Source organism: Cajanus cajan, chromosome 10 (assembly GCF_000230855.2).
Source record: "Cajanus cajan strain Asha chromosome 10, NIPB_CcT2T_4, whole genome shotgun sequence".
Classification (NCBI taxonomy): domain Eukaryota; kingdom Viridiplantae; phylum Streptophyta; class Magnoliopsida; order Fabales; family Fabaceae; genus Cajanus; species Cajanus cajan.
In genome coordinates, this window is record NC_138526.1 from 44,524,173 (window position 1) to 44,584,639 (window position 60,467).

A 60,467-nucleotide genomic window follows, 5' to 3' on the forward strand; every position below is an offset into this window, starting at 1 on the left:
TATTATATTATATTTATACTTAATATATAATTTTAAGTTTTTTATTTAATTGTTATTATAATTTTAATTATGTAACTATTAAAATTATTATTTTATATTTCAAATAATTATACAGTAGAAGTGTTAAATAAAAATATTCGTAACATAAAAATGATTAAAAACTAATATATATATATATATATATATATATATATATTAATATATTGTTAAAAAATATAAATATAAATTATAATAATACATAATATATGTTATTAAATTCTATTTAAAATAAACTCTAAAATTAAACTTAATATATGTGAAATAAATTTATATATACCTATATTATATTTATAAGGACATATTGCTGTTGTAATATTAGAAAAATGTTGTGTTGAATGTAGCTCACATTTTTTTTTCTTTCCCAATCCATCAATATTAATACTTGGTTTATAACTGAGCCTAGATTTGAGACCTTGTAGAGGACAAGCCTATCATTCACTGAATCTAGATTGGTGTTTACTTGTTTTAGTTGGCAATACCCATACATGATAAACAAAATGAAACATGGAGTATATATACGTGTAATAATATATATGAGATTCACTTTGCCCCACACATGTATAAATTGGAGACAGGAGGGCAGGGAAGGATGTGGCATACGCTTGAGCAACGAAAGCTTGTAAGTAGGGACTTGTGGGGGAAACACCCACCTCACACTAAAACCACCAACTACTAATGATAGAAAGAAGATATATTTGCTCTATCATTATTCTTATATTTTTATCATGAGAGTTATTACAAAAATTCTAAAAAAATAAAATTAATATTCATATTTCTCATTAATCATAACATTTAAAGAAAGATACACTTATATAACTTAATAAATATCAGTTGATGATTAATATTTATTCATGTGTCAACATTTTATTATTTATTTATTTTAAGAAAATTAAAATAAAATAAAAAACTAATATAGTCTTTTATTTTAACCACATTAATTTCAAGAAATTTTTGAACACCATCCTAACAGCTAAATACTAACATGTAACACCGTTTCTCTTGACATTGATTTTACATAATTATTAATAAAAATATTAGAAAATATTTATTACATAGGATAATAATTCATAATTTTGTTAAACATTACTATAAATAGGTATTTTTGATAAATTTATATTTTAAAATATGATGAAAATATATTAATAGTATTAAATATTAATCTTTATAAATAATTACTTCCAATTCTTTAAATTACTAACCTTAAGATAGTTAGTAACAAAAATGATGTTAAATACCCGTGGTAAAATAAAATAAAAATAATGTGTGTATATATATATATATATATATATATTTGCATTAACTATTTAAATTTATTATTTTCAAATTAAAAGTCTTGTAATTCATTACGATTTATAATTAGATGATAATAAAAAAAATCTACATTATTAATGTATTAAAATTAAATTCTTAAAAATGTAAAATCTGATTTTAATTTTAAAATTATTTAATATGATATTTAATTTTTTAAATATTTTTTATCAATAGAAAATTACAACTTAAAAATATGTACTAACCTCTCTATCAATGTGCTGAACCCGGTGTTTTTTTCTAATAAATAATAAAGAATTTGAAATCACTGTCAATAAAATCAGAAAATAAATTACTGAGAAAGATTTGACCCAAACCAGTTATACCAAATGCAATAAATTGCTGGCCCCAGCCCCAACTCTCTCATGCGACTGAGCTGATGTGTTTTGTGAGTGAGTTTGACAGTTTTTTTTTTTTTTTTTTTCCAACCACACTCCACCTTTGACTTTTGTTCTTAATAATTGGCTAATCTTTTATTTGTACCTGCGGAAGAGAATTAGTGTTTTTATTAGTTAGAAAATTAACATTTAAAAATATTAAAATGTTAAGATTTCAATGAGGGACCATGTTGGATTCATAACAATTCACAAGTTGAAACCCGTTAACGACCCCACATTTTCACGCCGTTCAATAAAAAGCTTGGTTTGAAATTTATAAAAGGTTGGTTATTTGGAATTTTAGGAATGAATAAAAGAATAGTGGGGATGAAGAAGTGCAAGATAAACATGAGCGTAGTAAATGTAGATGAAGTTTGAGATTGCAGAGCCAGCTTGCGTGGCTCAGAGCCATTAATATGGGAAGCAAAGTTGCAGGGAGAGAGCATGTGCAGTGCTTTTGCTTTGCTTTCTATGGGGGAAAGTCCTTTCCTCTGTTCTGCCTCAGCCTCACAACAATGAATATTGAATGGGAATCTTATGATCATTAGGTCCACTCACCATCTATGTCAAAACAACAAAATAACTTCCATTTTTTCTCAAAATAATGATAATAACACCTGATGTATATTTTATTTGCTAAAAAAATCTTGATAAACATAATTATTTTATATTTGATTTATAAAATGATTATGGGATAGGCAAACAAAAGAAGAAGACATAACAAAAAATTTAATTTTTATTATTTAATGAATTATGAGACAATTTTTTTGTTTTAAGTATAAGCATACTCATTAGTCATTATTATTTTATATTAACACTATTTTAGACTAGGGATGGTAACGGGGTGGGGCGGGTCAGGTACGGGTTTCATGATACATGTCTCCGTTCCTGCGAGTTAAACTCATCCCCGTCCCCGTCCCTATACCCGTCGGGTATAGATTTTTATCCTCATCCTCGTCCCTGTCGGGTATCGGGTATACCCGTACCCGTACCCGTACCCGTCAATTTTTTTATTTTTTATTTTTTGTAAAAAAAATAATATTTTTAAATTATTTTTTTATTATATTATAATTATAATTAAGTTATTTCTTTATCTTATATTATAATAAATCACACACAAAAAAAATATTAAATTTTTTTAATATAATTAAATTGAAAGTGAGTATTAAATTAAAAATGAGAACAGGGACGGGTACGATTACGGGTACGGGGCGAGTAAGTACATACTCGTACCCGTACCCGTACCGGTTTAATATATTGGGTTTTACCTGTACCCGTACCCGTACCCGGTCAAACCGGGGATTCCCCGTCAAAGTCGGGACGGGTTCGGGTATTACCCGCGAGTACGGGTATGTTTGTCATCCCTAATCTTGACCTTTATTATCTTGGTTCAACACTATTACTATCATCTATCACCATTATTATTAACTATTTTTACCGTCATTAGAGATGGAGTTAGAAATTTGACTTCAGGAGGGCCAATTTTTTTTTTTCTCAACACATATAAATATTTAAACATTATAAATAGTTCATTATCATTTATATTTTTTTACCACTCTTATTATCATATTATATTTCAACCCTACATATGTATATCTATTTTTTTCCTAAGTGTAAACTAATATGATAATTTTTGTCTATCAATCTATAATATTTTTTAGGCTTAAATATGTTCAAATTACCTCAAATTAGGTCAGTTTTCGGATTACTACTTATTAATTTTTTTTCAATTTAGTGCCTAACGTTAGTTACCATCTATTAAATGATGACGTGGCTAACGGACTGTCACGTCATCACCCAATAGTGTATGTCATGTCAGCACACATGTCCACCTCATTCTCCACGTAATTTGCCACGTCAGACTTGAAATTTTAAAAAAAATTTGTTTCGCATTACGAACTGACCTCCAGGAGCGAGAGTGGGAAGAGGAAGAGTAAGACCAACTCCGGGAGCGAGAAGAAAGTATATGGGAATGGCGCACATGTGGATAGAGATAGCGATGGGACGAACACAGATGTAGAACGAAGCAAGCTTGTGTTTTTAGATAGGAGGAACTAGTTTGAGTTGGAGGATCTTCTTCGAGCTTCGGCAGAGATGCTCGGAAAGGGAAGCTTGGGAACGATTTATAGAGCAGTGTTGGACGACGGTTGCACCGTGGTTGTGAAGAAACTGAAAGACGCTAACCCCTGCGAGGGGAATGAGTTTGAACAGTATATGGACGTTGTAGGGAAGCTGAAACACCCCAACATTGTGAGGCTGAGAGCTTATTATTACGCGAAGGAAGAAAAACTTCTGGTGTATGATTATCTCCCCAATGGAAGCTTGCATAACCTTCTCCATGGTTAGTCTTTAGTCTTTAATTTAAGTCCCACATTGCAGGGATGAGCAATGAATATATAAATGATTTTGGTATTAACAGGGAATAGGGGACCAGGGAGGATCCCATTGGATTGGACGAAAAGAATAAGCTTGGTGTTAGGAACGGCGAAAGGATTGGCTCGAATTCATGCGGAGTACAACACATCCAAGATACCTCACAAGAACGTGAAAGCTTCAAACGTGCTTCTGGACAAGAATAAGGTTGCTTGCGTTTTAGACATTGGGCTATTGTTGTTGTTGAATCTCGTTTACGCGATAGCCAGGTTGGGGGCATCGGAGCAGGTGGAGGTGAAGAGGCTTTCACAGGAGGCTGATGTGTACACGTTTGGGGTGTTGGTGTTGGAGGTTGCGATGGGGAGCGCCGTTGGAGCAGGGTGGCATGGATCTTCCAACGTGGGTGAGGTTAGTGCGGTGAAGGAGGAGGTGTTCGATGAGGAGCTGCTGAGGTACAAGAATATCAAGGAGGAATTGGTGGCAATGGATCTTCCAACCGTTCAATGAGGTTCGTTAATGTCGTCTTTCTCCCCACGAACTCCAGCAGCTTCAGAAGCACGTTTCCTTGTGGTTCTTCCCCTTGAACGACGTCCTCCCATAGAGCATCTCGTAGGTGAGAATCCCCAGGGCCCACCAGTTTACGGCAAGCTCGTCTCCTATTCCTTCCCTCTCCTCATCTGTGCCCCTTCCTCTTCCTCCTCTTCCCCTTCCTTCAGATCCGACGTTGCCCCCTCTTCTTTCGCCTCTCTTGCCGCCACTCCAACCTCCACACCCTCTCACTACCACCACTACTATGCCCGCCGGACCCGCCTTCCTTTCCTCCTCGCCAAGAAGAACAAGAAGACCAAACCATCCTCTGACTCCGACCCTGATATCACCCTCAAGCGCAGCAAATCCATCGCTTGGACTTGTCGAGGTTGCAAGGAGGTCCCCGATGGCCACCAGGCGGGGCGACAAGGGGAAGCGGGGCGGTGAGGGGAGGCTGGTTCGTAACGCGAAACAATTTTTTTTTTAAATTTCAAGTCTGACGTGACAAATTATGTGGAGAATGAGGTGGACATGTGTGCTGACATGACATAACTGTTAGATGATGACGTGGCAGTCTGTTAGTCACATCATCATTTAACAGACGAAAACTAACGTCAGATACTAAATTGAAAAAAAAATTAGTCAGGTAATTTAAAAAAAAAATAATTAATAATCCAAAAATTAACCTAATTCAAGGTAATTTGAACATATTTAAACTTATTTTTTATATATAAATTTTACGGGGGCAAATTTTTTCTTAAAAAGTAATTTTAGTACATTTTAAAAAATTGGAGGGGCAGAGGAGGAGGGGAACCATGGTCCCTCTAGGTTCCCCCCTCCCTCCACCCCTGGCCATCACAACCTACCACCTTCACCATCGTCACCCACCATCATTTTGTATTTATCATTGTTGTTATTGTTGACATAACTACCGTTATACTATTATTTTATTATCATCACCACATCTCTCTCCACCATTATTTTTGTTAAAATAATAAAAATTTATTATGATAATTAATATTAAAATATTTTTCATATTATTTTGTTTGTTAGGTTTATCATTTGGTAAACAATGTTTAAAATAAATAGTTGTTCAATAACTTAAGCATTATCTCTCACTAGTGGAAAACGAGGCTTTTACGTCACCTATTTCTCATCGGACTTACAAAATCGACATAAAAAAGATGTGGTGACAATTTTTGTAACTTTTGTGAACTTTTTTACGTCGGACCTGGTAGGGTCCGACATAAAATGTAAAATCTACGTCGGACACAACATACAACCAACGTAGATTTTACATTTTACGTTAGACCCTACCAGGTCCGACATAAAAAAAGTAGCGAAAACAAATAAAAAGAGTGCATGGGAGGCACACGCACGCACACACTCACTCGGATCTCATCACTTTTCTAGATTCTTCTCTGTATAAACCCTCTCCCTCTCCTTTGTTGCTAAATCATTTTTTCTATCTTTTGCAAAGGGTGAACTCTTTGTTACTCGTTCGCACATTGTTGCAGCTCAGGTATGAATCGCTAACACCTTTTTGCTTCGCATTGCTATTGTGGCTATTTGTTTTATTCGGTCTTTATGTTGTTCTATTTGTTTGGGTTGTTGGCCTTTTCTTCTAGGTTGTTCTATCAAGCAGAACGACCCATTTTTCAAGTAGAACGGACCGTTCTCCAAGCAGAAGGACCCGTTCTGCTTGCACTCGTTATAGTTTTTTTTTTGTTTACAACTTTTTTATGTCAGATCTTGGCAATGTCCGACGTAAATTTACGTCGGATTTCACAATCGACGTAAATTTACGTCTCCCGCTTTAACGTCGGACTTTTTTCTGACGTAAAAAGTTTAAAATAACCGACGTATATTACCTCTTTTGTACTAGTGTTTATGTTGTTTCCCTTGTACTTTGTCTAGGTGTGTGTTAAACACAACCTACAAAAAAATACAAACATAAATATATTTTTTTAAAACTTTATCTTTGAGATTTGGATATCAAACAATGTCATGCAAAAGATAATGAGACAGAGAGTATAGCAAAAGAGTGAATGATCAACAATGACTTGATTCCTTTATTATTGAAGAGTATTGAGTTATATACAAGATGAAAATAACATACTAACATAAAATAGTTATAAGAGAAATTAAGCATAACTAACAAAAGCTAACTATAATTAAAACCCCTCCTCAAGCTAGGAATGGATGTTTTGCATTCCCAACTTGGAACGAATTCCTTGAAAAATAATTGGAGAAAGAGCATTTGTAAAAATGTCGACAAGTTGGAACGATGAGAAAATTGGCAAGAACTTTATCAAACCAGCATTATCTTTTTCACAAACTATGTGACAAAAAATGTTGATATGTTTCGCTCGTTCATTCGTGAAAAACTTGGTTGGAAGCGATTTGAAAAGAAAATTGATTATCATAGTATAACAAGGCAGGGCGAGTAAATGGAACACCAATATCATTCAAAAGGTATGTAAGCCATTGAATCTCACACGTGGTTAAGGCCAAAGCTCTATATTTAGCCTCAAAAGAACTATGTGAAACAATGGGTTGCTTCTTGGAGCGCCATGATATGAGAGAGTTGTTAAGATAAATGGAGAAGCCAGTAATGGGGTGGCGAGAATCAATACACCCAACCTAATCATAATCACTAAAAGCCTTGAGTTGGGTGGTGTTGTTGGCAGCCATAAGGATGTCTAACTCTAGTGAAATTTTCAAGTAACAAAGAATATGGAACCCTGCTTGATTATGAGCATTCGTAGGATTGGAGATGAATTAGCTGAGATGTTGAACTACATAGGTGATATTGGGATGAGTTGTATTGAGATAGATTAGTTGTCTTATTAATTGATGATAAACATATGGATCGATAGGGAATGTACTAGAGGTAACATGCAAATGTGTGCAATAATCCATATATACGAGTTAATGTAGGACAAGAAGCAAGCATGACATTATCGAAGAGTATGTTGAAAGCATACTTACGTTGACATAAATGAATATCTTATGCGTTATGAGCAACCTAGAGACTAAGAAACAACTTCAAATCACCAAGATCCTTAATCTTATAATAAGTACAATCAAAAAGGGAAGTGATATGATTGATTTCAGCAATGTTGCCACTAGCTAGCTAGAACAATATCATTGACGTAAACAAGGAAAAGCCATGATGTTGGATGTCAAGAATTTGAGAAAGAGGGTTATCAGACAAAGACAACTTATATCCATGAGATTATAAAAAGCAAAAGTCAAGCATACCATCGACGATTGGCTTGTTTGAGACCGTAGAGAGAACGTTGTAGGTGACACACTTGACTAGGCTTGGGAGCAATTAAACAAAGAGGAAGTTGCATGTAAACTTCTTCATGGAGATCATCATGCAAAAAAGTGTTGTTCATGTCGAGCTATTTGAGATGCTAGTTATGAATGGTAGTAAGGGTGAGAAGAAGATGAACAATGTTGAGCTTGGCCATTGGTGAGAAAGTGCCAAAGAAATTAAGGCCTTCTATTTGAGTGTAACCTTTAGCAGTAAGGCACACTTGGTAGCATTTAATGGAACCATCTACATTATATTTTACCTTGTAGATCCAATGGCAATTGGTGAGAAAGTGCCAAGGAAATTAAGGCCTTCTATTTCAGTGTAACCTTTGGTAGTAAGGCATACTTGGCAGCATTTAATGGAACCATCTACATTATATTTTACCTTGTAGATCCAATGGCAATTGGTGAGAAAGTGCCAAGGAAATTAAGGCCTTCTATTTCAGTGTAACCTTTGGTAGTAAGGCATACTTGGTAGCATTTAATGGAACCATCTACATTATATTTTACCTTGTAGATCTAATGGCAATTGGTGAGAAAGTGCCAAGGAAATTAAGGCCTTCTATTTTAGTGTAACCTTTGGCAACAATAAGCACTTTATAGCATTTAATGGAACCATCTACATAATATTTTACCTTGTACATCCAATGACACCTAAGTGCAATTTTGTGAGAAGGAAGATTAGTGAAAAGCCAAGTGTTTTTTGCTTCAAGTGCAGTAATCTCATCATGCATGGCTTTAAGCCAACAAGCATTCTTGGAAGCCTCAACACATGGCTTGGGTTCGGTGATAAACAAAATGGACATAATATAGTTGTGAAAAGATGGTGAAAGACGCTTATAAGAAAAGGAAATGTTTGAGAGGATAGCGAATAGCTTTGGAGGAAGTGGTGTTGGTTGATGTAAATGCACTATGAAACTTCTTAAGACATGCTGGAGATTGACGAGGACGAGTTGACCAATGAAGACAATTTGTGCCAATCTTCTACCTGTTGTTCGCATAAGATGCATGATCTTCTCATATAACTTCCAATGTATTCCCTTACGATTTTCCAAAGGAACTCATAGAGATCTCAAATCATACAATTAATTATATACAAGAAGAACAAAAAGTAAAATAGATTTAATTGGGGAAACCGCTCATACATGAGTATACAACAAACACAAGATTGGGGTCAATCTCATTACCCAATATGCATTTCCACACTTAGAACGAGGTTTCTCGCCCCCTTACCTTGTTGAGCAGAAAAGGATGAACGATTAACTCTTGGGTGGTTTCCTCCTCCTTCCAGTTCTCCGAGCTCTGAAACGTAAATGCGTTTGAAAAAAAAACATAAAACGTAAAACTAATAAACTCTCTTTTTTGCTTTTTAAAACTTAACCTCCCTTTAACCCTTTAATAAAAATGTGAACCATAGTTATCAAAAATAAGTTCCATTCCCTTATTATAAATAATTAAATAACATAACATTTAATAATAAAATCTCACAATATATATATATATATATATATATATATATATATATATATATTCATATAAAATAATTATGAATAGTTACTAAATTCAAAATATTTAGTTATCACAAATATAGTAAATAACAATAAGATAAATATTAATTAGCTCTTATTAATAAAAATAAAATATCAAAATTATTAATAAAATACTTATATTATGTTTTATAAAAATAGAGTGTTACAATGATTACCTAATTAATAAGATAGGATAGAGATAGTACGATACTATATACCTATATCATTGCAACTGAACAAGTTTTTAGAAAAGTGCTAGGGATTGAAATAAGTATTTTAGAACTTAAATTTTCTATTTGGGATTGTCATTGAGTGTTGTAATTGTTGGACTTCAAGTATAAAGTGAAGTTTCACATTAGTTAGAGTTAGATACATTGAGTAATATATAAGTGAGAAAAAATCTACCTATCTAATGTCTTAAAATTTTAGGTTATGTTTTGGTGTTAAACTCACTTGTGTGATTTACTTAGTATCAATTGAGTTGATGTTCTATTGCGTTAAAACCTCTTAATAGTGGTATCAAAGTCTTTGGTTCGACCAAGTGATTGGTGACCACTTCAAACGAGTATTAAGCAATAGAATTGACAATGGATGGATCCAAGAGTGAGATCTTGAATAATGGAATTGACTGGAGATTCAAGAGTAGGACCATCTCTTGTATTGAAAGTCTTCCTAAAGGTATCGAGGACATGTGTCATTGATGTGTAACGACAATGCAAATAGACTACTATTGAATACTCATGGACGAAAAAGACTTTTGCTTGAAGGAGAGCATGACCATGTGAAAGATATTCACAATTAAGGGGAAGTGTTGGAGTTCAAATGTGAAGTGAAGTCTCACATTGGTTAGAGTTAGATAGGTTGAGTAACATATATAAGTGAGAAAAGACTCACTTACCTAATGACTTAAAGTTTTAGGTTATGTTATGGTGTCAAACTCATTTGTGTGACTTACTCACTGCTCATTGAGTTGATGCTCCCTAGTATTAAAACTCTTCAACAATAATTATTTTTTTATGATAAAAAATGGGATCTTAAAAAAGATTTATTAAAAATAAAGAAATTGCTTCAAGTTAATACTTTATGTTTTAATAAAGATGGTGCAATAAAATTTTTGGGGGAGTGATTAATGGAGTCTGGTTACATATTTTTCCCCAAAAAAAAAATATTAGGTTTGAGTACAAAAAGAATAAATAAAATTACTCTAGTTATGCTTTTTAAATTTTTTTTAAAGGATTATCTCTTATTTTAATATTTAAGGTCTTAGTAAAAGAAAAAGTCAACCCTAAGCGTGTGGTTTAGCGGTAGGGGTTGATCTACGCTTAAGTAAGGTCAGGGGTTTGAATCCTGCCTTGTGTATGCAGCCGCGTTAAATCTTGGGGCCAGCAATCCTACCCTTTGAGGTGGCCAGCAATCCTACCCTTTGAGGTGCCTCCAATGTAGCGAGGAGACTAGTCACCGATTGTTAGTAATCCATTCAGGAATATATTTTTTAACATAAATTTTTGTAAAAAAATATATTTAACATTTATTAAAAAAAACTAAAAAATTATGAATACAAATATCGGTAATTAAAAATCAAGGCTCTCAAAATTTTTAATTTATAATTCTCTCAATTATTAATAAAGAGTGTGTTAATATATATATATATATATATATATAAATATATGGCTTTTTGACCAAAGTGGGGTTATTTTAAAAGTTTATTACGTAAATGAGGTTGTTTTGAAACTATTTACGCCTTTGGGGCTGTTTATAACGGTGTCGCTATGGGCCATAGCGACACCGGTGACACGTGGCATTTTTTTCACTTCAGGGAAGCCATGAAAGCCATATAGATAAAGTCGCTATAGCCCACAGCGTCACTAAACGGCTTAAATAAAGTCGCTATAGCCCATAGCGCCACTAAACGGCTTAAAAAAAATAAATTCAAATATAAAAAAAAATTAAGTTAATAATTTAAAAAAAAAATAAAAAATAGTGGCGCTATGGCCTATAGCGACACAGTGTCGCTATAGGCCATAGCGCCACTGTGATAAATAATAAAATACATATTTAATTCGTGATAAAATAATCTAAAGAAAAAAAATATATATAAAGAAAAGAAATTACACAAAAAATAAGTTTATAAATAGAAATTAATATTTAATTTGTAATATAAAATAAAAAAAATTTTAAAAAAAATTAAGCAAATAATTCAAATAAAAAAAATAGTGGCGCTATAGATATGTATAAAATAAACAAATTATAGAAATAATAAATTTATAAATATATATTTATATGAAATTGATAATATAATTTACTATGAGTATATAATAATTTTTAACAGATATATTTTATTTAAAAAAACTGGGCAAAAAATAAGTGAAGGAAAAAAATGTAGAAAAACAAAAATGAAAAAAAAAACTGGTAGAATAAATCTGGAGAAAAAAAGAGACCCAATAACCCAAAAAAATGAAAGAAAAAAAAGGCTAGTGTCGCTATGGGCCACAGCGACACTGTGTCGCTGTGGCCCATAGCGACACTAGCCTTTTTTTTTTTTTTTTTTTTTAATTTTCGTTTTTTTTTCTACTTAAAGTCGCTATGGGCTATAGCGACAGAAAGTCGCTGTAGCCCATAGCGACTCCAGCCTTTTTCTTTTTTTTTAGTTTTTCATTTTTTTTACCTCAGTTTTTTTTAAATTTTTTTTTTTTTGTGTTTTTTGGTTATTGGGTGGGTCATTTTTTTCTCCAAATTTATTCTACCAGTTTTTTTTTAAAAAAAATTTTGTAATTCATTTTCTTTTGTTTTTCTACATTTTTTTCCTTCACTTATTTTTTGCCCAGTTTTTTTTTTAAATTTACATATAAAAAAATTATTAATAAACTTAAATAATAAATTTTCTTTAAACTACACAATTAATTATTTTTAATTAAATTTATTAACAAATTAATGATAATATATTTTTAATTATATTAAATAAAATACTTAAAATATAAATTTAATTAAATTTATTTATTTCTGTACTTATTTAATTAAAAATATAAAAATTAAGTTTTTAAAATGAAATTTTAATATTTAAAAATAATAATTTTCCCCAGTTTTTTAAAAAATTAACATATTTATAAAATAATTTTTGTTTTTATTTTATTTACTTATTTTTGCCACAATTTTTTTAAAATTTAACATATTATAATATAATTTTATTTTAACTATTTAGTTTCTTTCCAAACAAAATAAGTTAATAACTAAAAAAAAATTAATAATAAATAGTGGCGCTGTGGGCCACAGCTAGTGTCGCTGTAGGCCACAGCGCCTATTTAAAGTTTTTAAAACGAGAAAAATATATATACAAAAACAATATAAATTACAGAAAAATAAACTTTATAATTAAAAATTAATATTTAAGTGCTAAATATAAATTAAACAAATTTCCAAACAAAATAAAATAATAACTAAAAAATAATAATAATAATAATTAGTGGCGCTGTGGGCCACAGCGACACTAGTGTCGCTGTAGGCCACAGCGCCACTTACATAAATAATTAAATCTATTTTTTAAAATTACCTTTTTAAATAAATATTTTTTATTTTTATAAATATATAATAAGTATACTCAGTTGATTATTTTAAGATTACATTTAAATTATTTCAGTTTTTTTCATTTTTTTTCTTAAGTGGTGTCGCTATGGGCTACACCACCTTTGTTGGCTCACAAACTGTGTTGGTCTAGCCCATAGCGACACTGTTGTGGCTCATTCCAGCCATCCCTACGCCAAAAAAAAAAAAGCCACGTGGCATGGGTGTCGCTATGGCCCATAGCGACACCGTTGTAAACAGCCCCAAAGGCGTAAATAAGTTCAAAACAGCCCCATTTAGGTAAATAACTTGGTCAACGACCCCACTTTGGTCAAAAAGCCATAAATATATATATATATATATATATATATTACTAACATTTTTCATTTCCTGATAAACAAAAACATTTTCCATAAGTATTAATTTTTTTTAAACATATGTCAGTAAATTTAAGAAAAGAATAAAGATAAAATATTTAGTAGTGTCTTAAAAGTCTATAATATTTGAGAAAAATCAGCTAATATTGGAAGCCATCATTTAGAGTGAATTAGAAGAGACGAGTGATTTGTAAAAAATTAAAAAAAAAGTGTTGATTTTGAATAAGATTCAACAACATATATTGTATTTCAGTATAAGTTATACCTAAATTTTTTAATAAAATATCGACATATATTATAGGCTTAAATATATTTTTAGTCCTTTAAATTTAGGGTAAATTTATTTTTGATCCCTCAAATTTAAAATTATTATTTTTAGTCCCTATAATTTCAAAAAATCTTATTTTAGTCCTTATGTTCAAATTTTGTTAAGAAATTTATCAAACATTATTGCATAAAATATACTTACTGATATCCCTGTTAGTGAAAATATCACATTAAATTCAATTAATATTGCATAACCATCTTAATTTGTCACTTTCAGATATGTCATTGGTGATCTGAGAAACTAAAACAAGATTTTTTAAAATTATAGGGACTGAAAATAATCGTTTTAAATTTGAGGGACCAAAATGAAATTTGTCTTAAATTTGAGGGATTAAAAACTTATTTAAGCCTATATTATATTTATAATATAGATAAAAGTAATCTTTAGTGACAAATATGTGTCATTATAGGATATATGTCATTCTATAACAATTTTATTTTTATAATGGCACACACAAGGTCGATTTCAACATTTTTTGGATCCTAGGCAAAATGATAAATATAGGTCCTAATATATTTTTTTTATAATCACGTTATTAGTGCAAAATATTTATTAATTTTGTCGAGGACTAATCTCTACCAAAACACCTTATTGGTTATCCCAATACATTGCTCAAGAGAATCGAGTACAGTATCATTCAAACTAACAATTTGTTGATGAGTCTTTGTATATAAACACTTATAACATGAAATTAGACACATGATTTAATTAAAGATGACATATTTTTATTACATTGAACAAATAAAATAATGTCAAAAAATCTAAAAAATATGTATTATATCGTTTATTCAATTTACTTCTATACCGTTGTTTATTACAAGGTGCTATATAAATACTTTGAGGACTAAATGTGATGCATCTCAAATTAGAAAGACCAAAATAGGATACAAAATTTTAAGGACTAAAATCAAACTTGAAAAAAATTATAGAGACCAAAAACATATTTTACTGTTTTATGAATATAATACATATAAATTCTAATAATAAAAATATAAGGAATTTATAGTCATCTCACAATTTTATATTTAGATATAAAATATAAATATATAATCAATATACTTTATAAGTTAAATGTACTTTTAGTCCTAATAATTTTTTTTTTGTTTTTCATCCATAAATATTTTGAAACTATGTTTTAAGTCCCTACTTTTATGTGATTATTTTTAACTACTTATGTGTTTATTATAAGGTTAAGTGACTATCTCACGTCGTACTACAAGTTTGTGATACCATGTCAACATCTCATATCTCTAAAAAAATTATAAATCCTTAAATTAAATGTTATTTATATACCTTAAAGTGATAATTTGGGACAAAAATAATAAATTTATATTTTAAAAAGATGAAAATTAAAGAAAAATATTTTATACGGATTAAAATTAAAATTTATTAATTTTATAAGGACCAAAAACAAAGAAAAATTTTATAAGGACCAAAATTCAAACACAATCATTTTAGAGGAGACAAAAAAATATCTAAGTCTAACTTTATTTTTTTTAAAAATTATCTCAAAATTATATAATTTATAAAATAAAAAAAAATTGGGCTCCTTTTGGTCATGGACTTGGGGCAGTCACATTTCTAGATGACATTCGGGGCTGTCCCTTCAGACATATGTGTATATATGAGAGGATAAAATTACTTTAAGGGTAGTTAATTATAGATAAAATTATTTCACTCAATAACTTATATATAAATTAAATTTTAAGAATCTAGTTGTGGTGTAAAAAAAAATCTATCTGTTAAATTAAATTTTTTTTATATATATCAACTCTAATTTTTTTTGCAAAGTTTAGATTACTTGATAGTTCATTCTCTTTGGTCCTTATTATAAGATACAAATAAAAGGAAAATGATGGTTATTTTTATATGGCACTTCATGTTTTATGTAATAAATATATATATATATATATATATATATATATATATATATATATATATATTATCTTTTGTCCTATTAAAAATTATAAGAGTATGTATTTCTTTTTATTAAATAATGAGAAAAAAATTTGAGAAATAAATGTTTTTTTAGTTCTTAATTTTTTCGATTTTCATTTATTAATTTTACTAGTATTGGTATACACGTTTTGATAAATATTAATTTTTTCACCTATTCAATAGTAATTTAAAAATAATTAATTTAAAAAGTAAAATTAATATATCACGATTTTATTTTAAAAAAATCAATAAATCAAATAAAATTTATAATTATTTATATTAGTTTGTATGATTATGTTAAGTGTCTCATAATAAGAAGAAGGGGGAGGATTTACTTTGTTACATAAATTCAAATTAACACATATTTATAAAAATATATTATACATTAATTTAATTAATATAACAAAGTATCAAATAACTTTTAAATTTTATAAAAATTTGTAGAGTTAATATATTTAATAAGAACTTTTAATTTAAACTCTAAATCAATAAAATTTAATATTGTAAGTTATTGAATAAAAGTAATACTATCTTCATTCCTTTATAATAAGCGTTTTCTATTTTCTGTAGAATGATTTTATGTTTTCTATTATACCCCTTTTTTTTTTTGCTTCATAATAAATTTATATTAGTTATCATATATAAATTAATTAAAACTTAGGTAAAATGTAAGGATATAATTGATAACATAACAATTAATGTTGTCTTAAAATTTGAAAATAACAAATAAATAAAAATAAAACTTTACTAAAAATATGACAAATTAAACAAAGTAAGGGGAGTATTATAAAAAAATATTTTTGGAATAATTTAATCTCCACATATGCACATGATTTTAACAAAAAAAATATTTTGAATAATTTCACAAGTTAACAAAAGTCAAAATTTCTATTTTCATATTCTCAAACCATTAAATGGTTTTATTTATTTTTAATATATGTATTAAATGTAAATCACTATTCTATAGTATTTTAAAGTGGTGAATAAAGTTTAAATAATATTTTTATTGCTATTGCACAAGTTAACAAAAGTCAATGTGTTTTTTCTTTTATATTTATAAAACATTAAATGCTTTTATTTATTTTTTAATATCTTTATTAAATGTAAATCATTAATTATTCCATATTTTTAAAGCAATAAGTGTAAAAATTATTTTCATTACATGTTAACAAAAGTCAAACTTTTTTTCTTCATTTTTTTCAAAACATTAAATACTTTTTTAAATGTATTAACTGTTTTTTCATATTCTAAAAACATTAAATGGTTTTTTTTAATTGTATTAAATGTATTAAACATATTTTTTTTTCATATTCTAAAAACATTAAATGTTTTTTTAAATGTATTAAATGTTTTATTTAATATTTTTTTGAATATTTATACATATTTGCACATACTCTAAAAACCATGACCAAAACTCTAAAACATTAAATGATTTTATTATTTTTATTATTTCATTTAATATTTTTGAATATGTATATGTGGGTGGACAAAATTAATTAATTAATTAACCTAAATTGTCAAACTTTTGCACTTATGCATATTTATTATTCTCTTCATTTCAAAACTTTAGTTCTTTTAATTTTTATGCACATATTAAGAAATATTTAATTTGTGTACACATACATATATATTGAAACATTCACAAAAAAAAATTATATATTGAAATTCTAAAAAAAATTGAGAAAAGATCCAAAATTTTGAAATAAAATAAGTTCTTTTTGTTGAATATAAAATTATCTGATCGAGTCATTAAATTAAAAACATTTATTAAAGACTTACATAATTTTATCAAAGTCAAAAAGGAAATTGATACAAAATCACTTTACTTTATTTTGATGATGATATAATATTTAAAGCATAAGTGAATTTACATTATTAAATAACATTCTAGCAAATAAGAATATAAAAATATTGTAGTTGATTAAATTCATATTATTTAAAAATTTATTTGTAATAATTAAATTGTATTATATAAAATTTGTTAGGTGTTATCAGTATATTAAAAAAAATATATGATCTTTCATATATATCTATCTATTACTCATAAACTGGGGATGCTTTGACTGATTCGCGCGCCACAAGCGGGTGTCATATTTTTCTTGAATTTATTAGTAATATTATTATTTATCTTGAATCCTTTAATAAATGCATTGTGTTTAGCAATTATGCAAGTGCTAAATACACTCTACAATGTGTTTCCTCTTTATACTAATTGACAACGATGTTGTATCTTGAAAGAGTTATAATAATAACCAAATCATTATTAATCATCAATGATGTTTGCTTCATTTATTTCACCAAATATTTTGGCCTCAATGCACATTGTACGTGTACAAAGAGAAATTACACACTATGTCACATATTGATACGAACATACATATACTGTATACTTGGTATGACCCAAATTATCTTGAAGAATTGGTTACAACAAATTAAAAAGCTAAAAATGAAAAAGGTCATAACCATCTGTGAGAATATATATGTGATGATCTAATGCAAAATAACACATTGACAAATTAGTAATTCACGGACCAATCGATGTAACCAATCGATGTAATGCATGAATGGTTTTTTTTTTTTTTTCCTTCAAGTTTGTGTAAAGTAATTCACTTTTTCTCTACTTATTTTAGAAATACTATTGTCATTTGTAAAAAAAGTTGGGTGAAGCAAGTATCCATTTTCAAGTTCTATGTTTGAGAAGATATTTGATGCCATCGTTTTATTTCATGTATTTCAACCGATGATTACCCGTCACAAAAGAAAGGGATATAACGATAAAGGGTCATTTATCCAACAATTAATTGACTTGAAAAGATAACGTGTAAGAAATTTATCACGACAAACATGTCATGCAATTAACAATTTTAACATGGTCCAAATGTGATAGAATATATATATATATATATATATATATGGACTAAACTACAAATTTATAAAAATAACATTTAGAAACTAAAAACATATTTATTTCTTAAAAAAATTATTAAATTATACTGCTAAGTAATTATTAATATTATATATATATATATGAAAAAAATTAGTGACTACAATTAAATAAAATTTATTTAAAATTAAAAAGTTGACAAAAATTCAGGATTAAAAAATATTTAATATCTTTTAATATATAACTTTTTAATTTTATCCTACATTATTATCATTAATTGTATTTTGTGCAATATGTTGGAAAGGGTCATTCCCTTTAGCACTATCGTTTTAATAATATATGTCATTAAAAATTATTTTTATTTATATCATAAATACAGTATATGTTAATATATTATTAAATACATGTAAGTATAAATTATAATGACACACAATATATGTTGTTAATAGATTTATATATACATATATTATACTTATAATATGTGATATTGGGAAAAACTCAAATCCTACCAATCCTAGATCATTAAAAAATGGTCACTCACCATTTATCCATGTACCAAGTCCAATATAGTGTTGGACGTGAGGGGGTGTATCGGGAAAAACTCAAGTCTCGCATCAACTAAAGATTAGGCAATTAAATAGTATATAAGTGAAAAATAACCTTCACCTTACAAGCCGATTTTGTAAGATTGAGTTAGACTTAAATTTACTATTCTAAGATGATATCAGAGCCATCTAGACCCATTTTAAATGGGTCACCCACTATTGATACATGGTTCATGGGCACATATGAGGGGTGTATTGAGAAAAACTTAAGTCTCGGCAATCCTATACTAGATCATTAATATAGAAAAGAGTCACCCACCATTTATCCACGTACCAAGCCCAGATGTGAGGGGGTGTATTAGGAAAAACTCAAGTCCTACATCAACTACAATGGAAAACAACCCTCACCTTACAAGCTGATTTTGTTAGGCTGAGTTAGACTTAAATCCAAATAACTCTTACCTTACAAGCCGATTTTGTAGAGTTAAGTTAGACTTAAATCCACTATTCTAAGACGTAACACTTGTTGTATGTCATTATATGTAACATTTTTTTTGTAGTGTTTTAATATTGACTACTCCATCTAGACAATAATTTTTTATGCTTTAGACTTTATTTTTGTTCCAAAGTTTTTTATGTTCTACACATTCCAATGATATTAATTATTATTTTTCTTCAAAATATAACTTTATTTGACAATTAATATTTTGATAACCATAATTAATTTTACTCTACATATTCTAAAATATTAAATGAGAATATTTTATAGTTAACACATTAGTATTAAATGTATTTCTTATTCTTAAATGTATGCAAAAACTTTAAACATAAAAATTATATTTCAAAGAGTGTAAATTTATTGAGTCACTCTCGCCAACACCGTCACTGCATTATTTTTTTTATTTTTAATAAAAATTTATTAAAAATTATAAATTTTGTGTCCCGTTGAATTAATTTTTATCTATTTTAATAATTTAATTTATTATTATTTTTAGATAATCATAATATTAATATAAAATATCCATCATCGAAAGTTATGACTAATCTTCACCACAAAAATCATGAACACATATAAAGTGAATATTCACTTTTAAACATAAATTATAAATACATAAATTGTAAATTAATGTTTATGATTTTAAATCAATAGAGAAGTAAATAATAAATATATGTAAGCATCTTTTCATTAATGCATCATAGAAAAAGGCTAACCAAGTCAACCTTTTTTCCTAGGACATAACATGCGGATGCGTTTTCAAAGTCCAGGCTAGCATTTCCTCTATGTGTTCACACGTCAACAGATTTTTTCAAGAAAAATAATAATAACATCTACAATATTATTTTGACAATGAAAAGCTTCATCTTCATCCATTCATATATGTTTTTTTTGCACTGTGATAATGAGAGTTTAAATAATATGTATAAGATAATATTATAATAAGTTCTAATTTTATTATTTTTATTGATAAAAAAATACACATGTTATCTTAGAAAATGAGAAAAAAAGTTGTACCGTTAATTTATATAATCATCTCATTTCAAACATTATTATTATTATTATTATTATTATTATTATTATTAATTTGTTGACTTTTTAAATAATTATCTTAAAAATTATAACGATGATAACTTTTTATTGGTTGAATATATAAACCATTAAAACTTAAAAAAATTATAAAAGTTTACTTAGCTACGGATATACGAAGTTAATTACAGTATATATGCAACATATAGTAGAGTATCTGCACAAGTAAATTGAGTATGGTAAAAAAGCAATAGATAGGAGTTTGGTAGCCGTCATTCGTTGCACCATCAACTCTCCCAAGAGCAAAAATTACACAAAAAGAAAAAGAAAAATACTACTCCTTGTATATGTCACTCACTCTCTCTCTTTCTCTCTCTTTCATTAGCAATTACACCTCCTTCGCTCACCATTAAATGCAATTGCACCATCTCAATACGCTCAGCAATAACTCATAGCATAGCTGCCACATTTTTCTCCATCTGTTCCCTTTCTTTTCTCCTTCAATTCCTTTGTCCTCTCCCCTTCTTTCTCTTCTCCCAGTTTCTCCCTTTCAAACCAACCCTTTTAGTTACCATCACAACACACATCAAGCTCTAGCTTTCCATGGTTGCCATTTATAAGCAACTTTATTCCCCTCCAACCCTTTTTCTCTCCTATGCAACTTTCAAAACCCTCCCTTTTTAGCCCCAAAGCAGATCTAAATACTCATCTTCTTCTACCTATTCAAAGACCACCCTTTGGTAAGGACAACTCTCGTTAAAGGTTGATTTCATATACTATACATCGTTCACCTAGTTTTTCTTTTTTCTCCATAAAAATTGTAAAAACACTCACAGAATTTGAACCTAAGACCCTGTTCACACAGATTTGAGATCATTGATTCACAAAACCAAACTGTTCATACCGATACCAATTTTTTTCTTTTTAAATTCTTACATTTTTTGGGTGCATATAGCTAGGGTTGCTAGAATGCGAAAGGAACGGTAGGTTTGCCGTATTTACATATGTATGAAAAAAAAGCAAGAAGCTTAATTAGTTGGATATTCCCTGAGATCTTCATGGGACTTTTTATTTATTTATTTAATTTTCACTTTCTGATTCTGCTTGTTTGGATTTGCAGCATGAAAAATTCGTCAACGCTTATTTCTGCGCATTTTAATATGCCAAGTCACGTTTTTGTGGCTGGGTTTTTCGTGTTGCTTATTGTGTTTACATGTTTCCTTTTTTAAAGTGAGAAACGCTTTAGCCTTGTGAGAAGCTAAGAAGAAACTCCTCCTGTGAAGGTTTTGGATTGAAAATCCATTGATAGAAGAGAGAGAGAAAGAGAGGGGTTGAATTGCATAGAGTGTGAAATATGCCAGCTGGTATTATGATTCCAGCAAGAAACATGCCTTCGATGATTGGAAGAAACGGCAACGTTGGTGGCTTTGGATTATCTTCAGGGCTCTCTCTTGGCCAGGTCAGTGCTACTACTACCTTCCTCATTGCTTCATCTCCTTCTCTCGAATTTCCCCCATTTTTGTCATAACTCGGTTCTGATTCTGATGCCAATTTGATTGATGTGTTCGGTTTGTTCAATTTGACTTTATCCTTCAAAAGAGCCTTTGTTTTTTCACGAGTCAAAATTGGTCTCAGTACTGTGAACCCACCTCACCTCTCTCTTGTATCCTTCTCGTTATTCGTAAAACGCGTTATTCCTTCTTACTGTTTTGAAGCTACTACTTACTTGTTACTTTCCCCAAAAACCTCAACCTAGTCAAAATCCCCGTGTTTTCTGCACAACTCTTATACCAAATAATTTAAATTATCTCATCAATTAGTCCCCCCTATGCGCCTATGTATGTGAATTAGACACAAAAGAAACAAAAAAAAAAGTTTGGTTGTTTTATGTTGGTGTTTTATTTATGTTGGCTCTTTGAGTGTACTGCACTGTACTATATACCTCGTATATTGTATTGTTAGATTGAAAACCATAAGGCTTCGGAAACTCAAAGATCTGTAGAAATGTTCCAGCCAAACCTGATGGAAGCTAGTCATCAGCTTCTCCCCCTTGACATGCCTCAGAATTCAGAGAGCGATGTCCCAAGAATCCGCGAAGATGACTTTGACAGTGCCACCAAGTCTGGTAGTGAAAACCAAGAAGGTGCTTCCGGTGAAGACCAAGACCCTCGCCCAAACAAGAAGAAACGCTACCACCGCCACACTCAGCACCAGATCCAGGAAATGGAATCGTAAGGCACCCTTTTTTAATGTAACTTTTTTCTTCCATATTCGAGTCAGATAAGACCACTGTGGGTGAAAAATTTTCTAAATCTTTAACACAGTCATATCTGGTAGACTGGGACCATGAACATTCTTGTGTCAGTTGATCCATGGGATTATGGTTTTTGATGCAATTAAATTTGATTAATTTGTTTTAATAATTTTTTTCTTCAGATTCTTTAAGGAGTGTCCTCACCCTGATGACAAGCAAAGGAAGGAGCTGAGTCGAGAGTTAGGGTTAGAGCCATTGCAGGTTAAGTTTTGGTTCCAGAACAAGCGCACTCAGATGAAGGTACACACGTGGATTTTGTTTTCTTTTTGGCTTTTGTTGGAAAGAGAAAACGCAGAACCCTTGACGCATGGGGTGTTTTCTTGCAGACCCAACATGAGCGCCATGAGAACACACAGCTGAGAACTGAAAACGAGAAGCTTCGAGCAGATAACATGAGGTTCAGGGAAGCTCTCAGCAATGCCTCGTGTCCCAACTGTGGTGGACCAACCGCTATAGGAGAAATGTCATTCGATGAACATCACTTGAGGCTCGAAAATGCTCGCCTCAGAGAAGAGGTACCACAATTTGGAAGTTTGCTGCGTCGTGGATATGTATTAAGAAGCAAGGACTATTTAATTTAACCTGAGAAAACCTTTTCTTCTTCTCATACATAACTAAAAAAATGTATCATCTTAATTTCACTTCATTTTCATACAATTGCAAAAGAATATTAACAAGGTTTTGTCGTTTTTACTATTTATTATGAAAACCTTTCAAAATAGGAAACAAAATAAAATGATATTTTTACAATTATTTGTAAAAATGAGAAACAAGAATAGATTTTTTTTTTATAAACTCAATGAACCAAAATGATGGACACTTAATTCTATTTACACAAGATTTTTTTTTTCTTTTTTCATCAATGGGATTAATGAAACTTCGTATTAAAGATTTACAATACTCGCATTTTATTTATCTAATTGAGTTAGACTCCGTAGATACAAGCTTTTGAGTCTGAGTCTTCTGAACAAATATTCTTATTATATAAGATAGTCTCTAAAAAATCCTTACTATGATTTAGATCAAAAGAGGCTAGTTAGTTGAATTTTGATTAACTCTTACACATTTTGTTGTTCATATTCAGATTGATAGGATTTCTGCCATTGCTGCAAAGTACGTGGGGAAGCCTGTGGTGAGCTATCCACTTCTTTCTCCTAATTCATCTGTGCCTCCTCGTCCACTGGAGCTTGGGATTGGTGGTGGTTTTGGTGGCCAAGCTGGAGGCATTGGTGGGGACATGTATGGTGGAGCTGCAGGAGATCTTCTTAGGTCAATCAGTGGACCCACCGAAGCTGATAAGCCCATCATAATAGAGCTTGCTGTTGCAGCCATGGAGGAGCTCATTGGAATGGCACAAATGGGTGAGCCTCTTTGGTTAACTTCCCTTGATGGCACTGCCACTGTGCTCAATGAGGACGAGTACATCAGGTCCTTTCCTCGTGGGATTGGTCCTAAACCCGCTGGCTTCAAGTGTGAAGCTTCACGAGAAACTGCTGTTATTATCATGAACCATGTTAACCTTGTCGAGATTCTCATGGATGTGGTAAGCATATTATTTATATCTCATATTAATTAAAAATTTCTGCAATGTAATTTATTTCTAGTTTTTGACACTAATTAAATTATGTATTGTGTTTTCAGAACCAATGGTCCACAGTGTTCTCTGGCATCGTCTCAAGAGCCATGACTTTGGAAGTGTTGTCAACAGGAGTGGCGGGGAATTACAACGGTGCATTGCAAGTGGTATAGTATTTTATTCAACATCCATTTTCTTATATGATATAGATAATATCGTGTTGAATCTCTATTGTATGCAAAAATTCATCAAACTAGCATTAGTTACGGTTTTTCAAATAAAATTAGTCTCTACTTAATAAGTTAAGAGATATATGTAACAGAAAAAAAAAAAAAAAACAGTACGTACAAATATGTAATGTTCATGTATAAAAATACATTTAAATTTGATTTATTGTGCAGATGACAGCAGAATTACAAGTACCCTCACCTCTTGTGCCAACTCGAGAGAGCTATTTTGTAAGGTACTGTAAGCAGCATGGCGAAGGGACTTGGGCAGTAGTGGACGTGTCCTTGGATAATTTGCGTCCTAGTCCTTCAGCCAGAAGTAGAAGAAGGCCCTCAGGTTGCTTAATTCAAGAAATGCCCAATGGCTACTCAAAGGTTAGAAACTTGGAATATAGCATCATAGGGAATGAAATCATCTTTCTTTTATATATATCTCCAAATTAAACAATAACACATCAGCAAGAAAAAAAAAATTCTTCTCTTTTTTAAGTGGTACAGTGTTTCTGTTTAGTTGCTAGCATTTTTAATTTTTTTAACTAGCTTGTAGAATATATTGTAATAAAAGAAAAACTGAAGGAGATTATAGATGATTTGAGTCCTTGTGGTTGTATTTGGTATTTATTTTTGTTCTCAATGTGGCTTAATATTTGCCCTAGGTCATATGGGTTGAGCATGTAGAAGTGGATGACAGAGGTGTTCATAATCTATACAAGCAGCTTGTTAGCTCGGGGCATGCATTTGGTGCAAAACGTTGGATTGCAACCTTAGACCGACAATGTGAAAGGCTTGCTAGTGCCATGGCAACAAACATTCCCACAGTAGATGTTGGAGGTATATATCAATGAACTCATACTCATTGTTTTTTTGTTTTTTCTTAATTAATTAATAATTGACCTTATTATAACATTCTAATTTGCTAATTAATTAGTGATAACAAACCAAGATGGGAGGAAGAGTATGTTGAAACTGGCTGAGAGAATGGTTATAAGCTTTTGCGCTGGAGTGAGTGCATCCACTGCACACACATGGACAACACTCTCTGGAACTGGTGCTGATGATGTAAGGGTCATGACTCGTAAGAGTGTAGATGACCCAGGAAGGCCTCCTGGCATCGTTCTCAGTGCTGCAACGTCTTTTTGGCTTCCAGTGTCACCGAAAAGGGTTTTTGAATTCCTACGTGATGAGAACTCCAGAAGTGAGGTAACGTACTCAAACTAGGCAGCAATTATGCACCAATGATTGTCTTCTTATATCCAATTTTCTAGCTGCATTATTGTTTGATCATAGGTTACTATAGACATCCTCCATTTGGTAAAATTGCTTTGTTGGGGGTGTGATGTATGTCTCTATGTTGATATGAAGCACTCATAGTTTTTAGTTATCATACGTCAAATTTCTACTTAAGTTTTCTCATATCAATTACTTTTTGCACACATCCTTTTCCAATTGCCAAAGACATGGTGATCACGAAGGCCATCAAACTTTGTTCCATATTATTTTGTGTCATTTGACTTTTCACTGATTAATTTTAATGAATAATCAGATTTACTACCCCCGACAAATTTTTGAATTATGCTAGACTTTTAGATATATATTTTACATCAATGTTGTGTTTCAATTACACTAAAAAACCAAAAAAAAAAAAAAAATACCAAAGAATTAATGAAGAAAATTGTTTTTTTTATCCCTAATTCTAGGATCACAAAATTTTTAGTGATATATATTTTTTAAAATTATATAAAAATTACTTTGTTACTAGTTTTATTTTTTTTTCTTATAGTAAAAATTATCCGTATCTTTTTTTTATATATATAAAATGAACATAAATAATTAAGAACAAATTTAATTAGTAAGCAGAAGATTAATTGCACATTTTAATATCCAAAAAATAAGTGATATATAAAATGAACAAAAGTGTTGTATCAAATTCTTGCAATTAATTAGCGTGTTTGTGGGTTAAAATTATATCTTGATTAAATTTGTTAATTTTATGATTCATCTAACTTTTTGAACCTCTTTGAGAACAGTGGGATATTCTTTCCAACGGTGGAGTTGTCCAAGAAATGGCACACATTGCCAATGGACGAGACACTGGAAACTGTGTCTCCCTACTTCGAGTGAATGTAAGTTGATCTCATACACACAGTGACATTGAAAATTAAAATATATTTAAGATTGAGTTTGTTAATTTAAAAATGGTGCATGCAGAGTGCGAATTCAAGCCAAAGCAACATGTTGATATTACAAGAGAGTTGTGCAGACTCAACGGGGTCTTTCGTGATATATGCTCCTGTGGACATTGTGGCAATGAACGTGGTTCTGAATGGAGGGGACCCTGACTACGTGGCACTTCTCCCTTCAGGATTTGCTATACTCCCAGATGGGACCACTGCACATGGAGGTGGCATTGGTGACACTGGACATGGTGGCTCTCTCTTGACTGTGGCATTCCAAATATTGGTTGATTCAGTTCCAACAGCTAAGCTTTCTCTTGGATCCGTTGCTACTGTCAACAATCTCATTGCCTGCACTGTTGAGAGAATTAAGGCTGCTTTATCTTCTGAACCTGTTGCTTGACCTAATGGATATCGGTAAGAACTATTGCAATATTTTAATTACCTTTCTGGTCTCAATAAATTTATAAACTGTACTTTTTTTTTTGTTAAAAATGTTTCATTTTAGTATTTCTATAAATATATATTAAACAAAAATTTCCTGTTATAAGAACTAGAATGTAAAATTTAAATAACTATATAAAAAAACTAAAAGAAATATTTGAGAATATAGAAAGTAAAAGGTAAAATTATGAAACTATAGGAACTAATGCGTTATTAAAACTCTAATTAAACACCATAATTTTTCCTACTTGTTTTGCATTTTATGACTTTGAGTTTAATAGGCCTTGCTTTGTTAGAGTAAACATTTTTATACTATTAAGGATTAGGACTTCAAAATCTCATCTAATTTCATGTGTGATCATATGAGTACTAATACACTTGATTCTGAATCTTCATATTTTAATGGTGTTTTTATTGGTCAACTTTGGATGCAGTTTAGAAGAAGGATAAGGGGTGCATTGCATTTTGGAGAAATGGGGAGATGTTGGGAACTTCGGCTTTATACAAAAGACGATGAGAAGTCAAGAGCGCACCTTGCATGATCCTTTCTTAGCACCTCAACACAGTGCTGAGAGGATTAAGGTTCGGGAATTGACTTCCCTGGAATTAGTAAATGCTAGCTAAGAGCTTAAATCAAGACCTTACTTCTCTTCACCTTCCCAAGACTAAATATTTATAGTTAGTGTTAGTTTTTTCAATGTTTAGGTTGTAGCTTTGGCGTAACCTCTTTTGTTCCTTCTATTGTTATTTGTGTTCTAGGTCTCGTCAAGCACCAGTACTATAGCTAGTAGTTGGGAAGCTTGCACCGTTTGTGTAGTGGTTAAATTATCACTACACCTGTTTGACCCTTTTTAAGGTTTAAGGTTTTAAAATGAATGTTTCTTTTTCAAATTATCAAGTCTAATTCAGTAACTCAAGTCTCATGGGTTATTATTTTGTATTTTGTTATTTCTAGAATAACTTAGGGATGAAAATGTGTATCTAGATAACATGATATCATATCCGTCTTTATACTCGTATTTGAAAAAAAAATAAAATCCTATTTATGTAAATTAATTTTAATTTATTCTCATACCTATTAGTATTTATATATAATATATATACTCGTACTCGCAAAATCGCACTCACTAACTTAAGTGAAAGGTTGTCACAAAATGTTTCCAAAGTTTTAACCAAAATTTATATTTAATATTTAATTTGATATGATTTATTAAATCATATTTTAGTTTTGCATCGACTACAAAATTATTTAAAAAAATTATTTAAGCATTTTTAAAATTTTACTGTCAATATATAAAATGAAAAATTATTCATTTAATATATCATTTGACAACATAGTTAATATCCAATAAAATTTGAATAATTTTAATTATAACAAATATGTTAAGTAATAATAATATTTATAAGAATTATTATTTATAGTTTAAAAGTAATGCATATATATTTAAAAATGTAATTTTTATATATAGTTTGATATTCCTAGTGAAGTATAAACTTTTTTTTTAAAAATTTAATTCTTATGCAATGTCAGTACAAAACTTTTTATATTAATTAACAAAACCTTATTATTTTTACATCTTTCTATTCATTAATATGGCTGCGATATGGTGAATTCTTTTTCGATTACTATGTGATTTTTTTACACTTATAATGCATATAAATTAGTTTTTTTTTATATAAATATTTTCATTTTAAAAATAAATTAAGATTTTCAATATCATTATAATTCCTGGAACGTTGTCATTTTGTGTGTGTATTTTTAAAATGTATATAAAAATAAGATAACTGAGTAAATGATAGAAATGATTGTTTATGATATCACATAATGTCAAATTTTTGTGTTAAAAAAATTTGTATAACAATATTTATGTTCAAATAATGAAATTGATGATACATAAAAATGATTGTTTATGATATCACAATGTCAAATTTTTGTGTTAAAAAAATTTGTATAACAAATGTTCAAATAATGAAATTGATGGTACATAAAAGCTTAGTTATTTATGTATTATTAATTTGATATTTTTACATTTTTTTTTGTGATAAATTCTATCTCGTATCTCATAATATATAAATAATAAAAATTAAATAACGTAATTCTTTATAAATAAAATTAAATGTGTTCAGGTATAAAGTATCACAATCTTAACTTAATAAGATAAGATAATCAACTGAAATTACAAGAAAATAAAACTAGTGTTTTCAAAATAATTCAACCAAAACAGTATCCTAATCTAGTCCTAATTATGTCTTAATATCATATGTCTTATCATAGTAAAATCTAACACTAAAGCTTAAGCTTCATCATCAATTTCTTTAATTTCATGCTAATGATCACTTGCATAACAATCAAGAAAAATAACACAAAACAAAATGAGTGAAAAACATCTTATTCTGACTCACGATACATTTTCACCTTTTTAACACCTTTTCATTCTCTTGCAGTCTTGTTATATACATCACTTATCAGATATATATATTTTTTTTTCTCTCTTTTCTTACTATCTCTCTGATTATGAATATTGAATAGGGTGTATATACTCAAAGGAGAATCCCAAGCGTGTGGTTCAGCAGTAGGGGTTGATCCACGCTTAAGCAAGGTCAGGGGTTCGAATCCTGCCTTGTGTATGCAGCCGCGTTAAATCTTGGGGTCAGCTATCCCACCCTTTGAGGTGCCTCCAACATAGCGAGGAGATTAGTCACCGCTATCAGCGGTGGATACTCCAGGAACGAACAAAAAAAAAAATACTCAAAGGAGTGTCAGAAAATTTTCTCTTGATGTATATGTCTACTCTTTTTGGTTTAAGGACTTGTCCAAAAAGAAAATCAAGACATTTTAACGCCAGTTTTATATTAAAAGTGCCATATGATGAATATTGAGAAAAATTAGTGACGTGACTTAGTGAGAGTTGATATTAATTTTGATCGTATTAGAAATATTTGGGTTGAAGTTGAATGTGAGTTTTAAGCCCGTTTGGTTGGGCCCAAGTGAAGTTGTTTAAAGCGAGTCCAGTTAAGTTGTGAAAGAAGCGAAGAGTAAAAGATGAGCAGCGAATCAAGGCCGGTGCCTCGGAGAGAGAGTCCATGGGGAGTGACCGGAGAGAATCATCCTGAACCCAAAGCTCACCGCTGCAACGACCGCGTTGAGGATGTTATCCAGGTTTCCCCTTAAAACACTTGGGGCACAATTGTAACATACTACACTGTTCCTCATGGAATTCTTTTATAGGCTTGCTTTGAGGGAAACCCATTCAAGACTGTTCCAGGACCCTTCAAGCTCTTCTGGCAGTGCATGCGTTCAAAACCCGGGTCAGATTTTCAATTCCATCATTTTATTAATTGATTCAATGTTGAGCTCCCAAAAGACTTTTCTTTTGGAGATAGCCTAGGAATGTCGCAATTTTTAAAAGACGTGATAAAGTTGTTAGTGTCAAATTAACATAAAATACGAATCTTAAATCATGAGATGATCAATGTTTAGGGTAAAATGTTATACTTTATCTCATTATTGTGATGTTCTCAGATGATTAATGAATTGTTGTAAAAATTTAGGATTTGGCTCTTCTAAAGTGAGCCGATTGCACTTTTGAGGATAAAGTGTAATAATAACTATTAATTTAAGGGAGGGCACTTTGTTATATATGTATTTGATTTTATTACAATTTTTAATCACAATCTAGCATAGCTGATAGATGGATGAGTTCATTAAACATGTTATAAGTGGTTCAATACTTCAATTTCTGGTTGTGTGTATGAAGAAGGCTTTTACGGGAGAGGCAAAACCTATTTGGGTAATCTCTAGTTGATCAACTATTGTGAGTGTAATTTATTCTCTGAAGTCAACCTCCTCACTTTGGAGGAGTCAAATCCAAAATTTAAAAATAAAGCTAGGAATATTTGAAGTGTCCATAAAGGGTCTAACATAGATATGTGCTACATAGATGTGACTCAGACACAGCTACTATTTGAAGTCTGTTTTTCTTTGGAGATAACATGCATATGTCTGTACCTTTATAACATGAGCAACATCAGTACTTCTTGAAATCTGGAGAGGCTTTAATAACAAAGGGCCTGTCCTAATAAGGATCAAATCAATTGCTGCTTGGGGTGCTTGTACGCTGAAGTTGGCTATTTGAACATTATATCTTGGCTTTTTCCATACAAGTTTTCCAGTTACTTCTTCATACTTTTGACATTTGTTTTGTGGCTATTGCAGTGAGGAACCAACAGAGCCATTTACTTATCTAGATTTGGATCCTCCAAAGAGAGAGGCAAAACCTGAGTAGTGCTGAATGTTGCTTTATTGGTTTCAAATTATCCCTCTATGTGGATGGTTTATATGAAGAAAATATGTAACTAAGTTGTCTTTGTTGCTTAATTGGCTACATAAAACAGACGTCCAATGCCTCTTCGTTCTGCTTTTGGATGGTACTTGCTCAATAAAACATGATTAGGTGCTTTCTTGAATAACTTGTTTGATGTTATAACACCATTAATGAGAGTTCTGCCACTTAATTACTCTTTTGTTTACGATATATATGCGTGATAAATTCCAATTCTTACTTCTTGGTCTACTGTCTGTATGTAAATTTAAGATGATGAAGTATTCTTCTTTCCTAGGTATTGTAATGAGGTGATGTGAAATCTTATGTACTGATGTCAATGGCTTGTGTGACCAAAACACAGGATCCAGATCAAAGGATTTATTTACTCTAGCTCTGGATTAGTGCGGATAATATTCGTTTGTATTTAGAGAGAAATTCTCTTGCAATACTGCATGGCTATTGGCTAACTACTCAATTGTGAAAGAAGCTCTTATCTTAACCCAAGTTCCATTAGGCCAAAATTTAGAAGGTTTAGCGACCTTTGGTTATGGAGATCTAGTGTAGTAAAATGTAGAAGGCTTAGAAGCCCTTGATTATAAGCCCCGATATACCAAAGTGTAGAAGGATGTGTAAGCCTCAATTAAAAGTGTAAAGATGGATTCTAATATATCAAGCATCCCTTGGTCATTCTTAAACTATCAAGTGACTTAAACCAAATCATAAAAACATGGTATGAAGAACCAAATTATCAAACAATAATGCATGCAGCAAATATCACAAAACCAACCAGAGTATGTACACTACTAGATTTTAATCCTTTAGCAATATTTTCTTGTTTACATTTGTTAAAATGTTACTATATATTATATAAATATGTTATTTTGTAACAATTTTTGAAAAATGTCATTATAGATAGAATAATATTTTGTATTTCAATATTATTCTTTCCAATTATTTTCAAAATTAAAGTCCCATATCGAGTAAAAAAATTTTACATAAGTTAAAATTAATTATTATTTTATAATAGTTGATAGTAATATTTAAATTAAAATTAATTATTATTTTATAAGATTAAAAAAATCTTGGCAACATCACTAAAATGTTACAAAAAATTATTAAAATGTTACAAAAATATTACTTTGATAACATTTAAAAAATGTTACCTAATTATGCAAAAGTGTTACTAAAAGTCTTTAGTAACATGGACTATATACAACATTTGAATGTTGCTAAAACAAATTAGCAACATTTATACATAATTAAGTAACATTTTTTAAATGTTGCTAAATATCACTTGTGTTGTAGTGGTAAAGCCAAGCAAGTATATTAAGCAAACTGCTTTAAAATAGTGAGAATAGCTAAACTTATTGCAAGGATCGAAGATGGCCATTCCTCTAAACATCTCAACTAAGATTTGTAAGCTTTATTGTCTCATTGGAGCTTAGAGCTGAAAGACTATTGTCCAAGAACATCTTTATCTATTACCAACCTGCAAACTCCACTTATGTACCGTTTGGATAAAACATGTCCTATCACGGTATTATATACCATAAATAAGAGTACAATTCACCTAAATAGTAAGCACCGACTTTATTTCATTTCCTGATTTTATACCATTAAAAAGAAACTAAAATTGTAGAAACCTTTTCTTGGGATTAGGTAGCCTAGAATCTAATCAAAGAAAATCAGTTTTAACTTTTAACCTGAATTAATTTAGTATTGTAAAGAACACTACTATCTAACATGCATCGTTTTGTTAGATCAAACATAATCAAAATTTCTAGAGTCCTTACAGGCCATAGAAATTTGATCTTTTGATTTTCCATTACTTGCACAGTTCAATTACTGTATCTATATTTGTATATATTTATTTATCTATTAATCTATATATACCTACAAATGAATGCTGGCTAAATATATCTATTGATTTATCCATTGATCTGTATACACATGGATGTTGATTAAATATGTAAGGTCCATTGTTGAATAAGTTTCATTATATAAAGGGTCTTGTTATGATTTTGTTTGCCAAGCTCCTACTTCCCTGATAATGCAACTGCATAGACAAACGCCATTGAATTCAAACAGTTAATAGACAAAATGAAATAGGGATGAAGGATAAATAGAACAAAAGAAAAAGAATGATGATGCTTTACTGAAAGAAGCTAACCAGAAAGCTTATCTGAGATGTGAACCCTGTGATCTGCGTCAACGTAGGAAATCAATTTACCGTTAAAATTGTGGAACTTGCCATGTTCTCATGTAAATCCTTATTTCACTTATGTAGTCATATATATATATATATAAAATTAAATTAACTCCTTGTAGAGCTAAATGTAAAATGGTAACAATTTTTTTTGAAAAAATAATTTAACAACGAATTTATTTTTTATAACAAAAATTAGAATAAAAAGTTCTTTTTATTTGTTTTAAAATAAACTAGTTTAATGTGAAATTATTGCTCGTAAAAACTACTTTAAAAAAATTTAAATGATATTTTAAAGATGACACCGTTACATCTAAGTATTTTTTTAAAAGAAGTTCAACAGTCTTTTAATTCAGTCTCAGTTTTTTTTAATATATTGTCTGATTGTCTTACAAAGAACATGTTAAAACTGAAGAATCATTTTTAAGTTGCCTTGTTATTTACATAGTTAGAGATTGATGATCGTTCAACTGTCCTCTGAAGCTGTAATTGTCTATTGCTCTTAATTTCTCTATAAATCTTTTAAATGCTTTATATAAAAATATTAGATAAATAATAAATATATTTAATATCTTAACATATAGAATATTTTCTATATTTAATTTATAAAATTAGTGAATTTAGAATTATTCTATATACTCTGCGCACTCTCCCAGGCAATTATAATCCTATAACCTTAACAAACGTCCATTATAGAAAGGTCAGGGAAAATTCTAGGCTCTAGCTAGTGATGGGATTGTTGAATGTTGATGAAAACTACAAAATTCAATGACGAATGATGACATTATAGATATCCAATAAAAAAAGACAAATATTGACATTGTTTTCTCTTTTTCTAAACTTGGAGAATAAAGTTTGCGGTTGAAGAACAACACAAGATAATGCACCCATTGAACACTTGTTCCCACGGGAGACATGCTGAATGGCCACAATGATTTCAAGTTTTATAATTACAACCGACAGGCTCCACATCCACATGGTGAAATTATTTAATGGTGCTATGCAATCTTGCACAAATTTTTAATATAAAAAACTTTTGCAAGTTTGTGATCCTAAGAAATTTGTAACTAGCTTAACTTTATTTCAATAAAAAAATCATGTTAAAAAATAAAAATAAAATAAAGGGAGTCAACTTGTGGAAGATCTCTATGACAACTATATACAGGAGTCTTCCCATTCACAAGGAAAACCTTAGGCCTAGATAATGTGAACGTGGTGGTAGGATACACAGATTCCCCTAAAGAATATGGTCATGACTCATGACGTTAGCCAATGGTATGAGATTAGATTATTAAACTTGTTTGCTGCATTTATTTTCTAATAAACAAAAAAAACAAATTGTTAAGCAATTGCTTCCTAGGTTCCAATCTTAATGTCATTACTGTAATCCTGATGGATAAAAAAAAATATCAAAGATGTGCACACATTGACTATTGAATAATGTTTACCCTTTTATTGTTCACAGAAAAAGTAATTTTTTTATCAGGAAAAAATATTACAACAGTGACAACAAAGATCAAACTTGAGGACTCAAGAAAAACCTCTTATTCTTTAATAATTCTCTCAGTTGCAGACTTAAAACTGTTCTGTAAGGAGGTACATTTGTCTAAATTTAGTGTATGTTGGCCTAAAGTAGACCAAGATTGTATATTGTTTTTCTTTATACCGTGTTAAATGTTGATAATGATCTTACAGCCAGAGTTCCATATCCAAGAAGGGATAAATTAAAATGTTTCAATGTTGACAAATTTGTGTCAATATTGTGTTATTATGGTATGGCCTAAGTAAGAGAAATAAAACAAGACACTAACAAAAATGTACATGGTTACTTAGATTGGTGAACTAGATTGACCATCTGAGCTGAGGCTGCGTCTTCTTTTCTTACTCTTCTGCCTAAGTATCTCTTTGATTTCTTTTTCTTTCTTATCCACAAAATACATCAATTCCCTGAAGCTAGTGGTGGATCGGAAAAGCCTTTTATCTTTAGGCCTCGTTGGTGAAATTTCCTGGTCATCTTGCTCAGGTTCTGGGTTGAATTTGTTGTATTGGCAGAACACTTTGATGGAGAATGCAATCAAAGAAAGGACACATGCAATGCCACATATGAGAAAGAGACCCCAGAAGCTACTAAGAGATAGTTCATTTGAATCTACATTATCTTGTACAGAACAATCATGTTTTAAAAGCCATTTATCATGGATCTTTTGCAGGTCACCATTCTCTGAGAGTTGAAGAATGGCAGTTGACATGTCAACTGCAAGGGGAGAGTCCCTCTGGAATGCCTGCCATCAGGGTATCAAATATGAGAACAATATTAATATATTGTTGTGTAAGATATAAACATAACATGCATACTCATAGTAAGAGTCACAAAAGAAACAGCTTCAATAAGTACTAGAATACTTACACATGAACTTAGCTCAAACCTTTTCAAAAAGTAAACAAAACTTAGTTGCAATGCTTATTAGTGTTGTTCTCCAATTAAAATTGATAGTGTTTAGATAGTTGGTACTTTCACTTTCCAATTAAAATCGATAGTGTCTGGATAATTGGTACTTTCACTTTGATAACTAAAATCAATGCCAATTTTGATTAGAAAATAGTATCAACAATGTTCCAACACAATTCTCACTCACAAAAAAGAGGTTATTGGATGAACATCTAGGAATGTAACCATAGACATGTAAATAAAGATACTTACAAATCCCCAACCACTTTTAGTGAACTCCTGGCCAACGGTTCTGAACTTACAATTAGTACTTGACATTAAGATTTCAATATAAGGAAGCTCATCAACAACGGCCACAACCCCTCCATCTTTTGGTCCACGCTCAAGGGCATCAATATATGCCTCCATATTTTTCAATGTAACTATCCTTGATGGTTGTATATTGAGTTCCTCAGTCAAATACTTCCTTGCAAATGAACCTTCTTGAATTCCAATTGGTTGAGTACCTGAGATCAAGCTGTCAATTCCTTCAATTTGTGATGAAAGTTGCTGCACCGTGAGGATGGATGTTAAGCTAGCTGTGTAGCTTGAATTGATAATTAACACCACAAAAAGCCATATGATTAGCACCAATCTCCCAAGACCACTCACAGTGTTCTCTCCTGTGTCAGGTCAAAACAGCAAAGTAAGTAACAAAAACCGTTTACTAGGTGTCGCACAAAATAAGGACTGACACAAGGAAAATTTGAAGAATGAGAATCTGTGGGGTACGTACTGTGTGAGAAAAACATTGTTGAGAAACTAAACCTGCAAAAGAGGAACTTAACTCAGCAAAATATGTTACTTAATGTTAAAGCAAGCCACGCATCTCCTAGTATTACTAGACATACTACGCTGGGGTTGGAAATTCAGAAAGAGACCTCATTTATACCAAGACATTCTTATATAAAAGAAAGAAAAAAAAAATGAGTGGAAGATATGGAATCATATATTAACCTCAATTCTAACTTACAAATTGCACTCCCCTATTCAATGGCATACTATGCGCTTGCTATGATAAATGATGGTTGCAATGTCAAAGACACCCCTTGTCACATTCCAAGAGATTCAACCAAAAAGGCTTTCAAATGGTCAGAACATACTAACCAACAGACTGTCATGAGTTGTTTCTTTGGTCTACCACGAAACTCCGGATTGTGGCGGTGCTCAAGAATCCATACAACGGTTCCCACAAATATAAAAAAGACACCAGTAACACACCACATTTGAGCAGTGAAGGGTTTGAGGAAAGACCAAGGACTTGATTTGATCTCCTTGACAGGAACAACAACAACCAGCCCTGATTCCATGTAAGGTTGAGTAAAATCCAAAAACCTTGTCCTGTTTGGGACAATTGTAACATCACCAACTGCAGCATCAAAGTTCTGAAGAAGTAAAAGGCCAAATTAACATAACTATTAGAATTTGAATATGCCTCAGCCAACCTTGAAAACACAAAATAGTATTCTAGAATCTAAACACAGCATTCATAGACTATTCACAATTGGAATCCATATTAGGCTGCAAACTTGATTTAGAAACTTACATTTAGTGCAACCTGACTTGCAAGGTCATCATAGCTCGGATTTCTATCACCAGGTCCAAATAATATGTATTTTCGTGGGACAGGATAAGGCAACAAGTTTATGGCAGCTTCAAAGACATCAATGCAATAGCCTCTTACTCCCGGGGGGTTCTTGTCTTTAGAAACAAATTCCAAGTAACTTACTCTATTAGGCACTGCTATTCTCAGTGGCCTTCCATTGTTGGGGAACACCCACCCTCTTGGTTTATTTGTAGTTTCTCCAGGCCATATAACACTATACAGTTGTTGGCTGCTTGTTGAAGTGTTAGGTGGTTTCTTATACAAAATTTCTGGAGCCACAACTGAGAGACCTGAGTAATTAGACCAATAACCAATTCTCCTCATTCCGGATCCACCAATGTTCAAGATATCATATGCTGGATGCATTCTATTCTTTTCCAAATCAAACTGAACTTCACCAGTCAGACCAGTGAAGTTGGTTCTCAAAATTGCCTCGAGAAACTTGGCACCATCTCCAAAAATACGAAGCGATTCTAGATGCAACATGCTTCCATTTGTGTCGCGCAACTTAGGGTCAGAGGAGAAAGATACCATGCCACCTTCTTTGAGAAAGGCATCAAGAGCACGAGCTACTAACCACACAGAATCATATGCATACAATGCATAGGAATTGAAGCTTGGAGTCTCCTTGTCTTTGAGTCTCTTCATCCTGGAGAGAAAACTCTTCTTTTCATTAGTATCAGGAGTGTGATGACGCAAAGCCAAAACCCCTTGAAGGAGATTCATAGTTTTAGGATCAACTGGCTCTAATGAATCAAGTGCTGAAGCAAGCCAATCTGTTGCAATCCACACATAGCCACTGTTCATCATTCCTAGCTTCTCAGCAAGAGAAAAAATGTTCAAACCATTATCAGGATTAACATGAAGAACAAAAACCCGTGATTCCATTAGGTTCACTCCATTTAACAAGTCACTGATATCTTTCTTGAGGGCACCAGGAGGGAAAGGAGCCTTATAAGAGATCTTGGCACGTTTCTTTGCCAAAGCATCTCCCAATACTGAAATTCCATTCCTTCCATTATCATCATCTACATATATGGCAATTACCTCCCTCCATCTATAGTAATCAACCAAGTCTGCAATTGCATACATCTGATAATAATCACTTTGGGTGCTGCGAACAAAATATGGGTACTGAAGGGAAGATAGAGATGGGTCTGTTGCCCCAAATGAAACAAGAGGGACATGGAGTTCATTGACAACATGAGAGATGACATGTGCTATTCCTGAGGACTGTGGACCAATGGCAGCAACCACTTCATCCTCCATCAATTGCAAAGCTACATACATCATACATGATCAGGAAAAATCAATGAAGCCTGTTCACTTTTTTTGAACATGCAAATATAGTCTAAAGAAATTCTTTAAATTCTGTCCCATTAATATTTACGCAAATGGCATAACTGATGTTAATGTGAATTTGGGACAGTTTAGATAAATTTCACAACAAGTACTACAGAACAAAAAAATATACGGTAAAGTGAAACTAATTTCTCCTATAAATTAAAATCAGTTTATGCACCTTAACTTGTGAAGAAGGTAGATGAGAGAACTCTTAAAGAAGTTGAAGTACATGAGTTGATTTTGATTTTCAACTTGTGTTTGAATTAACTTTCAATTCTGCAAAATCAATATATAATTGCTTCAACTTTTTCAATTTTTCACCATGATTTTAGTAATCAAAATTGATTGTAGGAGGTATCCATACACACTTTGAGTTTAATTCATTTTATCTTTTTATTTTTCTCTCTGATAAGTACTTATGAGAAGATTATCCAAACTAGACCTTCGTTCATAATTCAGGTTTCTGTTCTCTAAATGATTGTGTCATGAGTCCCGCGTTAAGTTTTTTATTTTTATTCTACTCAATGTGGGACACATAACAGATTAGTTATCCACAAAGATGCTGACACGAATAGGATTGTGAATATGTATACCTTGATGCATTTGGAAACTAATGTGGTTTTTCAGCAACAAAATTATAAGCATCAGATATTTCACATTGCAATAAACGCACGGTACTGCCTAGCAGAATATGATTTAGCAAGACTGAGAAGAAAGCAAAATTACTCTAAACATAGCAATTGACAAAGTTACAAAATTGAGCATGATTATAAATAGAATGAAACATACAATGTGAAGAAACGGTCCACGAAGATTATATCTATATTGCCTGAAATGGCATGTTTATTAATCCTCAATTTTAAAGAAACAATCTTCTTTTTCAGTAAAGAAGATGTTCAAATAAATCAATCCAAAGATTCCGAACAAACACCAAGTAATAAAAAGGCAATGGACAAAAGCAAGAAGTCTAATTGAAAATAAATACATTCATTAAAAACAAGACCTCAAATTGAACAAAGAAACAGCATCTTATAGTAGAGCTTCAAACATTCAAGTTTTGGCAAGTACCTTCCATTGTTCCAACAAACCCACTGCAATTTGTATCATGTAAAACAACCTCCAGCTTAACGCCAGGGAGAACGTTCGAATTATCATTAACATCATCAAAAGCAGCCATAAGTGCAGGTTTTGCCGACCTTCCAATTATAGAATTAAGAGTAAACAAAGCTCCAACTCTTAAAACTCTTGGTGTTGAAGAATTAGTAGAGTTTGTGATGGTAGTTCCATTCCTTCCCTCCACCACCAGAGAGGGAATCCACAAGCAGAAAACCGAGACCAACAACACCCTCCCCACAAACATTTTTCCATCCATTTGTGAGAAAACACCTCCAAGTTCTTCAGTTCAAAGCAGCATCAGAACTCAGCACCTGTCATGTGCCAACCATTTCGGCAGCAGCCCAGAGACAAACATGGTAAGGCAAGAATCATCATGGCTGGAAGGAGCCAAAGAGCTCAATATTTTGGCATTAAGTTAAAATCAAAATCAACTCATTCCTATTCCTGAAGAAAACAGAAACCCCCACAGGAGACTAGATTCAAGCACCCAACAGGGACAAGCCAGATGGTACTATCACCAATTTGGATTTAAAAATTCAGATATCCACTTACCCAGATGGAAAAAAAATATGCTGCTAGCGTATCCAAAATACTTTTTTTTTAATTATTATAAATGTGTATGGTTTATAAAGGTATAGCCATAAAAAAATGGTTATAATAAGCCAATCAAGGTCAGAAATTCCAAGGTGAAAACTACCACTGAAACCATAAGTTAATGTATTGGTGAAGTGATGACCCACATGCCTAATAAATTGAGAATATGGAGAAATAAACAATAGTAAAATATTATGCAAGAGAAGCGACAAGAACATAGAGAGATGAGAGTATCAGAGATTACCTCACGCCAAACTTAAAGGGATCTAAGCTTCACAAATTGCAACAGTTTTGAACTCTAGTTATATATGGCTGTGGAGCATGTGATTGAAGACTGAGACAACGTACTTGACTAGCCAAAAGAGTGAAGCTATTGTGTTCCAAGGTGAAAGCAAAGAATCATAGTCCTTTCGGTCTGAGCTCTGAAGCATCAAGCATTGTCTTCTCCCCACGTTAATATCAGTAAGTGTGTTACAAAATCTTTGTCTTTTCGTGCGTCTATTATTATTAGGATAGTTACTTCGTGAATCACATTTTCTTTTTCATAAGAAAAGTGTGATGGTAATCATGTCGATGATTGGCATCGCTTGAAAGATAGTGTATCAACGTTTATATTAGTTCCTTGTTTTCAATGTTTCAGTATAATATTAATTACTTATTTTTTTATTTATATTTATTATACTATTATTCTTAAAGTGATTATTATATTATATATCTTTTAGTAAAAAAGAATAACTATAAAATTAATTTTATAAATTATTATTATTATTTTATTTATTAATTTTTCTTAATTAATATAAAATAGTGTAAAACATATTTATTATAAAATGGAGAAAGTATATGCTAATTAAATTTAGTGCCACATGTTTAAAGTTGTTTCTGCCGCGAGTGGCGCACATTGTTGAGATTGACTAAACAAAATTGAGACTATTAGAGGAAAACTATGTTTTCATGGAGAGAAAAAAAAGTATGTACAACAAAAATCTTATAATAACTTTTACAACTATTTATCTCTTCCCATCATTTCAATTATTATAAAGAAAAATTATTGAAAAAAAAAATACAAAAGTGATAAATTATTGTATAATTTTTTTCAATATATGTAATATTACTTTCTTTATATATATATATATAAGAAATGACTTAAAAGAGAATACTTATTAATATGAAGATATGAAAATAATTAATATCAACTTTTAGATTAAAATAAATAATTTAAATTAAAAAATTATATATAAAAATATCATGTATCATTATTATTATAATTTTTTCTATATTTATTATTGATGTTAATTTTATTACTTTTATATTCATTATATCTCTATCCTATTATCATCGTTATCATTACAACTATCACAACTATTTGATACTATAATCATTATTATTGTTATAATAAAAATAATTGTTATTATTGTTGTCACTATAATATTATTGTTGTCATCATTATTTTATTATTATTGATGTGACACAACGTGTAAATAAAAGTGAAGATAATAAAATTAATTATTCTTTTATATATATATATGAAAAATTCTACAAACTCTCAAAACGTATTGCGAAATACGTTCCAAATCTTTAAAAAATTAATTTAAATTATAAAATATTAAATTAAATAATTATTTAATAGTAAAATTATTATAAAATATTAATATTTTAAATTTTCAAACGTTGTTTCCTTTTCGGAGGATATAGCACTCCTCATATATATATATATATATATATGGTCAAAGAGATCACGTAACTAAAAAAAGAGCATACTGATTCTTTTCGTAATTTTTCTTCTTAAAATATAGTTTGCCAATTTATTAACCCTCAAGTAAATTGTGCATTATTTTATAAAAGAATATACACTGTCTCAACACTTTTCAATGTATCCAATTTTTTTTTAGTGAAATTCAATGTATCCAGTTTAAAATTTATAATTTGTCATTTTCATGTTCCATATTGAGCTTTATCAAAATTTTGGAAACATCGCAAATTAAATATACTTTTTTAATTAATGGGTAATTTTTCTTTGACAAAAAGCAAAATTCACCCCTAGAGTAAACGACTTTTTCAATTCTATATTTTCTATTGTTTAAACTAAGTTCTTTGAATTCTTCACTGTTTTTAATTTTTTTTTTCTGTAGGCAGTTAATATTAACAATATAAATTAGTGTGATAATTCAACAACCTCGCTTCAAATTTTATGTATTATAAATAAGCTGTGTATTTTGCCTCTGGATTTTAAATGTTAATCGTTATACTATATTTTTTTATTGACTTAATGTCTGCGTTCTCCCCTTCGAAATTGCATAAAGTTAATTTAGTTTTGGTTATCCTAAATTTATCTAAATTTTTTTTTAAAGTAATGTTACATATACAATAAAAAATTATACAACATCACTATTATATTTATCTCTCTCCATCAATTTATTTATTATAGAGAGATATTATTAGTGATGGAGATAAATGAACACAAAAGTAATGTCGTCTAAGTTATTATATATATAACTTTATATTATATATATATATATATATAGCACACTTAGTCAATGTTCGTATGAAACCCTTTCAATAAACCAATTAGTGATAATCGCGTTTACACAGCAAAGCTTGCTCCACTAAACTTCAGTTGATTTAACAAGTGTTTCATACTTATCCCACTTTAGAGATTTAATTACTTTTAAATGTTTAAAGATAAACTATTGTGGTAAAAAAAAAAACATTTCTATTAACATAAAATATCTTACTCTAACCTGTAGAATGTCCAGACTTGTAAGAAATGTTTCATATTTTTTTTAAGGAATTGATTCCAAAAGATGTGAATTAGTTGGCCACACATTGATCTAGATTCTTAATGGTTGTACTTGTATGGCTGTTTAAAGTTGATTAAGTATTAAGTGCATATTTAATTAACTTATTTCCATCTTCAACGAGATGTATCTTTTTAAAGAAAAATAATCATGTCTTTTCAAAGTAATGCAGTGATAGGTTTCTAATCAGGGTATCTTTCATCTTTTCCTTTTCTTCTTTTTCTTTCCCTCGTTCAATTAGAAGTTATTAATATGTTATGTCCCTGCTTTTCTAAGTAAAGTTGATTTGTACATAAGCTGAGGACACAAGAAGTGGGTTAGTGGGTTACAAGCTCACAAATAAATCAACTTTAATCAATCCTGACATGGATGCATTTTCAGTATTTGTTGGGCAAATGCAGCACAAAAATGTGGGGACACGTCTAATTCAATAATTGATTCAAAGAGAGATAGATTTAAGCTGGATAATATTTTATTTCTTTTTCAACTATATTCTTGTATAAATAAATAAAAATTAATGATGTGACAATATAATTAAATTTTACTATTATTCAATCACAATTATAAATTTATTAACTTTTATAATCACTATCTTACAATTCATATAAACTGTAATTTCTGATTTGTTGATTGTGTAAATAAATTTACACCGACAATATATTATTATTATTATAATGTAAATGAGTTGTCATGAGATAATTTTTCAGGAAATTAAATAAAGAAAAACTGAACCAATATAATGTGATATGATAGTATTAGAGTTAAAAGCGAAGGTAAGAAAAATTAAACTAATACTAGTATTATGTAATATTGTAATATGACAAAGGGAAGAAAGATGAACCAAGTTATCTTTCAACAAAAGGCAGAACTAAAAAAGTGAAGTCGTTGGTGGGGACTCATGTAGTTGTTGTTTACGTTCCTACGTAATTCCATGATTTCCATATCTTTATCTGTTGTCCCATGATTCCTACTCAGTCGTGCTTGATGCTAAGTTTGACTGTTTGGAATTCTCAGGCTCATCTGCTTTAAAATTATGTATAATTATTTTTTATATAATTAATCTTAAACTATTACACATAATTAAAACGAATTAATGTCTAATTAATTTAACAACAAATTTATATTAGAACGTGCATTTTTCAATATTAAAATAACCAGGAAATTAATACATGCCTGTATGGTACTTTTGACTAGGGAGGCAGACTTCAAGTTTTAGATCAACTAACAAACAAGTTTAACTCAATTAATTGAATAAAATAGATGAGTTGTTTGTAAACTTCTTTATACTATGTTTGATTTTCATAAATTAAAAAAGATTGAGTAGCAAGTATTTTACAAGCTAACAGTTTGTACATTATAGATTTTTTCGTAAGAAAATGAAGGATCAAATCCTGTTTGATTCGTCGAGTTACTAACAAGTGATAGGATAGCACTAGCAGCTGCCAATTAATGTGTTTACTGTAGATCATCGGCACTCAAACTTTCACATGTTACAATTGATTTGAGTAAACCATTACAGCAGGATCTTCTAGAAAGAAAAAAAAAAAAAAAAAAAAACTAGTGTTACAAATAAGGGTTAAATATATTTTTTTTTGTCAATCAACTTTTATCGATTTTCACTTTTAATCTTTAAATTTTTCTTCTCATTAACATTTTTGGTCCTCGGAGTTCAAATTTTTTGTTCACAGAGAAAAAATTTAAGGACTAAAACTAAATAATTTGTTTTGGAGTTAAAAGTAAAAAATTTACAAAAATTCAAGGAATAAAAACATTTAATCCTACAAATAATATACAAGACTAAGATCATTGTCACTATACAAAGACTATAATGCCATAACGTATCATATAAACATATTAAGCAAGCAACCTGAATGACAGCAGTTTACTGAAATCTACAAATTTGAGTCCTTTTGCAACTCAACCATAATCATCTCAGTTGGGGTTGTGATGATTGTCACACTGAGTGAACATTTTCTTGATGGCCTCTTCCTTCTCATCAATGAAGTTAAAAAAGTTAACAAAAACCTGGGAACAATGAATGCTTGGTGATTCTGACGATGATGAAGCACTATCCTTTTGTCTTTGTTTGAAGCGGGCGTATTGGCGAATCATTCGCAGCAGAAACACCAGAAGTGCAGCAAGAGAGACAACACCACATGAGAGATAGAGGCCCCAAAAACTAACCAAGTGAAGCTGATCAGGCTTGGACTTAGAGTTGCTTGTTCTTTCTTCAGGACAACCCATCTTACAGAACCACTTCTCATGTATCTTATGAAGATCTCCATGCTCGGAGAGTTTCAAAATTGCTGTAGACATGTCAAAGGCAAGAGGAGAGTCTCTTTGAAAAGCCTGGTGTGTTGTTATAAAATGTAAGGAAATGCCAAATATACTAAAAACATATAAATAAAAGGCTAAAATAGATTTTTGATCCCTTATTTTATTTTTTGTTTCAATGTGGTCAAATTTAGAAAGTTTCACTTTGATTTCTTAAAGTATCTCTGTTAGACCAAGTTGTCCTTCCATCAGTTTATCTTATTAATTTAGTCAATTTAATAACATGTAGCAAGCTGGATACCACGTCAGTCAAAATTAACACCATAAGTGCAAAATACTGACAGAAGGACCAATTTAGCTAATAAAATTACTCTAAGAAACCAAAATGAAACTTTTTAAACATAAGAGACCAAACTGAAACCTATTATAAAAATAAGGATCCAAAATTCTATTTTTTAGCCTAAATAAAATAACAGATGATTTTCATAATGTCCACCGTTCAAAACCAAATGACAAATTTGCAATTCTGGAGTGTTGTATTAGCAGCACTACATGCCACATCCAGCAGTTGTTTGGATCATATAAGAAGGGTAGCACAGAGATAAGCCTTTGTTTCAAAATAGTGTTCTAAGAATTTTGAAAATCATATATTGGAGAAAACTTGTTAGAAATTTTCCCACTATGAAACATACTTCCTTTTCAGTCTGGTCAAAAGATATTAATAGACATATTGCTTCTACAAACTATATTTTAATCATGTATACAATAATATATAATAACTTTGATATCCTAGTCAGATGGCCACTTACAAATCCCCAACTGCTTCTGGCGAATGGCTGACCAATAATACCATAATCAGTTTCCTTTGAAAGAAATAACTCGACATATGGAAGCTCATCCACGATAGCTGCCACCCCTCCACCAGACGGCCCCTTCTGCAGCGCTAAAGCATATTCCTCAGGGGAGCCAAGGGAAATGAGTCTTGATTTTGGTATATAAAGATTTTCTGCCATATAGCTGTAAGCAAATGACCCTACTTGGAATCCAATAGGCCAGTTACTACTAATCAAGCTATCAATTCCTGTGATGGGCGATGAAAGCTGCTCCACTGTAAGAATTGAAGTCAAGCTTGCTGTATAGCTAGCCGTGATCACCATCAACAGAAAAAGCCAGACTATCATGACCATTTTAGAAAGTGAGCTCACAGTATTTTCCTCTGATTTCATGACAAAGTGAAAGATTATCAGAAAGCATAATGCAGATCCCAAAAATATCATTCATGAACACCAGAGAAAAGATTCATAACCATTTGGGTTTTCCTTTGTTGATTTTACGTTTAAATTATACAGTTTACATAAAATAATGTAAAACTGACAACTAAGAATGACATACTCATTTTAACAGGTTCATATGTGCATACCATAAGTAAAAAACACCAATGGACTAGCATTGTTGCATGGCAATACTGTTAAATAGTTTCAACGTAGATGTTATGTTACCAATATGTACTTTGTGCAAAACTGATATTGACTAATAAAATAAACATTAAAAAAGGCACAAATAAAATTAAGATTGTCACAACAATTTAGCAACTAGCTGTACACTAAATCTTTAAGAGAGAGAGAGAGAGAGAGAGTTTACTATTAGTACTTGCAAAAAAAGAGGGCAATGAATATTAGCTGAGTAAGCTAACATATTATTTGGTTGACTCATCGAACCCATGGATTTTACATTATATGATGACCTTGAGAAAGAAAAAGCAAAAAAAGGAACTATTAGACTTTGGAGATCAATGTTCACTTACGATTTTTCTTAAACAGCGTTGAGAGGCTGAACCTGAAAAAACAAATGACACGGAGTTACAATCTAAAAAGACAGGATCAAAAGGTATTCAAATCACATTAACCTACCAGTTATTTTTTAGTTATAATAGTAGTTCATCGCATAAAAGAATATATGGCAAAACTGCATAACTTAACTAGAAAGACTTACATTAACATCGTCACAAGTTGCTTCTTAGGAGGACCACGGAAGTCATTGTTGACTCGGTGCTCAAGAATCCATATAACCACTCCAACCACTATAAATGATGCAGCAGTGGCACACCACATATCTGCTGAAAATGGTTTGAGAAACACCCAAGCATTTGATCTTGCTCTGTTGATAGGAGCCACTATGACAAGGCTAGATGATGCAAAAGGCTGAGAAAAATCCACCATCCTAGTACGGTTTGTCACAATTGCAATGTCTCCAACAACTGCATCATATACCTAAACCAAATTTTCAAGCATAGCAAGGTTATCAAAAATCCCAACATTCAAATACGTAATAAATGTAAAGTACCCACCTATATAAAGCACCTAAATTTTTTCTATTTATCTTATATTGAATAACACTAGAAAACACTGAACACAAACCAATAATGCCAACTACAATTTTTCAATTTCTGTTCCCTTCTTATTTCATGATATTCCACCCAAAATAACAAAAAAGAAAGGGAATTTATGATTTTAAAGACCTTTAAGGTAAAATCGTACAAACAGTTGAGTAATCAAAAACATAATATTATGTCTAACATCTGAATTTTACATATAGCATGGCTATATTTCAGCAAAGTCTGTCAACTTATATAAACAATGATTAACCAATTTTGAGTAGATAAAACATGAATTAAGCAATGTTGAGGATATTCGTTTTTTTCATTATGTGTATCACTTACATTTTCAGCAATCATTTTCACAAGTGCATCATAATTAGGATTTGCTTTACCATTCCCGAAAGGCTTGAATACATAAGGAACTTCATATGGTATAAATTCTAGGGCTTTCTTGAAGACATCGATGCAGTACCCCTCAATTTGATGACTGTCTTGCAGTTCAGTTACAAATTCAACAAAACTTGCTCTTTTCGGCACTCCAATTCTCAGTGGCTTGGTATTATCAGCAATCACCCAGCCACGAGGTCGTTCTGTCTTTCCACCAGGCCAAGTAATATTGCCTAGCTTCTGATATTTCGAAAACCTATTATGTTTCCTTTTTTTAAGAGTTTCAGGGGGTACAACTGAAAATCCTGAATAATTAGACCAAAAACCAACCCCAGTAATTGCCATCCGATTGACATTGATAATATCATAACCACCACTTACAATGTTTCTGTCAGAATTAAACTGAAGTTGACCACTCACTCCAGAAAAATTTGATTGTAATAGTATTTCAACCAGTTCAGATCCACCAGCCAAGACTTTGAGCTTGTCAAGCTTAATACCAATTCCTACTGTATGAGATACCTTATAGTTATCATGAAGCAAGAAGGTAATATTATTATGTAGTTTGATGAATTTATCGATTGAACGTGCAACTGCCCAAACTGTATCATAAGCATAAAATCCATAGGTGGTCAAACTAGTATTTGCTAATCCTTCTTTCTGCATTTTTATCCATCGAGAAGCAAAAGCTGTCTTTTTTCTGGATTCCGGAATGTGTTGACGAAGACCAACAACCCCTTGGAGAACACTAAAAGAAGTCTGGTTCACTGGGGATAATGAATCTAGTGTAGCAGAGAGCCAATCCGTTACAAGCCATACATAATCCTGGGCCATCATTTGAAGTTTATGGGCAACGGAAAAAATTCTCAATCTTGGATCAGGGTTGACATGAACAACATACACACGAGGACCAAACACTTTGGATTGATTGAGCAAGTTAGTGATTTCATCCAGATCAAACTTAATACTCAAAGGCAGTTTATAAGAAATTTTCAATCTCCTTTTTTCAAGTTCATCACTCAAAGCAGATATTCCATTTCTTCCATAATCATCGTCCAAGAATACAACAATGACCTCTTTCCATCCATAAAAGTCAATAAGATCAGCCATTGCAGTCATTTGTGCCAAGTCACTTTGTGTAGTGCGAATAAAATAAGGAAACTGGAGGGAGGACAGGGTTGGATCAGTGGCAGCATATGAAACAAGGGGAACTTGAAGAGCATCAGCAATTTGAGAAATCGTGTGAGCTACAGCAGATGACTGTGGACCAATTATGGCAGCAACCCCTTTCTCAAGTACCTGAAAAGCTGTATAAAGAGCATATTTAATTCAGATAATGTAAATTACAAGTACCCCCAAGTTTAAATTTGGAAATTTCATATCCAACACACAATGTTTGTGGACCATCAGACCTAGATGAGGGTTGGTCATAGCCAACCAAGTAGTTCCTTTAGTAGATCCAACCCTAAGAATGCAGCCGAGTAAGTCTTTAACAAGCACAATACTCAGACCGAGTTCACCACCATAGACCGGCCAACCCCATGGGCCGATCACAACAACCAGCTTATTCTACTACACAATTATCATAGGGCCAAAAAGGCCTATTAGCCTCGGACCAAAGAGATTCTAGACCTTTCTCACATGTGAGTAAGGTGCAATAGGCACCAACCCCTCACACGTGAAAAAAGCACCAGAGGCACCGACCCCCCTCACCTCGTATGGGAGCTTGCTAAGGTTTCTTGAGCTTTTAACCAGCTGTAGGACTCCTGAGGTGTGTTCTCTAGCGCGAGCAGTTTATAAAGTTAAGCTAGAGTAATAATAGAACCAGTGCGGCAAAACAAGAAAGCAACATGAGCTATAACCTTAGAATATGATAAGCTGTCGCTAGAAATCCAAAAAGACCTATTATCAAGCATGATTAGAAGCAATATGCATATCAAACATCAAAATTTGATGTTAGCTGAGATTCTGAGAATGTAGGACATAAGGACTAACCAGTCAACAACATTAGAAACTAACTGAATTCAAACTTAAACTTAGAAACTGCTAAAGGGCAGGGATTTATTTTTCAACTATAGTTTACAACTCTAAGGATCTAGTCAGTTCTGCATCCTCGGTCTATATTTTGCATCCTCAGTCTAAGAGCTTCTAATATGATCCTCTTGTTGTATCGGGTAACTTGCGTGAGAGTCTATGATAAGACAGTGCTCTTACACAGCTGAAGTTAACTTTTTTCATGTTTTAGCATTCATATACAACAACAAGTCAACAACAACAAAAAGTGATGAGTTTCAGGGTTGGCACCTCCAATCGCTCCCAGAAAAGCATTGCACATGGCATCCTTCATTAACAAGTTTAATTTGGTTCCCTTGAGAACTGTGGGATCCGCATTAACATCAGAAACGGCCATTTGCATAGCCTCCTTCGCAACTCTACCAATGACCGAATCGAAAGCAAAAACCGCTCCAATGTTCACACTGCTGGGCCTTCTGCTGTGAGCAACACAGCACACCCAAATCCATGTCACAAGGTGCAAAACCATAATTTTCTTCATTTTTCACCCCAAGTTTCAACTTTTCAAGTCACCCACCAATTTTTTTCACCGTAAAGACCCGAACTTGCCGACACCCACTACCCAAAAGCGCCAGAACATGGTTGAAATAGAAGAAAGATTATTCTTTGATGGGTGCCCATATGAGTTTAGTGGGAAAAGCAGTGGTATAAGGATGCCGTGTAAGCTAAAAGTTGTTCAGTTGAATTCTATACGACGAGCATTCAACGCAATCTCACCGGTATAAAGAAGTGGTGTCATTCCAGGAGAATAGAGAAATTGAATCAGAAAGGAACCAAAGCATCCATGTTATTTTTTTATACTTTACCTTTTTTATTACAACTAGATTTTATATAATAAATTAAGCACAACTTTTACAATGAGATTCTCTCTTAAAAATATTCTTTCTTATTTTTTTATATATTTTTTTGCTAGATTTATGTTATACACTATTTTTTCATTTTTAATTTACTTTTTTTAATATCTAAAATAAATTTTAATATTTTTAAAAAAGAGAAATGATTAAAAATAATTTATTTATATATCTAAAATATAATTTAAATATTTTAAAATATGTATAATAAGTTTTAATTATAATATAATAAAAAATAGTAGAGAGAAGGTAAAAAGAAAAAAGAAAAAAGTAAGAGACTATAAAAGTTATTATAAAAACTTGTTGAATAAATAATAATATTTAATAAAATAATAATAATAACAGTTGATAGCGTGGATTTAAACGCCAAGGCCAAGACAAAGACAGTGGTACATGTATGATGTATGTGAGAACGAAGCTCCTGCGAAGGACATGTTGGGCCACAAAATTAATTGTTAGATAACACACCCACCGATAAGGTTGGATCATCTTAAATTTCTCCAGTCAAAGGTAAACTTTTCGCATTTATGTCTCGTTTGGTTAAAAAGAAATGGGTAAAAAATAAAATAAAAAATAAAAATAAAAGTGAAAATAAATAAAATTATTTGATTGAAAAAAAATAAGAAAGTAAAAAAATTAAAAAGTAGTATATTCTTATTTATTTAAATTTATTTAATTTTGTCTCATCTCTTTTATATTTCTATTATTTACATATTTCTTATTTATTTTTTTAATTAAATAATAAAATTTTTATTCTTTTTTTTTAATCTATTTTTACTTATTTTTTTATTTTTTTTCTACTCTATTTCTCACTTAATATTTTTAATATAAAAAAAGTTGCATTTATTCCACGTTTCTTTTCACATTTAACTTTACAAAAGTTGCAGTTTTTTTTTCCCACAATTAACATAACAAGAATTGCCTTTTTTTTTAACACATCAACAATAAAACATGGTCGAAAATTCACCCCCAAAAAAATATGGTAGGAAAGACCTATACTTAATCGTACCTTCAACTCAAAATTTAAATAAGTATGAATCACCTTCAACTTTAAAAGTTATTCATATGAATGCATATCTGGCAATAAAAATTAGTCGGGCTAGTTCAAATAAGGTCCTTCAAGTTCTTGCTTTGGATTTTTAAGGAAGAAAAAAAAATATAATATTAAAATTTATACAATTTCACATTAATTAGTTTAATATAGTGACAAATAATGTGTTTTCTTTTTCATATAATTCAAACCATGGAGGAGCACAAATAACTTTTATTTTTTTTCACGGATCTAAATTTTTGTGCTACTTTTATTTCATAAAATAAAATATAAAAAAAACCTTCATCTCAAAGTTCATTTAATACCTCAAAGTTCATTTAATACCTTAAAATATGTTCAGGCAACCTTCAAAAATAATTTTTAATGATCATAATCTTACTTGTAACACTTTATTTTTAGTGATTGTTATTGATTTTATTAAATATACATTATGTTGATTGTTGTTTTAATGTTGAGAAACTTTGAAATTATGGAATTCCTTATGAGATTTTAGTTGTTTAGTGATGTTTCTAAATAGGAATCATGTTTGACCTTTAGAGAAAGATATATAAAATTTTTCGTAAGACTTGAACTTTATAAATTTATTTCTTAAGAACCTTTAAGAGATAAACTCTAAAGAAATAGACTCGTCTTTTGAAACTCTTCTTCTTAATCTTTCTAGCCTTCCAAGAATTGTAGAGATTCTAGTTGACCTTCTGGTCTGTGATTCAAGGTTGTGGAGGGTGAGGAATTTGAGTGAATATAGAGAGTTGACATTGGCCCAAAGGCGTTCTTCTTCTTCTTCCTCGATTCTCTTCGAGTTCGAGGTGAAGGGTGTTAGAATTGTAATTCTTGATTAATTTTGGAGTTACATGTAGTTTAATTTCATCTCTATTGTGAATGTGTTGATTGAATCGGAGGATGAAATGTTACGTTTTGGGTTTTAGTTAGTTTTTGAAGAAGTTATGAAGAGGATGATGATTTGATGTTATTAATTGGTTGCATTTTGAAATTTATGGCATTTCTGAGTTGGTGTTGTAGTGTAGATATATTTTCTTGCATTGCATGTAGGGTTTCATGGTTTTCATGTAAGGGGAGGGCCAAATTCGTGATCTACTATGTGCATAACTCACTATTGTGCCAAGTGCGCCTTCATAGTGTCAGATGTGGTTTTAATCAAAGGTTCTCTACCTTGTTCACGTCGAGCACAAGATAGGTAGCGTTGGGCATGAGAGGTGATAATTGTCTTAGGTTGGAATGACATCGGGCATGGTTTTAATGGAGTCAGTTGTGAGATGAGAGAATTAGCTTTGCCTAAACTAATGTTAGGTGCTAATAGAGTGGTGTCGATGTGAGGAAAGAAACTCGCCTCTGTCTAAAATGGGGTCGGGAGTGAAACTTGACTGCGCAAGGCGTGAATGCCTAGGGGTTTCTCTCCTTATCCACATTGGGCGTAGGATTGAATGGCAACAGATGTGGTTGAGGCAAGAAGCTCCTTATCTCAATGTCGCTGGGCCAAGGTGAATGGCACCAGGAATGAACTTCCTCATGAACATTTCTTAATGCTTAAGTGGTGAACATGAATAGGTTAATTAAATTTATTACATGTTGTACAATGATTAACTTGAATTTATTATATGTTGTATGTTGATGTATAGAATTGAATATTTATACCTTTATATTATATGATGAAAATGAATGATTAAATAGTTGAAAATTGAGTTGAGTTATATGTTGTTTATTTGAGTAATTGTATTGAGAATGTTTAAAGAATGATGTTGAAAGTTATTGATCAACCTATGACTAAAGAAGGAATTGTTTTAAAGTTGCATATCTCATTGTGAGTATATCGTATTATGGTGCTTTGAGAGCATAGTTTGTCGAAAATCCTTTTTGAGAAGTTGACCCTTAGAGTGTATAGTTGAGTTTCCTATAGAACATTAGTCAATGCAATATATGGGCCAAGTCGAGACATACTGACTACAAGTGGTCATTGTTGATCCATATGTGGAAAAGGTCAAGACATACATGTATAAAGTGACCACACTATAGTAAGATACAAGATTGGGGGCTGACTCCTTAACTAAGTACTAGAAGGGCATGATATTTAGAGGATAGTCGCCAAACTAATTACATAGGTGGCTTAATTATGCTAACTAATATTATGGTATGCTCACACCCAAATTGTTATCCTTTGATACGAATACTATACTTCCCAATTTAAGTGGAAAAATATGAGAAACCATGTTGTGTTGTGGATTATTATCCAAAATTGGTTGTTGATCTAGTTGGATTGAAAAAATCAGGTTGTTGGTCTAGTAGGAGATCTTTTAGTTGAAATGCGTGATGAGACATATATTTGATTTGTTGTACATATGCGATTGATATTGTTAAGTTGTGTGATGCATATGTTTAGTTGTGGTGTGATATATATACGTTGAGTGTGTTGTGCACATATTATGCTACATGGTTGATGAGTTGTATTTTGTTGCTAAGTTGTAGGTTAATGTTATATTGAAGCATGTTGAGTTATTGTGTTATAGTATAGTAAGATTTACTTATGTACTTTTTATGTTAATTTTTTTTAAAATATTAGTTTACTCTTGCATAGTTTTCATATGGTTAGAGTGTGATGATTACACTTAGTATGAGAGTAAAGTAAGGATGAGATAGAGGTGGAGCTTTTGTGGCCCTATTAGTGATGATGGTGTGGACTTTTTGAACTATCCTAAAGTAGTTGGTTAGTAGTAATGTTGTTTGATCGACAATTGAGATTCCTTTCCATATAATAGTACATGATTACTATATATATATATATATATATATATATATATATATATATATATATATATATATATATATATATTCAAGTACATTAAGATTCATTAAGTATAATAATCTAACGGATCGTTACATATCAAGTTTACTTAATTATATATTTAAGACAACTTTAAAATCTTTTTTTATCTAAACAACATAAAGATTTTGAGTCATTTTGTATGCTTAGACAAAATTATTATAGATAGTAAAATTTGTATTTATTAATGTAATTGTATATGTATAATTCAAACTTTAAACTCTTAATTATGAATATGTCACTATCAAATATTATATATATATATATATATATATATATATATATATACTTAATGATATATTAAAACTAATTAAATGAATACTTTATTTGTTTATCATCTGAATATTGTTAATAAATATATAAGAAAATAAATATATAAATATTTTTTTATTATAAATTAATTAAACACGACGACATTAGAATCACGAAAAAAAAATAGTAATATTTTCTAAGAAAAATTAGTTTTTAGTAGCGTTTTTCTTCTTATTATTAGTAAAATGTTAACATTTCCTCTAATTTTATTATAAAAGAAGTTTGTTACATGTTTGAATTTGTTATATAATAAATACTTTCCTTTATATGGTTAGAAAGTGTTATAATATACCTCACACATGATTTTTTTCTCTCAGAATCTCTCACATCACCTATTACTTGTATTAATTATTATTCTTTTCAATAAAAAAAAAGTTACATCACTAAATAGGTGGAGAGTGAGGAAATTAAAACAGTATATGTGAAAATTGAAAAATAAAAAAAGGAAGTATGTAAAAAATGATGAGAAAATGTTAAATTAAATATTAAATGTGTAAAATGAAAAAAAATAAGAATATTTTAAAAAATAATTTTATTTTAAAAAAAGATGTACTTATTAAAAAAACGTATATATATGGACCTAAAATGTATACAATGATTTGGGCTTCAAGAAGTAACAATCTCAGCAAAATAAAACCATGATCCAACCCAAATTAATTAAGCTCATTACTAATTATTAGTTCAACTAAATTAATTAATCACTCGCATATCTAATTTAACACACATTTAAATATTGAAGAATATTTTGGCTTTGGAAATAAATTATCTTCGCTTATATTATAAGGCACTGTATTGAAATATATGTTCCTTTGGAGAAGAGAGACCTCCCGTAAACAAAAGCAAATTAAACTCATGAATATTCTTCTTACTGTTTTTCATTTAATTCCACTATTACTTAGCATAACTGAAACATAACCAAAAAAACAAAACAAGTGTTTCTACACAATTCTATTATTATTATTATTATTATTAATCATCTTATAAATAAATATTTATATTTGAGTTTTAATTTTGACCATTAAAGTGTTAAAAAATAAATTTTACAATTAATTATTTTTATATAATTTAATGACTGTGCTTTACTGTTCTTGTCTCTTATAATAAGATATATTCTCATTAAATGTTTCTTTTATATATATATATATAATATTAAAATAACTGAAATAACTTTATAAAGAATAAAAAATAATAAAATTACATCAAATAAAATTATATTTATGCGTTGTCCTATTGATAGACAGATTATTGTGTAATATTTTATAATATCAGTTTATTAATATATTACAATATCCGATTTTGTTATTTATAGATATTATTATGCTTGAGCTATAAAGTCGCTTTGGCCGAGTGGTTAAGGCGTGTGCCTGCTAAGTACATGGGGTTTCCCCGCGAGAGTTCGAATCTCTCAGGCGACGCTTTTACCTTTTTATTTTCATTAAAAAAAAATAAAAAATAATTATATGAAAAACAGCATATAGAATTTGAGAAAAGAAAGTAATTGTCAAAACAAACAAAAAGGAAAAAAAGGCATAGGCAAAAACATCAATACTGGGATATTTATAGTAAACCTTTTTATTTTCATTAAAAAAAAATAAAAAATAATTATATGAAAAACAGCATATAGAATTTGAGAAAAGAAAGTAATTGTCAAAACAAACAAAAAGGAAAAAAAGGCATAGGCAAAAACATCAATACTGGGATATTTATAGTAAAAGAGTCAGAGAAGCGATATAAGAAAATTTAAAATGAACCACTAGAATCAATATTCAATATTGTACAGGATTTGGGTATATATAAATAATGTTGTAACTTTTAATCTTAATATTATTATTCTACAACCTTTTAGATGTGCATTATATTACTAATAAAAAAAAATGCTTCATGTTTGTATTAAAATAACAAGTTTCTCTCGATAATTTGTAGAGTTATTAGAAATTAAGTGTAAATAGACAAAATAAAAATATTTCTTTTATCATTAACTAATAGAAATGAACACATTTCGTGTCTTTGTGAAATCTTCTTTTAAATACAAACATATCAGTGAATGTAAACAGTTTTAAAGATAAAACTTTTATGAAAAAGACTTTTCTCTCTTTTATTAATTAATTAATACGGTGTTTTGTAAAAGATTTAAGTTGATCCTCTGTATATATAAATAAAGTTTCTAAAATTAACTAAAAATTTACTGTCAAGAATCTAAAACTACATCTTTATTCATATATCCCTTTTAATCTACTTCAGCTCTTTTAATGATATCTATAAATTCAATTTTGCTGGTTGTTTTAAAAAGATCATCAAAAATTAAAATAATTTTATATCATAATTTAAAATAATATTTAGGTTTAATTGAGCTTTTATATTTTAAAAGTCCTTATAATCTTTTATATGTAATTAAATCCCTGCACATTAACGTTATTTTAATTAGTAATAAAAAAAAAACACTTGGTTCCTCTATAAAAAAAAGATAAATATTTTTTAAAATAAGTTGGTAGTTATTGTTTTTTAAAAGTAATTATTATTTTTTAAATGTATTATTATTTTTTATTTTATCCTTACATATATTGATAAAAGAATGTAAATATAAATATAGGATAATAATTATCTATAAAAAATAGACACCCAAAAAAGGATATCTTTTATATATATGTGGTGTATATTACCTATACACTCACTTTTTTTTTTCTTTTCTTTTTCTTTTACCATTTTTCTTTTACTTTTTTCTCCCATTTCCTCTTATATAAAAAGTTATCTTTGTCTAATAATTTCATATAACTATAACGATAAAATCTTATTTCATTAGAAAAATTAGTCATGTGTATCGCATAACATAATTTAGTTCAGGTAAAAACCAAAGCTTCAAAAGTATTATTTATCATGAGATTCTAAAGTCTTGTTTGCCCTCCGTCCTAGTAGAATTATAAATTAAGATTATCATTTATGTCAAGTATAAATTTTATTAAATGCAGTTTTAATTTTTTTGAATTCATTAGAGTTAATACTTAATATATAGTGGATGTAATGTGTTATTAAATGCAGATTTTTTTTTTTTTATTTCAAAATATTTTTTTAATATTTTTTCAGCGCATTAATTAATGAAAAATGGAATAACAATTGTTTTCTGTAAATAAAAATAAATAAATTGAATAACATCTAAAATACAAACGTGCAATCCTATTTTTTAAAGAATGTTTAAAAATATAAAATAAATTCAAGACTTTTACATGCATTAAAAAAATAGAACAACTAGTATTTTCTATTTTTTAAAATATAAAAGATTAAAAAAAATAGAGATCTTAGACAAGTTCATATTTCTTAAATAACGGATTTTTTCATACAATCCCCTGTTTATGACCCCAAGGAAGATAGTTTGGCTTAATTAGGATCCTCTAATGGAGAATTTTCTGACAAGTCAGCATATGTTCATCTTGAGCATGGTTAGATTGACCATAACCAATTTGCTTTCTCATCTATTTGGAGGTTGAAGGGACTTGAATGTATTAAATTCATGCTTTGAAAAATGACTCATGCTACCTTGCTAACTAATATTGTTCGAGCCAAAAGAGGTCAGACATTGGATAACTATTGTCCTAAATGCCACTTGGAACCAAAAACGAGGTGTCATGTTGTAAGAGATTGTGTTGTTATCAAAAATGTTTGGACATAGTTAGCTACTGGGGATTATCTCCTAATTTTAGCAATGTTAACTTGGAAACGAGGCTTGAAAGCAATCTTACATTTTGAAATGAGAACTGGAGACTCATTTTTGTTTGGAAATTAGTAGAATATATACTGAGTGTTCTACTTTTTCTTTAAGTATACAAAGTGATCCCTATGGCTCATCTCCTACCAGATGACAACCTTCTCCATTTGGTTCTATCAAACTCAATTATGACGAAACAATCGATGGTGCTAGAAGTAAGGCGATATGTGGTGGTGTTATTAGGAACATATGGGAGGTTTTTTAACAGGTTTTTCATGTAAGTTCAGTCAGCGTTCCGTTCTTCCAGTAGAGTTATTGGCGATATTTCATTGACTTTGGATCATTAAGGACAAAGGCTTCAAAGAGAATATTATTGTAGAATCAGACTCTAACCTTATTGTCAAGTTTCTCAATGAAAGTTGTAGTGCTTCTCATAGTTACACATCTTTGATTAATTTTGTAGTAGAAATTGTTGATATGGAGCAGGACAAGTGTTCACATATTTATAAATAAGGAAGCCAACCAAGTGGCTGATACAAGGGCAAATCTTAACTTTAATATTTAGGATAAATTTTAGATCTTTGATAATCCTTCTCACGAGTTGTTTTTTCTTTGTTTGTTGATTTTGCAAGTGTATTTTTTTACCATGATTTTTAGTTTAGGCTTTTAAGTCCCGCTTATTCAAAAAAAAAAAATAGATAAGTTCATATTTAAACTATCTTTAAGATCAAATGTGATTACAAACTTAACCATGTAACTTGTTC

General features: G+C 30.4%; 5 protein-coding genes and 1 non-coding gene across 10 annotated transcripts; 4 read left to right on the plus strand and 2 right to left on the minus strand.

The window, feature by feature from the left end:
* The first annotated feature begins 3,818 nt into the window (after nt 1-3,818).
* Nucleotides 3,819-4,604, plus strand: LOC109805695 (leucine-rich repeat receptor-like protein kinase PXC1). Its single transcript, XM_020367869.2, has 2 exons — nt 3,819-4,065; nt 4,144-4,604. The coding sequence occupies exons 1-2, from the start codon at nt 3,819-3,821 to the stop codon at nt 4,602-4,604; spliced, it is 708 nt and encodes a 235-aa protein (XP_020223458.1).
* Nucleotides 4,605-21,023: 16,419 nt separating this feature from the next.
* LOC109805833 (homeobox-leucine zipper protein HDG2) lies at nt 21,024-28,280 on the plus strand. 4 transcript variants are annotated; one of them, XM_020368060.3, is made up of 13 exons: nt 21,024-21,395; nt 21,865-22,092; nt 22,596-22,864; nt 23,070-23,187; nt 23,274-23,462; nt 24,032-24,490; nt 24,589-24,690; nt 24,925-25,125; nt 25,407-25,581; nt 25,679-25,950; nt 26,778-26,873; nt 26,959-27,341; nt 27,803-28,280. In XM_020368060.3, the coding sequence occupies exons 2-12, from the start codon at nt 21,988-21,990 to the stop codon at nt 27,325-27,327; spliced, it is 2,355 nt and encodes a 784-aa protein (XP_020223649.1). In that variant the 5' UTR covers nt 21,024-21,395; nt 21,865-21,987; the 3' UTR covers nt 27,328-27,341; nt 27,803-28,280. The 4 variants fall into 4 exon arrangements, with proteins under 4 accessions (XP_020223649.1, XP_020223648.1, XP_020223651.1 ...); XM_020368059.3 differs by having other exon boundaries at nt 21,024-21,373; XM_020368062.3 differs by having other exon boundaries at nt 21,024-21,373; nt 22,647-22,864.
* Nucleotides 28,281-30,369: 2,089 nt separating this feature from the next.
* LOC109806361 (hexokinase-1 protein) lies at nt 30,370-31,901 on the plus strand. Its single transcript, XM_020368734.3, has 3 exons — nt 30,370-30,528; nt 30,598-30,677; nt 31,585-31,901. Exons 1-3 carry the CDS (start codon nt 30,412-30,414, stop codon nt 31,652-31,654), a joined length of 267 nt encoding a protein of 88 aa, XP_020224323.1. The 5' UTR covers nt 30,370-30,411; the 3' UTR covers nt 31,655-31,901.
* A 3,699-nt stretch (nt 31,902-35,600) lies between these two features.
* On the minus strand, nt 35,601-41,612 carry LOC109817396 (glutamate receptor 3.4). Its single transcript, XM_020382632.3, has 7 exons — nt 41,292-41,612; nt 40,406-40,764; nt 37,934-39,273; nt 37,495-37,772; nt 37,124-37,155; nt 36,601-37,010; nt 35,601-36,181 (listed from the first exon to the last, which is right to left on the minus strand). The coding sequence occupies exons 2-7, from the start codon at nt 40,707-40,709 to the stop codon at nt 35,729-35,731; spliced, it is 2,817 nt and encodes a 938-aa protein (XP_020238221.2). The 5' UTR covers nt 40,710-40,764; nt 41,292-41,612; the 3' UTR covers nt 35,601-35,728.
* Nucleotides 41,613-45,596: 3,984 nt separating this feature from the next.
* On the minus strand, nt 45,597-51,745 carry LOC109817392 (glutamate receptor 3.7). 2 transcript variants are annotated; one of them, XM_020382627.3, is made up of 6 exons: nt 51,185-51,742; nt 48,836-50,187; nt 48,109-48,386; nt 47,921-47,952; nt 46,926-47,332; nt 45,597-46,191 (listed from the first exon to the last, which is right to left on the minus strand). In XM_020382627.3, the coding sequence occupies exons 1-6, from the start codon at nt 51,432-51,434 to the stop codon at nt 45,775-45,777; spliced, it is 2,736 nt and encodes a 911-aa protein (XP_020238216.1). In that variant the 5' UTR covers nt 51,435-51,742; the 3' UTR covers nt 45,597-45,774. The 2 variants fall into 2 exon arrangements, with proteins under 2 accessions (XP_020238216.1, XP_020238217.1); XM_020382628.3 differs by having other exon boundaries at nt 46,005-46,148; nt 51,185-51,745.
* A 5,591-nt stretch (nt 51,746-57,336) lies between these two features.
* On the plus strand, nt 57,337-57,418 carry TRNAS-GCU (transfer RNA serine (anticodon GCU)). Its single transcript has one exon. It is a non-coding gene; the product is annotated as a tRNA-Ser (tRNA).
* Nucleotides 57,419-60,467: the final 3,049 nt, after the last annotated feature.

Bases quoted from the DNA above. Each gene is read 5' to 3' on its own strand.
- LOC109805695 (XM_020367869.2), top strand. From the start codon at position 3,819: ATGCTCGGAAAGGGAAGCTTGGGAACGATTTATAGAGCAGTGTTGGAC. The intron at 4,066-4,143 runs GTTAGTCTTTAG...TGGTATTAACAG, and splicing joins CTTGCATAACCTTCTCCATG to GGAATAGGGGACCAGGGAGG.
- LOC109805833 (XM_020368060.3), top strand. From the start codon at position 21,988: ATGCCAGCTGGTATTATGATTCCAGCAAGAAACATGCCTTCGATGATT. The intron at 22,093-22,595 runs GTCAGTGCTACT...TTGTATTGTTAG, and splicing joins CAGGGCTCTCTCTTGGCCAG to ATTGAAAACCATAAGGCTTC. The intron at 22,865-23,069 runs GTAAGGCACCCT...TTTTTTCTTCAG, and splicing joins CAGATCCAGGAAATGGAATC to ATTCTTTAAGGAGTGTCCTC.
- LOC109806361 (XM_020368734.3), top strand. From the start codon at position 30,412: ATGAGCAGCGAATCAAGGCCGGTGCCTCGGAGAGAGAGTCCATGGGGA. The intron at 30,529-30,597 runs GTTTCCCCTTAA...ATTCTTTTATAG, and splicing joins GCGTTGAGGATGTTATCCAG to GCTTGCTTTGAGGGAAACCC. The intron at 30,678-31,584 runs GTCAGATTTTCA...TGGCTATTGCAG, and splicing joins TGCATGCGTTCAAAACCCGG to TGAGGAACCAACAGAGCCAT.
- LOC109817396 (XM_020382632.3), bottom strand. From the start codon at position 40,709: ATGGATGGAAAAATGTTTGTGGGGAGGGTGTTGTTGGTCTCGGTTTTC. The intron at 37,773-37,933 runs GTAAGTTTCTAA...TTACTTCTTCAG, and splicing joins CAAGTCAGGTTGCACTAAAT to AACTTTGATGCTGCAGTTGG. The intron at 37,011-37,123 runs GTACGTACCCCA...GACCTGACACAG, and splicing joins AACAATGTTTTTCTCACACA to GAGAGAACACTGTGAGTGGT.
- LOC109817392 (XM_020382627.3), bottom strand. From the start codon at position 51,434: ATGAAGAAAATTATGGTTTTGCACCTTGTGACATGGATTTGGGTGTGC. The intron at 50,188-51,184 runs GTGCCAACCCTG...CTCTTTATACAG, and splicing joins TTTTCTGGGAGCGATTGGAG to CTTTTCAGGTACTTGAGAAA. The intron at 46,192-46,925 runs GTAAGTGGCCAT...ACAACACACCAG, and splicing joins CCAGAAGCAGTTGGGGATTT to GCTTTTCAAAGAGACTCTCC.